Source organism: Quercus lobata, chromosome 2 (assembly GCF_001633185.2).
Source record: "Quercus lobata isolate SW786 chromosome 2, ValleyOak3.0 Primary Assembly, whole genome shotgun sequence".
In the NCBI taxonomy this organism is placed as follows: domain Eukaryota; kingdom Viridiplantae; phylum Streptophyta; class Magnoliopsida; order Fagales; family Fagaceae; genus Quercus; species Quercus lobata.
The window spans coordinates 29,250,158-29,311,105 of NC_044905.1; the positions used below are offsets into that span (position 1 = coordinate 29,250,158).

The 60,948-nt window shown below is 37.2% G+C and overlaps 5 protein-coding genes across 5 annotated transcripts; 3 read left to right on the forward strand and 2 right to left on the reverse strand.

Annotated features, from left to right (window-relative positions):
- Window positions 1–12,324: 12,324 nt before the first annotated feature.
- LOC115975230 (ABC transporter F family member 3) lies at window positions 12,325–27,354 on the reverse strand. The gene is made up of 18 exons (XM_031095934.1): window positions 27,007–27,354; window positions 25,765–25,980; window positions 25,393–25,582; window positions 21,728–21,936; window positions 21,425–21,583; window positions 18,901–19,029; window positions 18,703–18,804; window positions 18,426–18,572; window positions 16,192–16,254; window positions 15,925–15,971; window positions 15,737–15,796; window positions 15,365–15,447; window positions 14,925–15,019; window positions 14,504–14,590; window positions 13,785–13,872; window positions 13,445–13,530; window positions 12,818–12,880; window positions 12,325–12,692 (listed from the first exon to the last, which is right to left on the reverse strand). The coding sequence occupies exons 1-18, from the start codon at window positions 27,208–27,210 to the stop codon at window positions 12,573–12,575; spliced, it is 2,148 nt and encodes a 715-aa protein (XP_030951794.1). The 5' UTR covers window positions 27,211–27,354; the 3' UTR covers window positions 12,325–12,572.
- Window positions 27,355–29,983: 2,629 nt separating this feature from the next.
- On the forward strand, window positions 29,984–30,568 carry LOC115962665. The gene has a single exon (XM_031081556.1). The coding sequence runs from the start codon at window positions 29,984–29,986 to the stop codon at window positions 30,566–30,568; it is 585 nt and encodes a 194-aa protein (XP_030937416.1).
- Window positions 30,569–30,679: 111 nt separating this feature from the next.
- Window positions 30,680–31,216, forward strand: LOC115962670. The gene has a single exon (XM_031081560.1). The coding sequence runs from the start codon at window positions 30,680–30,682 to the stop codon at window positions 31,214–31,216; it is 537 nt and encodes a 178-aa protein (XP_030937420.1).
- A 13,922-nt stretch (window positions 31,217–45,138) lies between these two features.
- Window positions 45,139–53,435, forward strand: LOC115975231 (glutamine-dependent NAD(+) synthetase). Its single transcript, XM_031095935.1, has 13 exons — window positions 45,139–45,605; window positions 46,757–47,062; window positions 47,548–47,771; window positions 47,949–48,052; window positions 48,504–48,638; window positions 48,872–49,040; window positions 49,841–49,976; window positions 50,050–50,188; window positions 50,751–50,927; window positions 51,407–51,574; window positions 51,721–51,816; window positions 52,750–52,878; window positions 53,003–53,435. Exons 1-13 carry the CDS (start codon window positions 45,412–45,414, stop codon window positions 53,219–53,221), a joined length of 2,196 nt encoding a protein of 731 aa, XP_030951795.1. The 5' UTR covers window positions 45,139–45,411; the 3' UTR covers window positions 53,222–53,435.
- A 2,713-nt stretch (window positions 53,436–56,148) lies between these two features.
- LOC115975232 (luminal-binding protein 5) lies at window positions 56,149–60,460 on the reverse strand. The gene is made up of 8 exons (XM_031095936.1): window positions 60,220–60,460; window positions 59,050–59,317; window positions 58,747–58,961; window positions 58,388–58,630; window positions 57,488–57,967; window positions 57,197–57,351; window positions 56,986–57,068; window positions 56,149–56,900 (listed from the first exon to the last, which is right to left on the reverse strand). The coding sequence occupies exons 1-8, from the start codon at window positions 60,275–60,277 to the stop codon at window positions 56,399–56,401; spliced, it is 2,004 nt and encodes a 667-aa protein (XP_030951796.1). The 5' UTR covers window positions 60,278–60,460; the 3' UTR covers window positions 56,149–56,398.
- Between the last annotated feature and the right edge of the window lie 488 nt (window positions 60,461–60,948).

Consider the following 60,948-nt stretch of genomic DNA (forward strand, 5'->3'; position numbering starts at 1 on the left):
GCTGGAACTGTGGGCGTGACGGCGGTGACTCGCTTCTGTCAGTGGCTACTGGATGAAGGCAAGGGCAGCGGAAGAACGCCAGAGATGTCCACAGGAACCAGAAAGTCAGAGGATTGGCTCTGATACCATGTTAAGAATATAAAGTGTAAGAAAAACTGAATAGTCTGTATATGGATATATATATAATAATGTACAATAGAAAGCCTTATATAGACTAGATATGTGTGCAGTACAAGTAAAAGGAGTAAACTACAAGTACAGTATACTGGGCTAAGCCCAATGGGCTAAACTAGTCTAAGCTATACACTAACAAATGCGACAAATTCTGTAAAGCTGCAGTCTATTATTAGCAGCAGCAGCAATGACGATAATGATGAAAATCTTTGATGCATATTGAATGACTTCATTCCCGGCAGTCAATATGAATTAACTTGATAATTGATAAATATTAAAAAGAATGTTGCTTCAGTGATTCTTGTGCTTTTAAATCCTCGATATCAAAGTTCCAGGAGCTAACTCCTCCTTGGTACTCACTCTGATGGAGGCAAGACACATTACCAACAATGATAAGAAAAAATAAAGTACTCATGCATTGAACTTTGAGTACAGGTATCTCTGACCACTGAATGTAAGATGTTACCAATTTTAATCCACTCCAAAAAGTAACAATTTCCTGGATTTTATTACACTAATTCTAGTTTGTGCAAAAAAACATATCTGAGATAAAAGAGATTAATCTCTAGCATTTGAATGATCCATAAAGATTTTTTTAAAAAAATTGAAAAAGAAAAAAGGTAACATATCTTGTTTCTATTATCATTATTATTAATTCGCATAAATAGTTAGAAAACAGACTAAAGCAGGATAAAAGAGCAAACTGCAAATAAGAAACATGAACTATCTGGCATGCATCAACCAAAGGAAACCTCTCAATTGAAAAACCCTACACTTTAATACAGATTATTTTCTCTGTTTAAATATTGTTACTCCTTTCTTTTTCAATAGTTTTCTATGGATTAAGGGTCTTTAATAATCATTTAAAGAAAAATATGATGTACTTTTTTCCTCTATTCTAATGGGTTCTCATGGATTTGGAATTTCGGATGGGCATGCCCAGGGAAACTCCTAAACAACGAAGAACGAACAAGACTGTAATCTTAGATTCCCCAATGGTAATAAAGCTGCAAGAATATTCAAATAGGGGGCAGTTGTCACTGATAGTAACTGGATCATCTTAGTTGAGGTCTTCACAAATGGACAGAATGTGAAAAGAAAGGAGGCGGGGTGGGAAGCACAGTATTCTGAGAAGCCTTGAAATTATAATTAAAAAATCAAGTCATTGTGGAATGCAAACACTTGATCAGACCTATCAGCTTAGTAAGGTGTGTTTAAGCGCCTTACAACTCAGAAACAAAAACAATGAATCCTCGAAATAGTATTCTTAAGAAATGCAAACAGTTGAATATGTAGCAAATACAGATAAAAAGAAAATATATTCTCCTAAATGCATCATGACCACAAGTAAACGAAATTTAAGTTCAAAATAAACGACGTGAACTAATGTTTATGAGTATTACATTTTTCTACTGGAAGGCAATTTCTTTACAGAGTTGCACTGCATCTTTAAGCTACAAAATTAACCATAGCCATCAGACAAGCCTACCTCGATAAGTGGAAGTATGAAAGTTGAATCCCAGCATTATGATGGCTAAACTAAAGGGCTTTTACAGGATTACATGATTCCAAAGAGGTGGCAAGTCAGCAAATAGTATAGAAAACAAGTGAAGTTTTCAGCATTGCAAACCAAACAGCAAGGGATGATTACCTCCTAGCCGTAAAATCAAAACTGAAACTCGGCTCATATAATGGAGTAGACATGTGGAACTAGTGCCTAATTATCAAATGGGGGAAATCTCATCTAGACTTGGTCATCGATTTTTATGCAGGAGATGTGAGCAATACCAAAATTACATGAACAATTAACCATATCAAAAGATACCAATGGCAGATTAAGAATTCCAATGCCTTTCCTTTCTTGTCAAAGTAATGTTCGTTTTGAAATGCCAATGGACTACTAAATTTAAATGGAAATAAAATCAAATTTCCGTTCTAATAAGAGAACTAAAGCCATAACTAGCTGCTATTCATTTTAATTGATACAAATTCTTAAAATCAAATTGAAAATTTATGTTGTGCTTAACATTAATGAGATTTAATAATTCCAAAGAACTAGACAGGATGCTCATATAATTTACCAACAAAATATATACCAGCCACGATGATCCCTAAACATTATAAACTACCTTTGATTATGTTGGTATGTTGCTAAATGCAAAGCCAGCAAAGAGACAATAATATTGTTCCAGGTTCAATGATCTATGACCTATCCCAGCTATTTCGAACAGAGGAATATATTTTTACTCATTGTCAGTGTCTTAAGCCGGCATTTGAAGCAACTAAATTCTATTGGTTTAGAGACAATATTATTGTATCTTCTTATTAAGCAGTCAAAGACATCAAAGAGACAACATTATTCCAAATTCAAAACAAACAACAAAAAAGCATAGCCAAATTCATCACACGCATTAAAATATAAACTGAAATTTATATAACCAAGTACATAGTATGATATGTGATAACCCTACATATAGCTATAATTAAAACTCTAGGCGTCGAAGTTTCACGGGTTCTTCTGAACTAAAAGGTAAGTTGAGTAGAATGAGAGAACCTCTAACACCAAATTTGAACTTTTCTCGGTCGTAAAATCCAGAAGGAACAGGAATGGCCATTGGAAATTGATCGCCACCACCATCTGCCACTCCGTTCACATTGCATAGGCCGGTGGAAAAATCCATGTGGCCTCTCACATCTCGAAGGTTGGTTCCAGCAGTGTTGATCCATATCTTCTGAGCTCCTTTTGTACGTTCGTAGCGAACATTTGGATTTGGTTGCTGCTGCTGTGGTTGATTGTTGTTGTTCATTGTGCCGAGAATCAAGGGGAATCCGAAAGATTGGTCAATGGATATGAAAGGAAACCAGACATGAATCTCCCCGTTAGAAACATCCCAGCCCATGTTTTGATATGAATATTTGTAGAAATTGGTATGCAATAATTGTATTCGCGCGTAGTAACGGCGGTCTGCCCTGTGCTCACGCTGTACCACGGCCTCAATGATGAATTCCATCTGCTCTCGATTGACTTTGATGGTGACGTTTTGTTGAGTGGCCCCTGCAGCTTCCACAAAATAATGGAGGACGGAGCCAATGCAGGTGTATATGCACACTGGCTTCACGGGAACACTGCCATCCTCAACAGAAGCAGGTAGGCACGGAGTAAAATTATTCACATTCATTGCTTTTGGAATTTCGAATAGTTCAAGAAATATATATATGAGATATTTGATTTTGTGTTAAGTTTTGCTGTGAGTGAGAGAATGAGAGAATATGGGAAGAGGTTTATGTAGGAGTGTGAGTGAGTGAGAGGGAATTGAATTATCCGAGAGGTGAGCTCTGATTGGTTGATGTAATGGGCACGCGGATCGTTTGGAGATATTTTTGGAGCGTTGGATTTTACATTAAGGACGGTGAGATCTCAGAATGGTTTTGGCGGGTTATAGTGTGGGATAGAGGGGTTTGTTAGTTTTGGCGCGCCGTTTGGGAATGAATAGTTAGTTACAGAGAAATGCGAAGAGCTGAGCTCTGATTGGTTGGTGCAACCAGCACGCGGATCGTTTGGGGAAATTTGAATATCTGCCGTTAGATTTTGGATTTAGGAAGGTTGAGATTTGAGAATGGTTTAGGCGGGACGGGAGAGGGAGGAATGGAATGGAGGAATTTGTTAGTTTGGCGGGTTGGGTTGGGTATAGAGGAAGGCGAAGAGGTCGAACTAGAAGAGTACGGGGTCTGGCTTTGGCTTTGGCTTTGGCTTTGGCCTTTCGGGTGGTTTTACAGGTTTAGTTTCCTACTGAATTTACCATGAAGTCCTGATTTTGATGCGAGAGGGTGGGAGAGAGTTCGTGGATATTTTAGGTATTACCTATTGCATGATATATGCTCTTAAATACTATTCAGTTTTTGCAAACAAATATTAGTGAAAAGTGAAAACTTCATAATTATTTAGTTATGTAAACTATTTTGGAACTTGAGTTTAATTGCAAATGGACACTGATGTGGACTGTCTAATATGACATTGTAAATGAAAAATTTTCACGCAGGACTCAAGTTCCATCAAACATAAAATACTTGTGTCTTGTCTCTCTCGATTTTAACTTTTTAGTGTTTGAAGGAACTCGAACTTACAAAACTCAAGTTCCATGTGAGATATTTAATTTTAAAATGCCACATCAGAAGATCTACATGAGCACTCATTTGATTATAACTTGACTTCAATACACTCGATTTTTTCTAAAAACTCAAATTTAGCAAAATCAAGTTTCAAAAGAGGTTGCATTATTAAATAACTTTGGGCATAGGCTTTTTAGTAATATTTTTTGCAAAAACTAAATATTTGCCAAGAAAAAATCCTTAAATTGGAGGATTGTGAACTCAAAAATTATAGGATCACATAAAAAACCACAATTTCTATCATAACTGTCCACGTGGTATATTATGAGTGGTGGGTCCATTTGAAATTGACAAACTTTACGATCTGTTATGTAGGATAATTATGGTAAAAGTTACGACTTTTTATGTGGTACTAGAATTAGCCTTGTGAACTCAGCCAAATCAGTCTTAATACTCTATATCCATTCCATTTAAATATTACTTTTCCTCTTGAATCTTTTTTTTTTTCCCTAATTTGGCTTGGGAACAATATTACACACATGACCATTTCCACACTCGTTCACAATTTCCTGACAAAAAGTGGTGGATCACAAAAGTCAGTAATGAGCAAAAAATATCCACCACACAATCACACAAGTTCGCAAGTTATAAAATTGGGTGTTCGATTAGATGTGTCTCTAGATTTATTCTTTTGACTTGATATCCTGTCGAGATAAAATGAGAAGAGACACAAGAATGACACGAGAGCGTATGGCTAACTATAATACTTGTGCAAAAGTATTTTAACTTAATTGAATTCAACACTTTCATTGTCAATAGAGGGTTTTTTTTTTTTTTTTTTTTTTTGGTAAGCATCAATGAAATTGTCAAAATCAATTTTTTAATTCCATGATTCTTTTTTTATATATTAATTTTATGAGAAATATAAAAAGCAGTCTAAAAAGTTTTTTTTTTTTTTTTAGCATAAAAAAGTTTTTGAAATTGGTCTATTAACAAATGGACTTACAGCGTCCGTTAACATTTATCAAAAAATAAAAAGAAAAAATTTCCAACAAACAAATACATTCTCTCATATTGTTCCCAAATTTCCAAGAGGTTCCACAACAAGGGAGATAGGCCAATTTTTTAAAACATGTTGAACTTTTCTTCTTCTTTTTTAGAGCAAAGAAATATTTTTTATTTTTTATTCTTTTTTGAAAAACAAAAACATTTTTGACTTGGGTATTTAATTTACACCCTTTTTTTCCAAGTTGACATTATTATATGTGATTTGGGAATTGATTATAGAATAAAGTCATGAATGGTGTGCTTAGACAACGTAAACACGCGTCCAGACGTTCCTTTTCTTTGCAAACTTTCCTTTTCTTTGCAAACTGACAATTCCTCTCGTCAGTCATCTCTTCCAATTCCAAATCCCATTTCTTTCTTTCTCAGATTCTCCTCCATTTGTTAATAGACCAATTTTAGAAACTTTTTTATGCGAAAAGAAAAAAAAAATAATTAACTTTTTAGACCGCTTTTTTTATTTCTCATAAAATTAATATTAAAATGTCATGTTAGGGTAAAACTTATTACTCGTTAGAATTACTCTGCTTGTAATATATTTTTATTAAAAACATATTGAAATATTTTATTATTATTGTGGGGGCTATGGCCCAAAGTAACTAGTTTGACCTTGGGCCTGTCCAAGGACACTAGCGAGTCCGAGGAGACAACATGACTTAGATGATCTACGTTATAAGCCTTATTACGGGAGACAAAGAAAGAGGGTCCAAGGAGGAACTCCTCCTCGGACACTGAAAATCCGGAGCAGAGGTATGTTCAGACCGCTGAAGCGCACCCCCCAAACACATGAAAAGGAAGAAAACCCAAAATATCTAAGTAAAAACTGTCATCACCACATTAAATGCACTGCAGCTACTTTCCTGGCCGCATTAATGTGGAGAAAACCCCTGAACAGTGTTACCTTGGCTACCGCAACTTAAAAGGATTGAAAGGGGTGTCTGATGGGATAAGTGCTCAAGTGGGGGCCTAGATGATCAAATTTTTTTTTCATTTTTATTATATTATGTGTTCATTTCAGAACAATTTATCTAGTTTTTTTTTTTTTTTTTTGGCTGAACATACGGTAGCAAAAAATAAAAATAAAATGGGATCTGCAATAAGTAAAAAGTGATTGGCGTTTTCAGAAAAACCATAGCATGTAACCCGCATTAAGTTAATTGTATTAAATTTTTCACTTCCGCAAAAAATAATCTACCCAAAAAAAAAAAAAAATCTTTTTTTGTGAGACTTGCAAACTGTAAGGCAGAAAAAACTATAAGCTGACTTATAATTTAATCCCAAATGCACACATATGTATTTATGAAGATGTGATTGTATATCATACTCTATTTTTCTATGTGTGAAATTCTTTTTCTTTTTTTTTTCTTTTTTTGAGAAACAAAAAAGGGGCTCATGTGTGGCAATCATTGTCTCACGAGTCACGCCTCATAATACACATTTGGGTAAGCCTATAGGTACCACCAACTTGAACTAGAGCTCGAAGACCCCGAACTCACATACACCGCAGGCTCTATTAATTTTTGGGACTTACCAGAAATTGCGATTACAGTCTCCACAAAAACTCGAACTTTGGAAATGGTGAAGTCTTAACAATCACCTACCAGTTGTACCACACCCGCTGGTGGTTAATTCTAATATGTTATGTTAGGGTAAAACTTATTGCACACTAGTGTGTGTACACACAACTGACACAAGTATTAAATAACACTAAAATCACGAATTTAACTCACTTTTTCAATTTTGAAATTGTGAGTTAGACTCACGATCGTCATGTTATTATTGGAGGTACAACAAGACCTTTTACACCAGGTTCAGTTTGAGTTTAATCTCTTGTAAACCTAGCTTGGCTTGGATTGAATTTTTAAGATCTTGTGAACTTAGCTTAGCTTAGGTGACAGCGAAAAAGGAAAAATTATTAAATAAGCTTATTATTATACCATAATCATAATTATATATACAATTAGGTTTAGATTTTTAAAAATTGTATGAAATAAAATTATTATGAAAAGAGTGTTTTTTGTAATTAGATGTATAAAATATATACTGACATTTTTTTTATATAATTCGTGTTGATATGGTAGATGTCATTAAGCTTGATTGTTCTTGAATCTATTTTTTTTTTTTTTTTCTATTTTGGCTTGAACAATATTATTGACACAACCATTCTCACACTCATTCACAATCTCATGCTTGCACGATTGTAAGTGATCAATGAAAAGTGGGGGATCGTAAAAGTTAATAGTGGGCAAAAAATGTCCACTAATCACATTTGCACAAATCAATAAATTATGGAATTGGGTGTGCAATTGGTTGTCTTTAAATTTATACTTGCTCTCCTGCAATGATCAAATGAAAATGAATGAGACACTCATGGGAATGACATAAGTGTGTAGGGCTGACTATAATTCTTGTACAAAAATATTTTAACCATTCAATACTTTCATTGGCAATAGAGTTTTTTATAAGCATCAATGAAATTATCAAAATTAATTTTTTTAATTCCATTTATATATATATATATATATATGTATATATATGTGTGCGTATTAACATTATTATACTTTGATTGTAATATGAATTTTTTATTATTAAGATTTTTCTACGATGTAAATGATTGCATCGTATCATACACAATATGTATGTATGTTAAATTTCAAATAAACAAAACACAATAAAAGCATTTTAAATAATAATAAATATGAGATAATAAATACTTTTTATTTTTGCTATATTAAACCTCATCTCATTCATTCACTTGTAATGTATTTTGCTTTAAAACATAGCTAAATTTTTTTATTGAAATATAATTAAAGAAATATCTTAACATATATAATTGTTCTTGTGGGGCCCGGCCCAGAAATAATGGGCTATTCCAAATTCAGGCCCGTCCGAGGAGCGTCCTGCCCGAAGAGAAACCCCGTATGAAGCATTACTCAATCCCAATAAACGCCAAGGAAACCTGTCCGAGGAGTAACTCCTCCTCGGACATCACGAAGCCCAGACGAGGAACTCTCCCCAGCCACTTCAGCTCATCCTCCCAACATATAAAATGAATAAAATCCAAAATATCCCATGGAGAGCTACCACCACATTAATTGCGCCCCAACCACCCTCTTGGCCGCATTAATGAGGAAATGACCCCTGAACAGTACCGCCTTGGCCTCTGCAACTCACATGGGGAGAGATGAAGGCGTCTGATGGGACAGCCACTCAAGTAGGTACTTAGATGGTCAACAAGTGTAGGGTTGAGATGAGAGAAGGGGACTATATAATGTAGTGGAGTCCCTTAGAGAAGGGGGGGAAAAATTCTGTATGAGGAACTAAAGAAATAAACTTATACGTGAGAGATCCATTCTGGTGTTTTTATTTTCTGCAACAATGTTGTCCATGCATTAGACCGAATAGACTCACTGAGATCAAGTTCTTTGACCCATCCTCTACAAATATTTATTGTGGGTTGCGCTTTGGGCCAGGGCCTGATCAATCGAATTTGGGCCAGGAAAATCGTGCAACTACAGTTCTTTTATTGTCAAATTTTTTATTCAAATCTGTACTATACTGTACATAATTAAAACTTTTTTTTTTCATTTATGTTTTTTATGTCATATTTTTAAAATATATATTTTTCAAATCCTAAACCAAATAAAACATATACGTATTTTGTACCATATATATTCCATTCCATATAATACTAACCATGCTTGGAACTGCCAAAAAAATTGTAAAATTTTTATTATAGCATGCTTTTCTGCCCATTTTTCATCTTATGCAGTGATAAGATTTTTTTAGATAAATAATAAGTTTTATTGATGAAAAATAATGCATCAAGTACATGGGTATGCTAATTCATTGAAAATTGAAGCCAATATAATTATACTGTACATTCATCAAATACACTGGCCAGTTAACTACTTAATCTCTAATCATTCTTTTAATAATTAATACTAGAGAAGAATAGGATTGAGAGAAAAGAACATAAAGGGATTAGAGAAGAATAGGATTAAGAACAGACTGAATTCTCATTGCATGCCTCTTACAATCCTTGGACACAACTAACTGACTAACACTAACTGCCAGCTGGCTAAACTGATCTAATCGTCTAACTAACTAACTGTTAAGCACATGGCTTCTAACTAATCAACAATTAAGCACATGACAAAATCAATTAATAAGCACGTGACTCTAACCTTCAATTACAAACAAACAAACAAACAAACAAAAAAAAGATACAAAACTTTACTAATAAACTGGTACTGTCTGGAACTAAGTGTTGATGCTGCATATTCTCCTCATGATCGATGCACTATCTGGATCGCATTAAGTCAAGCTGCTAGCTGTTCATAGGTGCCTAAAATGGAGAACAGTCAGCACCTAATTAAGCTTTCTTGGATGGCACCAAGAGAGAGAGCATGTACTAAACTCAGTGAAAGAATCTACTCCAATTTGAAGACACATCTGTAGTCAATATCTTATACATAAAATGGCATTCCTTTTAACCAGAGTCTAATATGTTATTCTTATGCATAACAGGGCAGAGCACATTCTAGTGTTTATAAAACGTGAGCAAGATCAGTAAATCAAAAGACAAACCACCCAGTAACCTAAAAAGAAAATGACAGAAACTTAGACGGAAAAAATGCTTGTCCTCTGCAAGAACAACACTGAATTTTGATTAATTATTGTGCTTATTAACCTTGCTCATGTATGGTTCCATACACATTGAACTTGTTTAGTTAACATTGAAGAGTGTAAACCTCATAACCATACATCAATTTATTTTTTTCCAAAGACATGACCTCTGAACAAGACATAGCATAAAACAATCTTAAAGATAAATCTTGAAAATGATGGACACCTTTAATTACAGATATATTGCGGAATTTGAAACGTGTTTGTGAGTAGTTGGAAAGGAAACCAGACATGAATGAGGCCATTGGAAACACTCCTTGCAAAATATCTGCGGGGCAGGTAGAAAAGGTGCGGCATCGGAAGTAAGGCGCGGTAGTGCCGGTCTCCCCTGTTGGGACGTTGTACGACGGCGTTGACAGTCAGTTCATAGGGGGCTACATTGGTGAGGGAAACAGTGGTGTTTACAGGAGTGGCACCTGCAGCTTCAACGTAAATATGGAGGACTTCACCTATGTAGTTGTAGGTGCACACTGGGGCCACGGGACCGGTGTCTTCTTCGTGAGGTAGGCACGATGTGTACACCCTTTCATTCACACCAGCCATTGCTCTGCTTTTGGAATTCAAGAGAATTGGAAATTTTTGTGCTTGTGTTGTGACTGCAGTGAGAAAAAATGAGAGAATATGGGAAGGGATTTATATAGTGTGGGATAGAGGGATTTGTTAGTTTTGGCGGTTTGGGGATGGGTTGTTACTTGTTACTTACAGAGAACTGAATGCCAAGAGGTGATAAGCTGATTGGTTGATGTAACCAGCACGCGGATCGTATGGGGAATTTGAATATCGGCCGTTGGATTTTGGATAAAGGACGATTGGGATTTGAGAATGGTTTAGGCGGGAGAGGGTGGAATCAGGAATGGAATGGAGGAGTTTGTTAATTTGGCGGGTTGGGTAGAGAGGAAGGCGAAGAGGTAGAAAGAAGAGTACTAGTTTTTGGTTTTGGGTTTTGGGTTTGTGGTTTGGCCTGGTTTAGTTTGCTTTGTAAATTTACCATGAAGTCCTGAATTTGATGATGTGAGAGGGTGGGAGAGTTCTGGATATTTTAGGTACTTAGAGCATCATATATGCTCTTAAAAAAAAATTAGCTTGACTTAGAGAGACCAATATATCGACCTCAATATTCTATATCCACTCCGTTTAAATATTGTTTTTTTTTTTTTTTTGGTTCTAATTTGGCTTGGGGATGATATTACAAACATAACCATTCCCATACTCATTCACAATTTCTTAATTTGTATAATTATGAGTGATCGGAAATAAAAGTGGTGGATCTCAAAAATCAATAGTGGGCAAAAAAATGTCCACCACTCTAGTCGCACAAATCAATAAGTTATAAAATTAGATGTGTGATTGGTGTGATTCTAGATTTATTCTTTTTGACATTTTTTTAACTTCCTCTCCTGCCGTGTTTAAATGAGAATGGATAAGAAACTCGTGAATAACACGAGCGCGTAGAGCTAACTATAATACTTATACAAAAATATTTTTTTAACTTAATTAAATTCAATACTTTCATTGGCAATAGAGTTCTTTATGAGCATCAATGAAAATTTCAACATCAATTTTTTAATTCCATGTATATATATATATAACAGCAACGTTTTCATTATTTAATTATAATATGATTTTTTTTATCTATTAAGATTTTTCTACGATTTTGCTTCTTATTGCCATACACAATATGTATGTATATTAAATTTTAAGTAAAATAAACACAATAAAATTATTTTAAATTATAATAAATGAGATAATAAATCATTTTTATTTTTGCTATCTTAAACCTCATCTCATTCATTCACTTGTAATGTATTTTGCTTTAAAACATAGCTAAATGTTTTTTAATTAAAAAAAATATCTTAAATATATTATATGCTTAATTAGCTACTACCATCTCATAAAATTATATTAAGACAAAATAAATAAACTACTAAATTGAAATATAATAAAAGAAATAACTTGATTTATACAACCGTTCTTTTATTGTCAATTATTTTGTTCAAATCTGTACTATACATGTACATAATAAATTTTTTTTTTTTTTTTCATTTCTGTTTTTTATGTCATATTTTAAGAATACTTTTTTTTTCAAATCCTAAACCGAATAAAACATACATTTATTTTGTACCATATATATTCCATTCCGTATAATACTAACTATGCTTGAAACTGCAAACAAAAATTATAAGAGTTTTATTTTAGCACGCTCTTCTGCCCATTTTTCATCCTATGCAGATATGAGATTTTTTCAGATAAATAATAAGTTTTATTGATGAAAAATAATGCATCAAGTACATGGGTATGCTAATTCATTGAAAATTGAAGCCAATATAATTATATTGTACAATCAAAATACACTGGCCAGTTAACTACATCTCTCATTCTTTTAGCATAATTTATCTTTATAGTTTCCCAACTAGACGACTGGGACAAACTTCAAAATCGTTTCGACAATTTTTGGAACGTGTTCACATCCCTATAATTTGCTGCAATCAATTAAAGGACTACATCTCAAAAAAGATTGAATTGGACAAGTTTTTCTATGACTGCAGCATCTTCTTGTAATCCTGGAATGTGCCATGGAATGGTGTCACCTTTCCTTCCGATACCGCCCATAGCTCCTCTACACTACCAGAGATTAAGTGCTCATCGTGGCTAACCTGTAAGCAAGCAATCAAACATAGAATTTACACCCACGAGAAAGATAGAAATGCAAAATTCATATTTTCTTACTAAATAACTTAGAAGTTGCAAATGAGAGTCATGACGGGCAGATGTATAATACCATGAGAATGCCTCCTTGAAACAAAACAAGACCCTGAATTAGTGCTTCCACTGCATCCAAATCCTACAGTTCATTTAAAAACAAACCCCGGTCAGCTGTTGGAATTTTCGTATGATTCAAAAGTTGGAATCCAGAATAACTGCATTTGCTTTACGAGGCCTCAATTGTTATAATAGAAATTCAATTCAAGAAAATGTGCATAATATGCTGTTCAGTGAGATATACTACCATTAAAATGTGACCTAGGGCATGTTTAATAATTGATCACTTGCATGATATATGAACAAGAGATAAGTAGCTAGCTTATTTGTCATGAAGAAAAAACACTGAAGTTCACAAAACAGATCAGAAAAATTGCAAATTTCATTAACTAAAGCATTAATCTCCTTTTACTGGAAACGTTATCCTACAGCAAAATCCTTGGGATTTCTTCCTAAATTAACTTTCCCCTTTACAAAAACGTACCAAGAAATTCCACTTATCTCAAAGAAAACCAACTTCTGGAAAACAAAGCTTTCATGCTGTTTTACAAGTATGATCACCACGATTTCATTATACCTTGTTCATGACATATTTCTCTGAAGAATAGAAAAGACAAATCAGGTTAAGAAAGAGACGTTTACTTACCAGATGATTGGATGGCTCATCAAGCAACAGTATGTGTGGTTTCTTAAAAGTTATCTTAGCAAATGCAACTCTGCTTTTCTGACCACCTAATATTTCATTCAGATCAATTACAGAAGTTAGTATTTAGGGAATAATGGTTAAGGACACTGTTGAGATTAGCTCTGTGACGAACGTCCAAAATTAGCATTAAGTTCACATGCTTGTTTTGCAGGTCTTCAATTTAATCAACCAGTAGTTAAGACCTACTTGAGGTCGAAGTCAAATCTAGGATCTAGAAGATCAAGTCCCATCACTACTATAGTATCTATCTTAAAAACAAAGATAGAAAAAGGAAAGATACCAGACAACGTGTACATTGGCTGAAGTGCAAGATTTCCAGTAACACCTAAAGAACCCAAGTGAGATCGGAGCTTCTGTTCAGGCACACCCTGCAAGAAGAAAACTTTAAATAAGAAATTTGATCTTAAGATTGCAAGCATGGATATTCTGAATAGCAAGAACCAAAAAAAAATGATTTCTATAGGAACTCTAGAGCATATCAAGGGTTGATCAAAACCCACCAGAGACCCACCCAAACCCAATCTTGAGCTTAGTCTGGAATGAACCTCACAAACTACTTACCTTATAGTACACCCCCCCACCCCCACCCCAAGAAAAAAATAAGAAAAAGGAGAGAATCTACAGTCTAAATTTAAACCTAACGTCTATTGCATAACACTAACAAAAGAAAATTTTGCCCTTGGATGATACAATTCATTTTGTAACCTTAAGTCTTTTGCTTAATTCATAGAGACTAGAGCAAGAAAGCAATTTACTATAGTTTGCTTAGATTGGAGACCCCTGTAATGGACATTAAAATCTAATATCACAATTTTCCAAGTAACCCATCCCATACCCAAAAATTCAAACACCCCCCATAGGGAAGGATGCAATAAGATAAAATAAGATGAAATATTCAGGATGTAAATCTTCCCATACCCAAAAATTATCCACAAACATCCCCCATAGGGAAACAACTAAAGTGCTCCCAAAAAAAAATAAAGCTTACTGAGAACTCACTGGGTAGCAGCGCATCATGTACAAAAGAGGATTTGAAGTTAAGTCAAGCCCATCCACATGGTGCTGACTAAAAACAGCGATCCGAACCTGTAAACAAAACATTAGTCCCCATTAGATATAGGCAGATAAACTTAACTGCAATCTTGCAAGAAGTTGCAGAAAGGAATATAGGGTATTCTATGCCTTACAAAGAATGTAATAAAGATGAGAATAACGCAACTGTTTATAACAAAAATCAAATCAAATAAAAATTTAATAAAGCAACATGGATTATGTATACATGGAAACATCCTATTTGTGACCTTTTTTTATTACCATCACTTGATGAGTTATGCTGTTATATGTTATTTGTAACCTGAAGTTGGTAGAATTTAAGATTAGCATTTACTACTGGTGATAAAAGAAAAAGAGTGTAAGGTACCTTAGCAGAACGGAAAACAGTCCCCATGCTTGGTTGTAGTTCCCCTGAAATTAGTTTGAGTATAGTTGATTTGCCAATACCATTTGGGCCAACCACTGCATAACAAATTGGAAAACCAATCAAAGAGAGTAACTTGTCAAACAACCAATATAGAATGTGAATTAACAATATAGCAGAAAAATGAAGCACTTATCATTGTACTGAAGGCCCTAATTTATCATAATTATATCACACTCAGACAAAAATGTCTACATGTACCAAAAGATAAGGTGTCACCAAAAGGAAAGAGAGAGAGAACCATCGGAATGGCATTTTCATCTTCCACCACAAATAACAATAATAATAATAATAACAATACCATTAAAATAACCCATAAAACGCATAAATAGATGAGGTACAAGAGAAGAAATAGAAGCATTCATTAGGATTAGCATGCTTACTTGCAATGCGGCTGTCTAAATCAATTCCAAAATTCAAATTCTTAAACAGTAAGGGCCCTCCAGGATAACCAAATGATGCGTCACTGCAATAACATTGGAGAAATATCAAAACAATTCGACAAGAATTCTATCTAACTAAGTGGCAATCTCCGAAGGTTATACAATAAACATTCTATATAATCTAAAGTTAATCTTTAAAATACTTTAACAAGATTTCTTTTTTATAAATAACGGAATTGTATTAAAAACACTTCAACAATATCGAATCAAAGGATTTAATGTGGACAATAATTACATAGTAGGCAATCCACAACCCAGAGAGTTATTACTTAAAACAGAAATTCAATGCTTTGCGACATGAGCTGAGCAAACCTGAAGCTTATTATAGGGGGGCCAGGTCTGTCGTCTGGAGTTGGGAACTCAAATTTGTAGCTGCAGACAAAAAATTTTGAATAAGTTTTAAGCACACAAAGCTACAAAGAGATATAGAGCAAACTCATATAAAGATTGATTCTACATGCATCAGTGAAAATTGACTATAAAAGGACAGATGTGCCTACTCAGGGTCATTGACAACTTCATCCACATAACCCATCCGATCCAATGCCTGAAGAATCCAACAGAAAGAACGTAGACATGTAAATTCTTTAAGACACAAAAGCGTAAAACCAAGATGAATGGACTAAGAAACATAAGGAAATTATGACAAACAACTTTTGAAACCGTTTGAGTGATGTGCAACAGGCCCAACAAAATAAAGTAAAAGAAAAAAAGGAGTCAGAATTTGATTTAAAGAGAGACAGGATGCTAGTAATGATAATAAGTACCTTAATTCTTGACTGCACAAGAGATGCCCTCTTTGCATTGTAGCGGAACTTGTCAATAAAGGCCTGCCAGAAAAGAAAATAATTTTCAAGTCAAACAATGGCTACTTCAATTTTGAAAACACAGGCGGGAGGGAGAGAGAGAGCAACAATGGGCTATAAATGGAAAGTTTGATGCAGTGTATTCTGAAAATTTTTCCAACTTAACCAAAAATCAAGGTGAACGCCTGTCGGAAGGGTAATTTGGCAACCAACTGGCCATGACATGGTAATATGGTGGTGATGCATCTTTTACACAAGTGAATGTCTCTTGAACTAATAATTAGGTCCATTTACAGAGTAACAGAATAGAGAGCTATATAAAACAAAAACCACAAATGTAACAGAGAACTGTTTGTTCAACAATAAACATAGACTGACTACCTGAGAAGTACAAAGCTAGCTCTCATCAATACATAGCAAATAAGAGGCACATGGAAATAGTAAGATGGATACAAAAGAATAACTTGAACTTGATATAATAATTATAGACATCATTAAAACTTCACAATCACAGATACACACCAACAAACAAAACCTAACAAGCACAAATACATATATAGATATCATCAGAGTCAGGAAAATACCTGCATATGAGATCTGGAGCGTTCATTTGCCTCAAATGCTTTCTGTTTGTTCTTAAGCTGTTCCTCCCGTGTCCTCTCAAATGTATCATAATTCCCCTTGTAAGCGGTCAATTTTTGCGCTTGTAGATGAAGAATATCTGTGACTACCTGGGAATATAGTGATGTTAAAATGAGACACCTCAAACAATTGTATGATACAAGTTACACAGAATAAACAGATTAACTAATTATAGAAATATCTTAGTATGAGAAGAAACAAGGTGTGCTGGTGTACTACCGTGTTCAAGAATTCTCTTGCATGAGAAACAACTATGAATGTTTTTGGCCATTTCGTAAGGTAAGTTTCCAGCCATAGAACCGCATGAAGATCAAGATGGTTCTGAAATAAAAATAATTAAATTTAACTGATAAGTATGCCCCAAATCCAACAGAACAGAATGAATATCGTGAAAGAGAAACATAACACAGAACGCACTGTGGGTTCATCTAGTAGCAACAAATCGGGCTCTATAAACAGTGCACGAGCAAGAGCAATTCGCATTCTCCATCCTCCAGAAAAAGCTTTTGTAGCCTTCTGCTGCATCTCTGGAGAGAAACTGAGGCCCTGAAATAGTATATATAACAATTATAGTATCTCAGACAAAAAGAGCTGATGGTCTTGATAATATACTGAAACAGAAGTTTGAGTAACCAGCTTGTTTGGGAGAATATATATATATATATATATATATATATATTTATAGGTTTGTATAGGAGAAGGCGAAAATGCACTTTTGGTCCCTACAATTTGGGCCAATTCTTGATTTGGTCCCTAAATTGATTTTGCTCTTAAGTCAGTCCCTGATTTTAGAAAATCGATTCTATTTTGGTCCCTGCCGTCAACCAAGTAACAGAAAAATCAGACGTAGCAGACAGAGTGCATTGTTAGCATGTTAAATGCTGACGTGGCTAATTATAGAGCTGACGTGGTCATTAAAAAAATATTTTAGAATGCCACATCAGCAAATAAATTAATTAAAAATAAATGCAAAAAAATTTTAATTTCTCAATTTTAATTTTAATTGTAAAAAAACAAGTCAAACAAAGGCTACTTTAATTTTGAAAACACAGGCGGGAGGGAGAGAGAGAGAGCAACAATGGGCTATAAATGGAAAGTTTGATGCAGTGTATTCTGAAAAATTTTCTAACTTAACCAAAAATCAAGGTGAACGCCTGTCGGAAGGGTAATTTGGCAACCAACTGGCCATGACATGGTAATATGGTGGTAATGCATCTTTAACACAAGTGAATGTCTCTTGAACTAATAATTAGGTCCATTTACAGAGTAACAGAATAGAGAGCTATATAAAACAAAAACCACAAATGTAACAGAGAACTGTTTGTTCAACAATAAACATAGACTGACTACCTGAGAAGTACAAAGCTAGCTCTCATCAACACATAGCAAATAAGAGGCACATGGAAATAGTAAGATGGATACAAAAGAATAACTTGAACTTGATATAATAATTATAGACATCATTAAAACTTCACAATCACAGATACATACCAACAAACAAAACCTAACAAGCACAAATACATATATAGATATCATCAGAGTCAGGAAAATACCTGCATATGAGATCTGGAGCGTTCATTTGCCTCAAATGCTTTCTGTTTGTTCTTAAGCTGTTCCTCCCGTGTCCTCTCAAATGTATCATAATTCCCCTTGTAAGCGGTCAATTTTTGCGCTTGTAGATGAAGAATATCCGTGACTACCTGGGAATATAGTGATGTTAAAATGAGACACCTCAAACAATCGTATGATACAAGTTACACAGAATAAACAGATTAACTAATTATAGAGATATCTTAATATGAGAAGAAACAAGGTGTGCTGGTGTACTACCGTGTTCAAGAATTCTCTTGCATGAGAAACAACTATGAATGTTTTTGGCCATTTCGTAAGGTAAGTTTCCAGCCATAGAACCGCATGAAGATCAAGATGGTTCTGAAATAAAAATAATTAAATTTAACTGATAAGTATGCCCCAAATCCAACAGAACAGAATGAATATCGTGAAAGAGAAACATAACACAGAACGCACTGTGGGTTCATCTAGTAGCAACAAATCGGGCTCTATAAACAGTGCACGAGCAAGAGCAATTCGCATTCTCCATCCTCCAGAAAAAGCTTTTGTAGCCTTCTGCTGCATCTCTGGAGAGAAACTGAGGCCCTGAAATAGTATATATAAAAATTATAGTATCTCAGACAAAAAGAGCTGATGGTCTTGATAATATACCGAAACAGAAGTTTGAGTAACCAGCTTGTTTGGGAGAATATATATATATATATATATATATATTTTTTTTTATAGGTTTGTATAGGAGAAGGCGAAAATGCACTTTTGGTCCCTACAATTTGGGTCAATTCTTGATTTGGTCCCTAAATTGATTTTGCTCTTAAGTCAGTCCCTGATTTTAGAAAATCGATTCTATTTTGGTCCCTGCCGTCAACCAAGTAACAGAAAAATCAGACGTGGCAAACAGAGTGCATTGTTAACATGTTAAATGCTGACGTGGCTAATTATAGAGCTGACGTGGCCATTAAAAAAATATTTTAGAATGTCACATCAGCAAATAAATTAATTAAAAATAAATGCAAAAAAATTTAATTTCTCAATTTTAATTTTAATTGTAAAAAAAAATAAAATAAAAACAAACAAAAAATAAAATAAAATACAATCTAGTTAAAAAGAGTAATTAAATTTTTTTCTTTTTTTCTTTTCATTATTTTCGGAAGAACAAAGTAACATGTTCTTCATGTTCTTCAAGAAAGAACATGAGCTTGAAGAACATGAAGATTGCCCAGAAAATTAAAATAATCAATTTTTTCTTTTCTTTTATTAAATTTTCTTAGCAAATAAACATGCAAAAATTCATTCAAAATCCCTATCCTCCACCGAAACCTCCAACAAATCAAACCCATAAACCCAGAAAAATAATCAAATCCACATGAAATAATAAAAAATAAAATAAAATAAAATAAACCCAACAACAACCCGAAACCCAGAAAATACCTTGCAATTCGAAGCCCAAACCAACAACAAACCCAACCAATGATCACCGATCTGACCAACCAACTAACTAATCCTGCAATCTAAAACCCACATAAACAGATCAGACCACCAGTCACCGCCACTATCACTGATCAGTCCATCAAGCCACTGCAACCCACACCAACAACAAACCCATCCAACAATCCACCCCCACCCACCACCGGACCAACCACCACTTCACAACCATTGATCCTAGAGAGAGCTTTTGAGATTTTCCCAGATCCACGATCTGAGAGAGAGAGACTTTAAAGCTTTAGAGCTTTAGAAAGATGAAAGAGAGAGGGAGATTTTGATCTAAGAAAAAGAGCTTAGAGATTTTCATTTGGGTAAGCAAACCCAAATCTACGATCTCTCTCTTCCCCCAACCTCCAACCCAATCGGCTCCCTCCAATGCAAACTGAGGTCCAGTCCGTCGACTACAACTCGATCCATCCGCCACTACTCATTCCTCTCCTCATCATGGGATGACTCCACCACCACCACCAGTAAGAGAGGAAAAGAACGAGGGTGAGTTAGAGAGAGAGATCTGAACTTGCTTTTGAAGAGAGAGAGATCTGAACTTGCTTGTGTCTAAAAATTGATATATTTATATTTTGTGATGTGTTTGTTTGTCAAGAAAGTTCAACAATATTTGAGAAAGTTGCTAAAAATTTTTTTCTCAATCTTTAAAACTAAAAAATAATATTTTATTTTCGTTTTTTTATTTATTTTTAATTAAACTAAAATTGAAAAATAAAATTTATTTTTATTTTTATTTTTTTAATTTAGAAAATACTGACACGGCTTTTTTTTAATTCAGAAAATGCTGGCAACCATAAGATTTTAATGGAAAGTCAAGAATTTCAAGTGATTCATCTGGTCACCACAATTCAACAACAATGGCTTGATCCAACTCCTCTCTCTCTCATCCAGGCACATACAGCAACTATGCACCCCACATCCCACTACTTTTTCATAATTTCATTGTCTATACATATATTTAATCTACTGTTCTCGCCTGGTTTCAATTTTCACCTTGCATATCGTCAATTACTAACTCCTATGATTTGAATATGCATTATTAATTGTCGGGCCCTGCTGTTTTCTGCTACATTTAAGTGTGTTTGAGGTTGAATCATTATCCTTTTTTAATTTGCTCTCACTGCAAAGGGGCTAAGTAAAATATATATATATATATATATTGTTTGTCCAAAACATGCCCTACTGTGTCTTTTTTTTCTATTCTGGTAGGGCTGAAGCCAGCTCCAAATGCCCAGCTATTAGTTCAAGCTTAGGTCAATATGGATTTTTTTTTTTAAGTCAATGATAATTGCATGGACGTGACAGGATTATTTTCTTTTTTCAAACTTAATTATTAGATTTGATTGATCAATGTAACTTAATTGTTTAATTGTGGGTGTACTTATTGTACACATCCTGTGTATTTGGGCTATACACCTCTAATTCAATAAATGTGTCACTCATCCCCAAAAAAATAAAGCCAATGATAATTGCAAAAGATTTGTGAACTGACCGCAAGAATGGTGGCTGCACGTGACTCTGCAGAATAAGCATCAATTGCGTCAAGCCTTTTGTATATCTCCTCAAGCCTTTGTGCCGTAACATCTTTGTCCATAACCCCATTCAGTTCCCCATTGCTCTTTCTGGTTGCATCCTCTACCTCCAATTCTCTCTTCAAGACAACCACAATATTGTCAGTAGGTACACTACAGGAGAACAAAAACCTCAATGCAAACAGAGCAACAAAGAAACAGCAGTTATAAAGCTAAAAATAGAACTAATGCTGGTCTCGAAATTGAAACAGTACGTATTCAACCTGCTGGGCGATTAATTGAGCTTCTTCTTCCAAGAGCTGGGTTCTCTCAATATCAGTGTTAAGAACACACTGCAATGCAGTTGTATTATCACCAGCCACCTCTTGCTCAACATGCAATATCTGACAATTGTCAGGGATACCATCAATGGCATGCATAGCCATGTATCTAAGGAAAGTTGTTTTCCCAGTGCCATTTCTTCCAACAAGGCCTGCATCCAAATTGAAGTGTTAAAAGCTTAATAATTATTACACCTAGAAAAAAAAATGTCAGACAAACTCAGAGTTAAGAAACTAGTTGCAATCCAACAGCTATATATTACTTCAAATACAGTTTCCAAAGGTTGTAAGCACATCAAATATTTATTTACAAGTATATTTCTCTTTTCTTATTTCAATAACTGAATCTGAACAATTTTGAATTTCTCTTAAATTTCTTTTTCCTTTCTTTTTTTCTTGTAAAATTTGTCTCAAAATATTGAAATGGATTCTGATAAAGGTACATGCCTCGGACATGTTCCGAGATGTCTGCCTCATGAATCATGATATTTTCATCCTTTTAAAGCATCCATATCATGATAAGTTTCAGAATTAGGGTTGTAATGTTAAGATAAATTAGATGGGAAAGAAATCATGAAGATAAACCACACTAATGGAACACTAATTTACATGATTTGGGTTTAATACTCTAATCCTAAATTTGTTGGTGAACTTCACTAAAGGTAGAAGGTCATGAATAAGGCAAACTAGAGTCCAACCAATAAATCAGATATTATAGATATGGGTTGCATTGGTGCAGGTGCTTTGCATGATTGTGTCAAAAACAACATTAGGAAGAAAAGTTAATGAAAAAAACTTAAAACTAAGGTTGTTAGAATCAGGATCCTATGTAGAATTGGTGGAGTGGCTTTACAGATCGGATCAAGGATCGTAAGATCCAATTTTTCATTAAAGAAAATTGGTATTAATTATGTATGTTAAATAATCATTAAATTATCCATAAAAAATTTTCAAATTCAATATAGAGTATTTTTATACTTTATATAACTACTTTTTTTTTTTTGATTAGTAATAAACTTCATTGAAAATTGTTAAAAGAAATTACAAGGAAAAACAAAGCACACAGGCAGTATGCTAAGAGGCAAAACAGAAAAAATTAAATAACAAAAAAATTACAAAAATCAAGCATATCAGGCAGAGAGTTAAAAGTAAAAACACTCGAAGCATTTGCCCAGTAAAACAAAGTTTGGAAGAAGAGAAGCTTCAACTCATGAATCAACTTTTCACTCCCTTCAAGGTGTGTAAATTCCTTACCCTCCAAATGACCCACATAAGACAATGACGGATCATACTCCAAAGCACCTTAGTTCTGTGTCTGTGAAACTTGACTAACCCACTTGCTAAGAGATCCACAACACCACGTGGCATGACCCAACATACCCCAAAAAGTGAACACACCATATTCCATAACTCTTGGGCTATTGGGCAATGTATTAGTAGGTGATAAGTAGTCTCCCCATTCCTCTTACACATACAAAACCAATCCACAATAACCACTTTCCGCCTATATATAACTACATTTTTTGATAGGCACTTTATATGACTACATTGAACAATTTTAACTTTTTTTACAACTATAAAAATTAGTTAATAGAAATGTAGATATAAATTGATATACTTTTTTAAACCAAAAAAAAAAAATCGAAAAGTATACTTTTGTTTTTGATAAGTCCAAAAGTATACTTTATATGACTACATTTCTATTAACTAAATTATCTACAGTTTTTTAGGAAATAAAATTAGCCAAAAGGTCATTAGTTACCAACAAAGTGCCAAATTACCAATACATAAGCAAAGGAAAACATATTTCAAATTAACTACATGCCAAACCAAATTTATAAGAAAAATTGGACTAAAATAGATTTATATGAGGGAAAAATAAACACCAAACAATCAATGGAAAATAGCAGAATAATCCAATTTGTGGCACCTATATATTAATTCATCTAAATGAAATGAGGACCTAAAGAAGCCAGAAAAAATATTGCACAAATTATTGAGCCAAATACATAAAAGTTCAAACTTTAAAAATTTGTGCAGTCACCATAAAGAAACTTTAGAAAAGTAGAAAACTCATAAACCCACATGTAAATAAGCTCATATTCTACATGCATTTGACTATAAACATTGAATTATCCCAAACCCACAAAAGAATCGACTCTGAATTAAAGAATTTTGACCAAACCCATTAACAAAAAAATTTTGGCTGTAATTAGAAATATGTAAGAAGAAGAAAAGCATAGCTAAAATTCAATCAACTAAAACTGGAGGAGTTGCACTGTGGAGGCAGAAGACCAAAGATGAAAAATGAAGTGAGATCCCATGATCGGCTAAAGATGATCTCATCCATGACTCTTTTTTGTTTAAGAAATGTTTAATGGGCTGTATTTGAGCTAAAATCACCTGAATAAGTATAACCTAGTCAACACAATCCAAAATTTATTTAGCCCGAAGCCAAAGTAGAAGCCCATAAAGGTGTGGATTGATAGTATCAGTGCAATCCCACTGATCCTGCTCCGACCTCCGATTCTACTCCTCCACCAATCCTCATGCAATTTGGATCATTTGGATAAAGAGGGATTGTAGGATTGTACTATCCTACAATCCAGTCGCAATTCTAATAACTATGCTTAAAACACCATCACAACAATTGATATTGAGATATCAACTTAAAAGGTAATAGCCCAAATGTTTTCCATCAAACAGGGCCTAAACAAATCTTCAAAACAAAGAGAAACTGTGTTAATCTTCCATGGAAAAGATCTTAGAAACTGAAAACAATCTTATAATCTCAGAGGAAAATGTCAACTCTTCAAGAGTGACTGTAAACTGATCTTAGCAATGCACTAACTGGCAATAACAATACAGAAGAAAACTGTCATGTAACCAAAAGTAAGCTGGAACTAACTTTATCAGCCCCCACCCCCAACACAAAAAAATAAATTGGCAATTGGCTGACTGTACCCCATACCACTATAAAGAACCGACAGAATCAACTTGCAGTTGTGACCTGGGAGAGAATATATATATAATATGAGATAGGTTCAAGTTACAATTGGTGTAACTCTTAAGAGTTACACATTTTTTACAGCATTGGATCTAATTAGATCTGACGGTTAAAAAAGAAAGCAGCAACCATGTCATAAATCTTTTTTATTTCCCAAAATTACAGATGCTCTCTCTTAAGTCTCGTTTATCCACACACAGATATCCTTCCCTCTCTTATCTCCTTCTCTTTCTTAAGTCCACATTTCCTGCAACTGGTTTACACCAGATTAATCCGTTTGAAATGGTCATTACCATTCAATGAAAATATGAATCTTTTAATTTCATCCTTCACAGTCACCTGTATCAAATTCCCAGCATTATCCCATGTTCTAGTTCCTGCTGCAATCATTTTTCCTGAGTTCAACTACACATCCCATTCGGATCAATTTAACTTGTGAGATCTGGGGACGTAAGTTTTGTTTTTTCTTTGCTAACATAATTACAAATAAGTTAGCAATAACTAAGATACTAGCATATATGTATATATAACTCTATTTTGGTTTCCTTCTTTTCTCTTAAGAATGACAGCAAGAGTTGTGAGGGAGCAAAAGAGAACTCACCATAGTGTCTTCCAAATGACAGTGTGACTGTACCATCCACAATGAGATCACGACCACCCACAGAGATATTGAAGTTCTCCATATGGATGTCCTTGACAGCCGGTCCACCACCACCATCATGATTTACACAAACAACAGGCATCCCTGCCCTGGTTGCTTCCATTTCTGCTAAATGCATTTGGAATTCTGACTGGATAATTAAGGAGACAATAATTAGAACAAGTGCAAAACTAATAACCCAATTTGTGTCAACAAGGCTAAACAAAAATGTGGCCAAAACTCTGCCTAGACAATACCAAAACCCGGCATTGCCAATAAGATCATCAAGAATAGTTAGATCAACATAATTGTATCTTAATATTAAATTTTTACCTCTCTTTGGCGTTCTTCCTTCCTCTTTTTTCTTTCCATCTTCGCTTTGTCACGTTCTGTTAGAACAGGACCTTCTATTGGCTCAGGTTTCTTCTTTGGTGCTTCCTCCTCATCCATTCCATCATTCATTCTTAATGGTGTTGCAAGGCTTCGCATGATTGGTTTATCTTTGACCAGCCCATGCTTTCCAAACTTTTCACACAGTGTGCTGCAAACCTATCAAAAACTTCCACAAAAGTTAAATCAAAATATTGAATGGCAAAGAAAAGTATAAAACTTCTTCATGGGCTCAACAGAACAACTGTAACAATACGTTTTATTTTCATATAGCTGCTAAGAAATCATAGACAATGAAAAAATAACCTAGAAATCTGAATCCTGAAAATTCAATTATTCCTTACTAGAAACAAAACAAAAAAAAGGATAATCTTAACTGCACTTAACAACAAAATTTTGACTTAGCGAAAAAAATATAGAGCCAAAAATTCAAATTAAAAACAACAATTCAGTTTCATGGAAAAAATATAGGGACAAAATTGCCTGTGGAATCAGGTGTTGAATAGCATGCTCAAAAGTAAAGTTAAGACCCCCAGCAAGGACAACCATACAATTATAATCAAAGTAATCCCCCTATTTCCATCTGAGAAACCAAGCAAAAGGACATAGTATTCAGAAAATTACACCACCCCTGACCCAAAACCAAGCAAAAGAATATTTCATCTTCCTACAATTTCCTAGCAACTAAACTTGGCCAAAAGCGAAAGACAGCCCTTAATAGCAAAAATCATGAGTTATCCAACATTTCACCATTCAATTTTTTTTCATTTCCTTCTCTAATACAGCAACCAAACAGACACAAAAGAGAGAGATTACACTCTACTGAGCAAATCCATAAACCAATAATTTCTTTATCTTTCTCAACCAAACGAACCAATAGCAAAAGATTAAACACACAGACATTCGATATCCCTAAATCCAATTTCCTTGCTCTTTCCTACACTTTCTGAGCAACCAAACTGACCAAAAGCAAAAATGAGTCGAACGATGTGTGAAATCCGATAATCATAAAACCTAATAGTTTCTTATAATGTGCGAAATCCTAACAACCATAAAAGAGAAAATAATTCGAAATCCGATCATCATAAACCTATAGATTCTCATCATTTCCCAAACTTTCCGAGCAACCAAACATAGCAAAAGAGAAAATCCATCACAAAAATGGAAGAGAGAGAGAGAACTAACCGAGCGACACTCGTTGAAGTCGGAGACACATCCAGCGGCGACTAGAAGCTCGCCGACGGCATCGAAAGCGCCCTCGCCTTCGAGGCCAAAGTCGAAGTCGTCGTCGGCGAGGACATTGATGATGTAGTCGATGATAGGTTCATCCACGTCCTGAGCCCTCTGGCCCAGGACCTCGTGCACCACTGAGCTCGCCACCTCCGTCATTTTCTTCACCACCTCCCTATAATGGCTTTCCGATTTATATATAGGGCAGTGTTTTTGCAGAGTTTAGAAGAACCAGAAGAAAGCAAAGGCTTTGGCTCTGTGAATTCCGATAATACCTTTTGTTTCTGTGTGAGTGAAGGAGTGGAATACGAAACGACGGCGTTTAGGTGAAGGGTTAGGCAATGGTGACTGTTTGTTTGCACGTGCAAGGTTATTGCATTAATCTTGCCAAATTTTGGAGGTAATTTGTAGGCTAGGTAATGTAAGGAAAAGAATATAATAAGTTAACATGCTTATTAAATTAATATTACAAACTAGCATCTCGAGCTTTATAGGCTCAATTTTCGCTTGATTTTCGCTTGCTGATTTGGAAGTATGATGCCACATGGATCTCGAGTCTTACAAACTCAAGTTCTAAAAAGCAAAACCAAGTTTTTAAGACTCGATTTTCGTCGGGCAAAATTTTATAAGCATAGATCACGCTCCTCAGTAACACTGCACACTCTCACCCATAACACTCCTGGCCTCTGACACTCCTCACACTCCTCAGTAACTCACTGCCTCACTCACCCATAACACCCACACTTCTCACACCACATTGCCTCTGATCTCACACCACATTGCCTCTTTCTATCACTGCTCCTCCCTCTCAACAAATTTACATCTCAGGTAAGGGTTGGGATTTTATTGTCATTGTAATTGGGTATTATTTGTTGTTTGGTGTGAGTTAAAGACTTTGACTATTATTTGGTAGATACTTAACATAACTTAGTTAAGATACCATGATATTGTGAATATGGGCCTATTTGGATAAGTTGTTTCAAAATGTGCGTTTTAAAAACAAGCATTTTGAAAACTCCATTTTAAAAACCACAAACAAGTGTTTGGTAAAAATGTGAAAATATGTGTTTTCTATTTTTAAAGTCATATTAAGCGTTTGGATAAACAGTTTTAAAAATAACTATTTTAAGTGTAAATTCCAAAAAAATGACTTAACTATTTTTTGAAGGTTATATTGTCATTTTTCCTATAATCAGTGTTTTTTTTTTTTTTTTTTTTTTTGAAAATATGTAATTAAGCTTAACAATTACATTAATAATAACAACAATAATGATGTTTTCGTTGTTGAAATTCATGAGAGAAGTTTATCAAATTTTAAATATTAAAAATAACTCATCAAGAAAAAGATATTAAAATGATTAGGAAAATAATTATATTCAAATGTTAATTGCCAATGTAGGGGCAAAGGCCCAAAATCACACAATGGGCCTTGGGCCCCATAACGGATGGTCAATTATGTCCGAGGAGAGGGCGTAGATACTAAAGGGTTCCCGGCCCAGTTCTTATGGGCCTGAAGATGTTTAGAAGGCGGTCCGAAGAGGAATGTCTCCTCGGACGTAACAAATAGGGCTCAAACATGCATTCTGCCTACTAGAAGAACCCACCCCAATGGGCATTAGTAACAAGGATGAATTCCACAGGCCCGTAGGAGGGAAGGAAGCGTAGGGTGTCCAAGGAGAGGCTGCAGCTGCCACAATAAATGCATTGCAGCTACTTTTCTGACCGCATTAATGTGAAGAAGACCTATGAACAGTGCTGCCTTGACTACCACCACTCACAGAAAGATGGAGGGGATGTCCGATGGGACAAGCACTCAAGTGAGGGTCCAGATAATCAACAAGTGTAAGGTCCTAATGGCTTCAGGAGGATTATATAAGAAAGGGGAGTCCCCATGAGGAAGGGGAAAAAAAAAAAAAAAAAGGAAATTAGAACAAAAGAACAGTGCAAAAACCATAGTCTTTGAACAAGGACCTGTATACATTCCCCGCGTCTCCTCGGACTGAGAATCTATGGATGTGAAGGGGATTTTCTTACTTTTAATTGTTGTATGGCCCAACCTTAGCTAGAACACACTTCGTTAAGGCCTAGTTCTATAGCCCACTCTCTACAAATTCATTGTTTCCGGGCTCCTTGGACCAGAACCCCATACCTGTTGGGTCTGGGCTCTAAATTGTGACCCTACAATTGGCGCCGTCTGTGGGAAGAACTTGTGCCTCAACAAGTGCGACCGTTAGAAATGGAAGGATCAGGTCTGCGCCAAACGGGACCCGTAGACTCCCAACGACAGGACAACTCTCTAAACCTCGAACGGGAAAGAGATCAAGACAAGCGACAAGAGGATAGCGTAAATACCTCCCACATGAGCAGAAGTCGCTCGAAAGGGAAAGGTCATGCATCCCAAAAGTGGGAAGATAATAGGGCTCTACAGTAAGAAATCGACGACCTGAAGAGGAAGTTGCGCCGAGCGCAGCGAAGGCGTCCTTCCCCCAATCCGGACACCAGCGATGAAGAGGATAATGAGTACAAGCAAAGGTCGAGAACCCCACCAAGTGAAACCTTCTCCTATGAGGAAGAGCAACCTTACAAACGTGGCCACAAAAGTCTGTCTTACAAGGGCCTAGCAAACGACGTCATGAGTAAGGCCCCGGACCGCATCTCTCAGTCACCCTTCACGCACAGGATAGAGGGGCTGAACTTCCTCGGCGGTTCCACCAACCCACTTTCGCCATATATAATGGTTGGACGGACCCCGTAGAGCACGTAAGCCAGTTTAACCAGAGGATGGTCGTCCATTCTAGAGACAAAGCTTTGATGTGCAAAGTGTTTCCCTCTAGTTTGGGACCCATGGCGATGGCTAACCCAGGCTTTCGGTTCTTGCTTCATAACGAGCAGTAGGGTTCCTTGGCCCTTAGATTCCCTCATGTCCTTATCCATGCGAGAAGGAGAGACCCTGAAGGCCTACTCGGATAGGTACTGGGAGATGTACAACGAGATAGAGGGAAATTACGATGACGTCGCCATCAGCGCCTTCAAGAAAGGCCTGCCGACAGATCACGATTTAAGGAAGTCCTTAACTGGGAAACCAATCACTAGCGTGCGCCAGCTCATGGACCGAATCGATAAGTACAAGAGGGTTGAAGAGGACCAACAAACGGGAAAGGGTAAAGCGAAGGTTGTCCCTCAAGAGAGGAGGGACTTCAGGTCCGACCGATTTAGCAACAACAACCGGCCGAGAAGGAATTACTCGGAGCAGTCTGGATCCACTGGGGCACAAGCAGTCCACGCTGTGTTCCGAGAGCCATTACATAAGATCTTAGAGAAAGTCAAGAATGAACCGTTCTTTCAATGGCCAAATAGGATGACAGGCGATCCTTCGAAACGTAACCAAAGCCTATATTACGAATACCACCAGGAACCGGGGCATACCGCTGATAACTGCAGAAACCTGAAAAACCACTTGGACTGGCTGGTCCGAGAGGGAAAGTTGAGACATCTCTTGCATCATCCCGTTGGATGACAAGAGCAGACGAGCATCGAGGCAAGGCAAAGCACCTTGAGACCGCCTATTGGCACGATAAATGTCATTCTTACCGCTCTAGGAAGAACCGGCTCCCATCCTTTCAGAGTGATGTCAGTGGCCCGACTCCTCACTGAAGCTGACGACCGTGAGTCTAAGAGGGCTAAAGGGATGGCCTCGCCCACACTCGGATTCTCGGATGAGGATAAAGTTGGAACCATCCAGCCCCACGACGATGCTCTAGTCGTCACACTCAGGATTGGGGGATATGACGTGAAGAGGGTACTAGTTGATCAAGGCAGTGTTGTGGAAGTAATGTACCCCGACCTGTACAAAGGGCTGAAGCTGAGACCAGAAGACCTGACAGCATATGACTCCCCTTTGGTAAGTTTCGAAGGGAAAATTGTTACTTCGAAAGGCCAGATTAGGCTGCCTATACAAACAGGCTCAGACATAGTGGAGGTGGACTTCATAGTGGTGGACGCATATTCGCCTTACATAGCCATTGTAGCCAGACCTTGGCTTCATGCCCTAGGAGCTGTATCCTCAACCTTACACCAAAAGGTAAAGTACCCGTCGGAGGATCGGGTCAAAAAAGTGATAGAGGACCAAGCCATGGGCCGGCAATGCATGGTGTCCGCCATCTAGCGACGACCGAGTACCGAGCCCTCTACCTCTGCCGAGAATGGCTTATAGCAATTAACAGTCCCAGCCCCAGCCCCGGCCCCGGGTGGTGGGGGACCTGCTGAGGAGGCGAGTTGTGAGGATTTGGAAAAAGTTCTTGTGGGCTCCAATTCAAAAAGATTTTTCAAGTCGGCTTGAAACTGCCACCCTAAGAGAAGGAAAAGCTGATTAATTTTCTCAAAGAGAATGTGGACGTGTTTGCATGGAACGCCTACGAGGCTCCGGGGGTCGATCCGAATTTCATTTACCATCATCTTAATGTTAATCCGACCGTTACGCCTAAGAAACAACCTCCTCGGCGATCGTCGAAAGAGCATGCGGATGCGATGAGGGAGGAGGTGATGAAATTAAAGAAAGCAAGGGCTATCAAAGAAGTTTTTCACCCCGAGTGGCTGGCTAATACAGTTGTGGTGAAGAAGAAGAGTGGGAAATGGCGAGTCTGCGTGGACTTCATGGACCTGAATAAGGCCTACCCGAAGGATCCTTTTCCTATGCCTCGAATAGATCGATTGATGGATTCGATCGTGGGACACCCTCAAATGAACTTCTTAGATGCCTTTCAAGGATACCATCAAATACCCCTGGCCGCCGACGACCAAGAAAAGATGGCTTTTGTCACCCCCGTTGGAAACTACCACTATAAGGTGATGCCTTTTGGCTTGAAGAACGCCGGGTCCACCTACCAAAGGATGATGACCACGATGTTTGAACTACAGATGGGCAAGAGCATCGAAGTCTATATAGACGACATGGTGGTGAAAAGTAAGTTGGTGTCCGATCACTTGAGGGACCTCGGCGATATCTTTGAAATCCTGAGAAAGTACAGGTTGCGCCTGAACCCGTCTAAATGTTCGTTCGAAGTGGGATCAGGAAAATTCTTAGGTTATATGGTGACCCACAAAGGTATTGAAATCAGTCTCGACCGGATTAGAGCTATCCACAGTATGCAGCCCCCTTGGAACCCCAAGGAGGTCCAAAAGCTCACCGACATGATTGCCGTCTTAAACCGTTTTATCTCTCATTCGACGGATAGGTGTAGGCCTTTCTTTCTCTTATTAAACAAGTGAAAAGGGTTTGAGTGAACTGAAGAATGCGACTTAGCCTTCCAGCAGCTCAAAGAGTATCTGTCTCGACCACCAATCATGTCCAGTCCTGAAGCCGACGAGGTGTTATTCGCCTACATTGCCGTGGCCCCTCACGCAGTGAGCCTAGTGTTGATCCGGATGGATAATGGCATACAACGGCCTGTCTACTACGTGAGCAAGTCGTTGCATGAGGCAGAGATCCGTTATCTCCCTCTGGAAAAGGCCATCCTGGCGGTCGTACGAGCCACGCGAAAGCTCTCCCACTATTTCCAGGCACACACTGTTGTTGTATTAACCCAACTCCCGCTCAGGTCAATACTCCAAAGTGCCGATTACACAAGGAGAATAGCTAAGTGGGGGACCATTCTTGGCGCCTTCGACATTAGGTACATGCCTCGCAACGTTGTGAAAGGTCAAGTCCTCACAGATCTGGTAGCTGAATTTGCTGAACCCTCACCAGAAGAAGGGGGAGGGATGCCAAGCACAGACGAAAAATTGGTCGACACAATCTCTCACCAAGGGCCCACCTGTTGGAAAGCATATGTTGACGGCACAGTCAATCAAAGGGGCTCTAGGGTGGGGCTCGTCCTAATTTCCCCCGAGGGATTACCATCGAGAAATCACTAAAGTTGGGCTTTTCGGCCACGAATAACGAGGCAAAATATGAGGCCCTGTTGGAAGGAATGTCTATGGTCGAGAAATTGGGCGGGAAATCCATAAATATGTTCTCGGACTCAAAGCTTGTTGTAGGAGAAGTAAATGGGGAATTAGAGGCAAGGGATGAAAGAATGCAAGAGTACCTGGTCCAAACAAAGCGCTTACGGGCGCGTTTTGACTATTTTAGCCTAGCGCATGTATCTAGGAGCGGAAACACCCATGTCGTTTCTCTTGCCACGCTAGCCACCTCCTCGGCGCAATGCCTACCTCGAGTTATACTCGTGGAAGATCTACACAGACCCTCGGTGGTGAATGCCGAGTCGATGAATGTTCACAGCGTCAGGGCTGGGCCTAGCTGGATGGATCCTTTAATACTGTTTTTAAAGGAGGACGTCTTACCCGAAGAGAAGAGCGAGGCCGACAAGATTAGAAGAAAGGCTTCTAGATTCTGGCTGTCCGAGAACTTGAAACTGTATAAGCGCTCATTTTCAGGACCACACTTGCTATACGTACACCTGGATGCCACGGAGCTTATCATAGAGGAATTGCATAAAGGAATTTGTGGGAGCCATATAGGGGGTAGATCCTTGTCCCATAGAGCCATAACCCAAGGTTACTGGTGGCCGAGCATGCAGAAAGAGGCGCACGAATACGTAAAGAAGTGTGACCAATGCCAGAGGTTTGCCCCAAACATACATCAACCGGGAGGGACCCTCAATCTGCTGTCCAGCCCTTAGCCGTTTACGCAATTGGGCCTGGATATCCTAGGACCTTTTCTTAAAGCAATGGGGAACAAAAGATTCCTTCTCGTCGGCACTGATTATTTCACAAAATGGGTCGAAACCAACCCACTGGCAAACATTAGAGACGTAGATGCCAAGAAATTTATTTGGAAGAACATCGTCACCAAGTTCGGGGTTCCTCACACCCTAATCTCGGACAACGGTCTTTAATTCGATGGTAAAGCTTTCAAAAGGTATTGCAGCGAGTTGGGAATTGCGAATAGATACTCCACACCGGCTTACCCACAGGAGAATGGGCAGGCCGAAGCTTTCAACAAAGTCATAGTAAATGGGCTGAAGAAGAGGTTAGACGACGCGAATGGGAGATGGATAGAAGAATTGCCCCATGTCCTGTGGACGTACCGCACCACGCCGTGCAGATCCACAGGGGAGACCCCCTTTTCGATGACCTATGGAGCTGAGACTGTCATTCCTCTAGAAACAAAATTCCCAACACTGAATACCAGCACAAACTTAAGCAAGGTTATGATGCCAAGGTGAGACTAAGGCCACTAGCACCTGTGGATTTGGTATTCAGAAAAGTTCTGGACACTGCAAAAAACCCCGCGTGGGAAAAGCTCGGACCAAATTGGGAAGGGTCATATCGTATCACCTCGGTGGCCAGCATAGGGGCCTACTTTTTAGAAGATTTGGATGAGCATGTAGTGTCACGTCCTTGGAATGTAAATAACCTGAAATGGTACTACTATTAATGAAAGTTTGTATTATTAGTACTACCTACTGTGCATTCTTAGCTAAGTGTTAAACAGAACCCAAGTCCTGCATGACTCCTCGGACCACAGGCTTGGAGGAAATTAACCACTACGCAGTTTTTATCCAAGTATTAAACAGAACCTAAGTCCTACGTGACTCCTCGGACCACAGGCTTGGGGGAAATTAATCACTGTGTCATTTCGTCTAAGTGCTAAACAGAACCCAAGTCCTGCGTGGCTCCTCGGACTACAAGTTTGGGGGAAATTAACCACTACATAGTTTTTATCTAAGTATTAAACATAACCCAAGTCTTGCGTGGCTCCTCGGACCACAAGCTTGGGGGAAATTAATCACTGTGCCATTTCGTCTAAGTGTTAAACAGAACCCAAGCCCTGCGTGGCTCCTCGGACCACAGGCTTGGGGGAAATTAATCACTTTGTCATTTCGTCTAAGCACTAAACAAAACCCAAGTCCTGCGTGGCTCCTCGGCCACAAGCTTGGGGAAATTAACCACTACGCAGTTTTTATCCAAGTATTAAACAAAACCCAAGTCCTACGTGGCTCCTCGGACTACAAGCTTGGGGGAAATTAATCACTGTGCCATTTTGTCTAGGTGTTAAACAGAATCCAAGTCCTGCGTAGCTCCTCGGACCATAGGTTTGAGGGAAATTAATCACTGTGTCATTTCATCTAAGTGTTAAACAGAACCCAAGTCCTGCGTGGCTCCTCGGACCACAGGCTTGGGGGAAATTAACCACTACGTAGTTTTTATCCAAGTATTAAACAGAACCCAAGTCCTGCATGGCTCCTCAGACCACAGGCTTGGGGGAAATTAACCACTACACAGTTTTTATCCAAGTATTAAACGGAACCCAAGTCCTACGTGGCTCCTCGGACCACAGGCTTGGGGGAACTTAATCATTGTGTCATTTTATCTAAGTGTTAAACAGAACCCAAGTCTTGCGTGGCTCCTCGGACCACAGGCTTGAGGGAAATTAGTCACTATCCTCTCATTCATACTTAGCCGTATTACTTAAACTACGAGTAATGGGTTATCCTTGGAGGTCTAGTAACACAATCAAAATTTATTCACAATGAAGACAAAAATGGAAGTAGTAAAATGAAGTTCAAAGAAGAAATTATATCATTCATTAAGCTCCGAGATGTGTCATCTTACAAACATTAACAAAAGCTAAGGAAATGAAAAACAAAACAAAATAACTACAAGAGGAGTCCTACACTAATGTCCTAAGCTTTATCCTGGATTGAGCTTTTAGCAGGGTCCTCAGCCTCAGAACGGTCACCTTCTGCTGTAGGTTTGGGTTCGGCGTCCTTGGCTTGCGCAACAACGTCCCTTATAATGAAGGCGTCCTGAGGCAACTTGTCATTGGCTGGTGGCTGTACCTCCTCGTTCCCCCCTTTTCCTTCAGGTATAATGGGATCGGCAACAGTGGTCGGGGCGGAAAGGGGCTCCTCAAGGTTACCCGAACCTAGAATCTCGCGAATATCCACAGGGAAGAAGATATTCTCGATCCTCCAAAGGTCGAAGTTTGCAAGAACTGCTGCCTGGTCTAAGGCTACTCCCCAAGACTCGGTGACGTAGTCCCTGCAAACCATAGCCACCTCCTCAGTCAGCTTGGCTTCAGTATCCGCCACTCCGCGCTCATAGGAGGTTGCCACCGCAGCCTCAGCCGCCTCCTTAGCCAAACGAGTCGCCTCCTTTGCCTGTAGCAGCTACGCCTTGAGGTCCGAGACCATTTGCTTCTCGGTCGCAAGGTTTATCTCTGTTGTGTAAAGCTGTTGATGCATGTCCTTGGCCTGCTTCGTTGTAGTCTTAAGGCCCACCTCGGCACTGTCCTTGGCCTTGAATGCCTCTTTGATCTCCTTTTTCAAGCACTCTTTGTCCAGCCTGAGAGCACCCGTAACCTTCTCCGCGGTGAGGCGGGACTGAACCTCAACGTTTAGCTCTTCCCAAGAATTCTTCACCCACTCCTCGGCGACGAAGATCTGTTGAGTGACCTGCACGGAAACAACAGAAAAATCATTAAAACGAGAACAACAGATAAATGAGCATGGAATAAAGAACCTGAACAAGGAAGAATCTTCATTTTACCATGGCAAGATCTCTCTTCAACGACATGAAGAGGTCCGATTTCCTAGTGGCTCGGAGCCCTTCCATGTTACGAGGCAGAAGGAGGGGATGCTACAGGGCCTCGACAAGGAAGGATGCCTGCCCCCGCTGGGACTCCCAAAGGGTTGCATCCCACGGGATAGGGGGGCCCTCCAGCTCCAGGCTGGGAGACCAGATGCACTGCTCCCTCCTGATAGCCGCCTCCTCTCGGCTATCAACGGACTTGGTCCTCTTGTCCTTTGGCTCCTTGCCTTTTTTCTGTTGTTTGACCTGCTGAGGGCCGACCTAACCTTCCTCTAATTCTTCCACTGGCCTCTTCCGCCTCAAATTGGGAATGGGTTGTAGCGCGGGGTCAACGGAAGGAGGAAGAGAAGGAGGAAGTTTAGCTGGAACCTGCTCCTTAGAGGCATCCTTGGAGGACTACCCCTTGTTCCTATTGGACATGAGCCGCCTAAGCCCGGACCTCGGCTTCAAATCCATACCCTCCTCTTCGACTTCCTAGCTCGTGTCAATCCGAGCAACCACCAGCCTAGGAGAGTGAGCCGCTGAAAAACGATCAAGGTCCGAGCCAGAATCTAAAAGCTCTACTGGCCTTGTTGATACCTCGCCCTCCTCGTGGAGATGGAAGCGATCAATTTCAGCTTCAAGAGATGAATGTGAGGAGTCAATTCCCTCCCCTAGAACGGCTACCTCTTGGAGAACACGTTATGTGGATAGTTGGACTGGTGGTAGGTCTCTCCAAGCAAGGAAGCCTGGTTTAGAAACGTCGATACGGGCTAATCAGGGACTCCCAACCCTTATTACTTGACCCACGTCCACAAAAGCGCGGGATAGAGGCTCGTAGTCCAAGATGAGGTGAGCTGCACGCAGTTGTCCGTCCTCGCTCACAAAGATCTCAGACCTGAGGAGGTAGTTGAGAGCTTGGACGTTGACCAAACTTATCCTCGGAATAGTGTGCGCTTTGTCTGCAAAAAAAAAAAAAAAAAAAAAAAAAAAAAAAAAAAAAAAAACCAAAGGGAAGGTTATGTCAGTCCGAGAAGGCAAATAATCAAAGCCGAGATCAAAATAAATGAAAGGAGAACTCAAGACTAAGATTCCCGCCGGGGGACCTAACCCTAAAGCGCCCCACCTGGTGCTCTTGCCCTAACTGGGCAGCGAAGATCGTCGTGCCATGCTCCGGAGACAATCAAATAATCGTCCTTCAAGCCTTTGTTGGACTTGGGAAGGCAGGATATCAGTCTCACCTCGTCGGACCTGGATTTCAGGTAATACGACTCATTAAGGCTGTGGCACTCGTACAAGTGAACTATATCGTGCCATAAGAGGCCGAGGTTCATCTATTCGTTTAAAGCGTCTACGCACCCTAAGATCCGGAACATGTTAGCGGCGCACTAGTGGGGGGCCAGCCTATGACCGCGCAAGTAATCCCTAGTTATCCTCCCCATAGGGATCGTCATTCTTCCTTCTACGAAAGCGATCATAGGAATGACAACCTGCCTCGTCTCTCTCTTGGTTAGGATTTGATCCGAGGAGTAGTATTCTAGACCCATTCCTTGTGGGATATGGTATTTGGCCCTAAGACCTTCCATGTTGTCCGGAGAATCTACTAGGTTCTGAAATTTACCCATCCTACTAACCTTAGGTGGCATGAAAAGGTGTTTGCTAATGGAAGGGGGCCGAGGAGAACAACAAAGAAGGGGAATTAAGGAACGCAGGGAAATGAACACTTATGGGGAACGCGAATTCTAAACCTCTCGAGCTTTCGAAGGATCTGCCGGGAATCCTTACAGAAATGGCTATGGACTTTAAGTGTTTTGCGAGAAAAGGTGTTGAAGTGCTCTGGAATGCTTGAGTGTCTTTTCTAGAAAAGTGAAATAATTCCCCTCAGAAGCCTTATATAGCATGGGAAGAAACAAACAGGATTACTCCCGCTCAAAAAATTGGGGAAATGCCAACCGTTGATCAAGTGCCCCACCGTTGGATGCAAGGGAACATAAAGCCACCTGGTGCAATTAATGGCGACTCATGGGCTATGAAACACCAGTAGCAATAATGAGGCAAGTGAAACCGTACTCCCACACGTGTGAGTCAAGGAATTGTGATCATTTGTCCAATAAATATCAAAATCCCATCTTTTCTCCTCGGATGAAAGGGAAAAACCGGAATTTTGAGGGGCTATTGTAGAGGCAAAGGCCCAAAATCACACAATGGGCCTTGGGCCCCTTACCGGATGGTCAACTATGTCCGAGGAGAGGGCGTAGATACTAAAGGGCTCCCAACACAATTCTTATGGGCCTGAAGATGTTTAGAAGGCGGTTAGAGGAGGAATGTCTCCTCGGACGTAACAAATAGGGCTCAAACATGCATTCTGCCTACTAGAAGGACCCACCCCAACAGGCATTAGTAACAAGGATGAGTCCCATAGGCCCGTAGGAGGGAAGGAAGTGTAGGGTGTCCAAGGAGAGGCTGCAGCTGCCACATTAAATGCATTATAACTACTTTTCTAGCTGCATTAATGTGGAGGGGACCTTTGAACAGTGCTGCCTTGGCTACCACCACTCATAGAAAGATGGAGGGGATGTCTGATGAGACAAGCACTCAAGTGAGGGTCCAAATAATCAACAAGTGTAAGGCCCTGATGGCTTCAAGAGAACTATATAAGAAAGGAGAGTCCCCATGAGGAAGGGGACGAAAAAAAAAAAAAAAAAAGGAAATTAGAACAAAAGAACAGTGCAAGAACTATAGTCTTTGAACAGGGACCCGTATACATTCCCCGCGTCTCCTCAGACTGAGAATCTATGGATGTGAAGGGGATTTTCTTATTTTCAATTATTGTATGGCCCAACCTTAGCTAGAACACACTTCGTTAAGGCCTAGTTCTATAGCCCACTCTCTACAAATTCATTGTTTCCAGGCTCCTTGGACTAGAACCGCATACCTGTTGGGCCCGGGCTCTAAATTGTGACCCTACAGCCAACAATATCAATACTAGATAATCCATTATAATAATAAAAAAGTTCTTATCCAAAAAATTAAAAACCAAAACACCAAAACAGAAATAATAAAAATATTGTTTACAACCCACAAATGGATCAAGCTATTTTGTCATGAACAATTTTCATCTCCTCATCTTGTATATTTTCAACGTTTGCCTGTCTGCTACTACTTTCTCCACTACTATTGCTTCTTGGTCTATCCAAGTCATGTTCATCCCAATTGAATCCCTCATCTTCCCTATCATGTTTTCTAATAAAATTATGCAAAAACACAAGTAGCAACTATAATATTTCTTTGGTGCTTAATGTTATAAGATGGCATTTGCTTCAAAATTTTCCATTTATTATTCTACACTCCAAAAGTTCGCTCAATTGCACTTCTAAGTGATGAGTGAACAAAATTAAACCTCTCTTCAATGTGATTCCCTTAACCAGCTCGTCGAAAATCTGAAAGATGATACCTCTGTCCCTTATAAGGTGGCAAGTATCCTTTCCTTAAGGGGTATCCAGCATCAACTAAATAATATTTTCCTAGTAAAACAAAAAAAAAATGTAAGATGTACATAAATAATATCCTTCATATATAATTAATATATAAAAATATTATATGCTTGGTGGTGGTTTTGGAAAGTTAACTGCTTGTCGACGAATAGCATCTAAGAAAATATGTGTATCGTGTGCTACACCCTCCCATCCAGCCATAACAAAAGTGAAAAGTAAATCAAAATTGCATGCTACCATCACATTAAAAGATGTCACATCATTTCTATTATAATATGGAGTTTTCTTGTTTTTTATCAAGTCTTTTGGTTCGCGCACTTGCTCACAATTTTTTATTTATTTTTTTATTTTTTTTACTTGGGTTTCTATTAAACAAGCCTAAAACTAAGTCTCAAGCTTGACTTATTTATAAATAAATAAACAAACATGAAAAATCTTTTTATTGAATAAAGTCCAGGCTTTTTTATGAATGACTTTGTTCATTTACAGCCCTAGGGTATTCTTCTTCTTTTATAATTAAAATTTATAGCCTTAATTCTATTTGTCCCTTTTTTTTCTTTTTCTTTTTATCAAATCTCATAATTTAGCAATGGTTTTAAATTAAAACCCATATTGTTTTTCAATTTTCACAAGTTTTTAAATAAAGTATATGCTTCTAAATATAATTTGTGTGGCTTGGAATGAAATAATATCCAATATATATGTGTGTGTTGAAAACATTAGGGATGACAATGAGGCTGGATAGGGTAGGATCATAAACTCATGAGTACCTCCCTTCTCTTTTAAGAGCAAGAAAAATCTATGCGAGGTATAGTGGGTTTGGGGTCAAGTTGAAAGTATTTGGCCATACTTATAGTTTCAATATTAATAAGGTAGAAATGAAAAAGAAGATAGATAGGCAGTTGAGATAATACTATACTCCTCAAAATAATAATAATAATAATAATAATACTAATACTATACAAAGAGCAAATGTTTTAGAGGATATTAATAGAAATTGCCAAAAAAATTATATACAGAATGTGTATAAGAGAGGTTAAAGTATGACTTAAAAATATATTTCCTCTGTCCCAATTTGTTTGTTCTTTATTCCATTTTGGGATATTCCAAAATATTGTCCTATTTCTAAAATTAAAAGTCATTAATTTACTAATGTTCTTATTATACCCCTACTTTATTTTAAAAACCATTTGAAAAGAAAACCAACAAGTGTTTAAAAAATCAATCTAATTGTGGCAACTTTTTAGTTGCCTCATTAAGAATAACTCTAAAAATAAATAGATAAATAAACTTAAGTAAGATAGGGCATGTCAAGCGTGGCTAGGAATGACAACGGAGTGGGTATGGAGTGGGTTTTCTATTCCTCGCCCTCGCCCCACTTCCGCTTTGGGGCAGAGTTTTTTCCCTGACTTGTTGTGGGTACCCATCCCACCACACCCAAATTTTTATATGTATAATTTATTAAAAGTTTATTTTAAACGCATTAAATTAAAACTCATAAAACTTTTTTTTAAGCTCTAACAATACAACAATTCAAGTAGTAAGAAATACAAAAACAATTCAAACATAGCAATACAACAATTAAAAAATATAAACAATGTAAATATTAAAACATAAAATTATAAATCCAATAGTACAATATAAAAAAATCATAAATTTAAAGTTAGAAATCTAAAAACACATATGTATGTCTTATAACAAACCTATAAAAATAATTTTTAATTAATTAAATATAAAAAGGGCAGGTGTGGGGGAAAATTTTAACCCCCATCTCCGCCCAATTTGTTATACAGGGTGGGTAAAATCCGTCCATTAAGGATGGGTGCGTCGGGTACCCACTAGTGTGGGTTTAAATTGCCATCTACAAAGAATTTTTGTCATCCATAAAAATAATTGTACATTATTATTTTCTTTTAAGAATATTTCATTGTAGCCTCTTTGTATATTTGATTATAGTTTGAATTAAAAAGTTTTTGGATTGAGTAAAATGGGGATTTTTTTTTAGAGAGTTTCAATCTATGACATCTGTACATGTAAGTTAGATTTTTAAGACTATGTGAGAGAGAGGACGATGCATCTAACAGTACATTTAAGTGGAAAATCTTAAGAACAATAAAAATGAAAGCTTTGTCACTTTAACGTCGAGAGAAATGTAAAGCATAACATGGAAAGTAAAGAAGGCATAAGAAAATACGTGAAAACCCCTTTGGAAGGGATGAAAAACCACAAGTGAGTAAGGGGAGAATGTTTATTACTCTTTAGAGCTCTCTATTATGTGAAAACGAAAGCCTTCGAACAGGGGTGATGTTCTTCCCAAAGAAAGCCTTTTCTCTATCTCACTTTCCTACACAAACATTCTGCTCTTTCTCTTGTCTTCTCTAGGTTCTTGCCCTAATTGTTCAACAACATGTTCCTCTTATAGTACGAGAAATGTTGTGAGGTATATTGAGATAAGTGTCAAACCCTTATTCACTCTTTTCAAACCCTAATATAGCTATTGTACTATACTATGGTTGGAATAGAGAGAAAGCACACCAATGTCAAGGTAGTGGAATGAAGGGTGGCTCTACTACTTCGTGTGGAGCAAACCTTAAACAAGGAAAAGGGACATCAAAGATACTACGAGTGATACACGTGTCTTCAACAGTGATCCAACACAAGCTCAACCAATAAAGAGTGTTCTATAGCATCTAGCTATAGGGGGTCACTATCTCCCTTTTGTGCAAGTGCTGGGTGTCCATGTCAGGTGCAAATCTCATTTTTCTCCAAGATGGTCACGCCGTTGGCACGGGCCAAAGATCCCCTTCTTTAGTCGACATTTCCTTTCCTTTGCTCACAGCTATTCCACATGTAGGGTCTGGATCTAGTCACATCAGCACTCTTATGTGCCTTGGCTGGCGCTCCTATAATCCTAATAATATATTTTATTCAACTATCAGAGATATTATCATATTGAACTAACTGAAATTCACAATAAAATAGAGATTTTAATTTAAAACCAATTGTTCAATGTGGAGTTTAAAATGATTTAAATATTATATATGGGGTTTAAAAAGTAATTTGCATTTTTAAGATGAAATCCAAAGCATCGCTGCAATAATGAAATCCTTGGTAACGAATTTTACACTCGCTAATTTCATTAAATAGCCAAAAAAATCGCTTCTATTTTGGTAAAATTTTGCTGCTTTTCCAAGAATCTGAACCCGTCGGACACTATACGCTTACCCGGCCACAAGTCATTGCTGAACACTCAAGCAGGTTTCTATTCCATATTCCATATTTGATATTCCACAATTCATTCACCATTTGGAAAGTTTCATAGTCTATTCAACACAATTCATTTTGGAAATAAAAGACTTTGATTCTTAACTAAAAAAGAACTTTAGGAAAGTTACTTGAAATTCAATTACAAAAAGAAGTCAGAGGTCATAGCGTCAAAAATTTTATTTTTGACGTCCAATCCAAAGTACCGCTGTAATATAATTACATCGTACAAAAAGACTCTTGTTGCTGTAATAACCCACCATATCGCCCCTATTATTCCTTTTATACAATTTACTAATTTAGGACAAAGTTCAGAGAAACTAATCCTTAACTGTTTTAATTTTATAATTTTAAACCTGATATTTTATATTCATTATAATCAAACCATTTAAAAAAAAAAATTAAAAAAGCTTGGATTAGAAGGATTTGAACCCTAAACATCTTTGTTAAAAATATTAAGTGACATTTAAGTTACAAAACTCTTAACATATAATCTAATCATCCTCTCCATATTATTTTTTGTTACTAATTCGATAATTGGAAAGTGAGGATTTAAACTTTGAATGTATTAGTTAAAAATATCAAAGAGGCTACTTAAGTTACAACACTCTCGCTCACTCTCTTCATTTTTTTTTTCAATAACAACCATTACTAAAGGCACTCTCTCTCTCATATTATCTCTTATGTTTACCGTGTTTTGTATTCCAAATCAATCACATCAATATATACATATATAAATATGATAATTGGGGAGAGATGATTTGAACTATGAACATCTCAATTGAAACATTAGGAAGTATCTCTTGATCTACAAATCTCTTGGTCATAAGACAATGTTGTTGTTTGTGTATAATAGATACCCATGAAAATTTTCTTCATGTAAAATAAGCTACATTTTTTTTGTAGTTTATATATTTTTTTTAAAGACTCTTAGTAGTTTTTAGTCATGGATGGAGGGATTAGATTGCTATTACTAAGAGAGTCCAATTTAAAATTAAAAAAATTGGTTCAATTTGTCACAAAGTAGGATTGTAAATGAGTTGAGTTGAGTCAAGTCTTAAAAGTTAAGATTTGTTCATTTAATTTTATTTTGAACATGAGTTGAGTTCAAGCTTTTTATACTAAACAAGATTACATATTTAAGCTTGGATTATTTTCTTGTCAACAAGCTCAAGTCTATTCATGTGCTTCTTGGTTAATTTATTCTCTTCTCATATGTAATAAAATCATGTCTAAAATTTTGTATCTATTCACAAATCAATGAATTTTTACAATAAAATAGACAAAATTATATCATCCAATAAATTATAAATAATAATTTTATATTATATGAATCTATTTACAAGTTTACCCAATCAAATCGCAAGTCTATATAAATATATTTTTAAAGATAAATATACATATAAGAATATAATAATATCATATACAGTTTAATTGAGCCTAATGTTCAAGATTTAGTTCACAAACACATTATTATATTTAAGCTTAACTTATTTAATAGTCGACCCTAAATTTAGACTTGAGTTTGTCTTATTTATTAAATAAATAAACATAAAAAAGTTTTTTAAAAAATAAAGTAGAACGGTTTATAAACAACTTGGTTTATTTATAAACATACACAAAACAAAACAAAAAGACATACTTATTTTATTTTTTTCACTAATTTTGTTTCCTCACTATTTTGAGTATTTGACCCGTCCAAGGGTCCAGGAAGGAACCCGTTGGACACTCTGCGTTTACCACACAACTGAAGAAGCAGCCCAAGTTGCTCAGAAAATCCAATTCCCACCCTTAAAAAATAAAAATAAAAAAGAATCCAAATACCAAAACTTCACATAAATACCAAACAAACAATTCCCAATTCCATAGAATTCCACAAAGAATTTCATTTCATTCAAAAACAGAAGTCCCAAACTCAGCATATCAAAAAAGTTTCAGTCTTTTCCACACGCAAATTCAATTTCCGAACACTGTTTCTGAATTCCTTAAGTTTTGGTTTTAGAGTTTGAGTTTAGAGACAAAGAAGAAGATGAGGCTGTTGAAGGTGGCAACGTGTAATCTGAACCAATGGGCCATGGATTTCGATTGCAACTTGAAGCAAATCAAGGAGTCCATATCCATGGCCAAGCAAGCCGGTGCAGTCATTCGTCTCGGTCCCGAGCTCGAGGTTACTGGTTATGGCTGCGAAGACCATTTCTTGGAGCTCGATACCGTTTCTCATGCGTAACTTTCTCTCTCTCTCTCTCTCTCTCTTTTTTGGTTACTGTAATATAACACACACATATGATATTTATGTATATATTGTTTGTGGGTTTTGCTTTTGAATTCTTGGTTTTTTTTTTTTTTTTTTTTTTGGGAAAAGAAGTAAACTTGGAGCTCAATTTGGAAGCGTGTGGAAAATGGTTTGATTTTGTTGCTGCTATATTATACTATCATGGGTCAGTTAGAGCTGGTCTAGCTCTTTTTATTAATGTTATATCACCTAATAACTTATCTTAATATTTTAAAAGTATTACGGTTAGATTACATATTCTTTTATTATTAACACGTACCAAATTTTTTCTTAATTGGTGGGTCAAGATTAAGTTTTATGCAGTGTAAATTTTCTTTAATGTTACACGACATAATAACTTTTTATTGGATTGATATTTTTAAAATTTGGATTACATACACTTTTTGTGCTAACACACGTGCCAATTTCTGTTTCAATTTGAATGTTTTTTATTTTTTTATTGTTAAACCCATTTTTGTATATAATTTTAAAGTTCAAAAAACTTGAAATTTAAACATTTTATAGATGATGAAGTTGTTGATATATGATAATCTTCATATTTTTGCATGCATGCAGGGTCTATAGAGACGATGTAATCCAATAGTAAATTTTAAAAAACCAATAGAAAGTTATTGAGTGTGTTTGTATTGCTTTTGATTCTTTAGTTTTTGTTTAGAAAAGTATTAAAATTGGTCAGTTTAGAAGGAAGTATATGGAAAAGGGTGTGAATTTTGTGGAGCATAGGCTTTGAGTGAGTAAATTTATGTGTTAAATCGAATTAGTTTGTTGGTTGATTTGGCAGATGGGGTAAGAACAAAAGCTTCCACTGAATTTATATCAGAATCATTAATATTTAGTAGTGGGGTAAAGCTTATAAAAAAAAAGTAGTGGGGTAAAGAATTGGAAAACCATGAATAGAAGAGGGTGTTATTGAATTTTATTGATGAATGATGCCATACTTATTTTGCTGATTCAGCGTACACGAATTGTTGAGATTCTGACTATCATGTTCTTCTTTGACTAATTGATATGTGAAAGCGTTTTCTTTTTGTAAGAAGATATTTTGGTTAACTGCTGATGGCAATGCTTGATGTGATTGCAGATGGGAGTGTTTGAAAGATATTTTACTGGGCGATTGGACTGATGGCATATTGTGCAGCATCGGTATGCCTGTCATCAAAGGATCGGAGCGTTACAATTGTCAAGTTCTATGTTTTAACAGAAAAATTATTATGATTCGCCCAAAGATGTGGCTTGCAAATGATGGAAATTACAGGGAGCTTCGTTGGTTCACAGCATGGAAGCAAAAAGACCAACTTGTGGACTTTCAGCTTCCAATTGAAATTTCTGAGCATATATCACAAAAGTCAGTGCCTTTTGGTAATGGATTCATTCAGTTTCTAGACACGTAAGTGACAACATTACTAGCACTGGTCCTGGTTAGAGTATTTAGTCTTTTGTCAGAACTTATGCCACCTGTTGCTTTTGTAATTATGTGGTCAAGCAAGACCGAATAATAGAACGTAGTGTCACTACACATAGCCCCTATTTTCCACATTTTCTTATGAAGACATTAGATGGAAAATTTCAATGCTTCATTCTCCCTATAGAAGTTCTCTCATTGAGAAATCCCATAGATGCATAATATCAACTAATTACTTTTTTTTTTCCTTTTTTTCTATAAGTATAACGTCAACTAATTACAAAACTCATGAACAGATGAACATTATTAAAAAAAATTTGTTGGGGATGCGGGATCTGTGTGGTCCACATATAATTTTGTTGTATGCTTTTATGCATGTCAGGATGTATGGAAGATTGATAATTTTTATGAGCTTCTCACTTATATCAGAAATTGAAAGTTAAATGTCAAGTATTTTTTTGCCTTGTTAGAGCTGTTGCGGCTGAAGTTTGTGAAGAGCTTTATAGTCCTGTTCCTCCTCATGCTGACCTTGCACTGAATGGGGTTGAAGTGTTTATGAATGCAAGTGGAAGTCACCATCAACTAAGGAAGCTTGATATTCGCCTTCGTGCTATTATAGGTGCTACTCATACTCGAGGAGGGGTTTACATGTACAGCAATCACCAAGGATGTGATGGCAGTCGTCTTTACTATGGTACATAACTATATCTTAGTTGAATTGACATTTGTACTTCATTCACTTACTACTTAATATGAAATACATATTGGACTTTGTTTTCTTATATGTAGACATTCTATCTACCGTTTGATGCTTATTTTGGTTTCCCTCTTTTGTAAACCCACTACTTGATACATACCTTATTTGTGGCAGATGGATGTTCTTGCATTGTTGTAAATGGAGATGTGGTTGCTCAAGGCTCACAGTTTTCTTTGAAGGATATTGAGATTGTGGTTGCTCAAGTTGATCTAGATGCGGTATGCAACATCTTGTGTGTGTGTGTGTGTGCTCGCGTGTGCGAGCGCAAGCATATCAGAAGGCACTATATGACATTCATTTGATAGTGTGGATTGGTTTTACCATTGTATTTGCTACTTTGAAAATGAATCACCTGTTGATGCTCTTCCTAAATATTCAAAGACATTTATGTGTTGCATCAATACTATTACACTTTTATATTTTCCTGTCACCCTTTTAATGTATAATCTGTTTGAGCATGAACTGGTTGTTATTGGTGACTGTTAAGTAAATTTTCCATACAAACAACTTAACAGGTCTGTGAAAATAGGCACCTATTTGGATAATCATGCTGTTAATCTGATATTCATTCTATCGATTCAAATTTGTGGCATTTCTTGTGATTATAACCTTCTGTTGTAAATATAAACAATTAACTTGTGTTTCCTTAACTTATGTGCTTGATGTCAGGTTGCTAGTCTTAGAGGATCTATAAGCAGCTTTCAAGAGCAAGCAAGTCGCAAAACCATAGTTCCTTCAGTGGCAGTACCATACAAGCTTTCTCAGTCTTTTAACCTGAAAATGTGTCCTTCCAGTCCACTTGAGGTTTGTTCCTGGCCCAGCAAGGACTTATTTTACTGATCTCGTGTATTGGGATGAAGGCTTTACTTATAAACAGTTGCATTTAGCAGTCTTGCACCCACTTGGAGATTTTCTGAAATTTTAATTTTAATTTTTATATTACTTTTAGTTTTATAATTTTTGTAAGAATTATTATTTTAACAAGCGTTGTATGATCATTCTAAAACCAAGCACTTACTAAATTGAACATGATTCAGATTAAGTATCACTGTCCTGAGGAGGAAATAGCCTTTGGACCTAGTTGCTGGTTATGGGATTATTTACGAAGGAGCGGTGCTTCTGGTTTTTTGCTTCCTCTTTCTGGTGGAGCAGATAGCTCCTCTGTAGCTGCAATAGTTGGTTGCATGTGCCAGCTTGTCGTAAAAGGTCAGTTTTAATAAGCATAGCACATTGATGCTGCAATCTTGTATGATGCATTTCATATATGTGTTCCCTCTCAACTTTTGATTTAAATAATTTAGGCACTACATGCTACATTTGGTGTAAAATGACTATTATTTGGAATGTGTGACTGGGGTATGTGATCATTTACATGCTTTTGTTAAACATTAGATGTGTAGATTGTTAACCTCTCAATTTCATTTCCTTTGATATTGAGTTTTGGATGTAGCTTTTTTTTTAGCTGAAAGTTGGTTAAAGTATAGTTGGACCTAGAAAAAGTGAGGCTTTAAAAAATTGTACCTAAGTAAATATGCTAAAAGAAAAGGCTTGTTCTGAACAAACACTAAATAATCATACAAAACTAATGAAAAGCTATAAACGGTTTCAATGAGCCAATTCAATAGCCAGGGCTGTTTAACATGCCATAGATTTCTGAGTGCAAGAAGCTGAATGCAATTAGGTAGATAAAAAAGTGATAATATGAAGATTTGTAGCAAAAAGTACGTGTTATTGCATGGAGAGGATATTGTGTTGAATTGATCAATTTGTCTTCCAGCTTTCTCAATCATGAAACCATTGGTCTAGGGCTCAGAAAGTGTAACTTATTTGTTTTGGGGGGGGGGGGGGGGGGGGGGTGTTTCCTGGCAGTATCTTCCCTGGCTACTGCAATGATTACTAGGGCTGCAACAAAGGCAGAGAAAGATTGACCTATTTTTACAACCCTGAACCAAGTATTGTATCTTCTGATTATGATACATTAAATGGTAATGCACATTTGCTTGCAGAAATAGCAAATGGGGATGAAAAAGTCAAAGCTGATGCTATACGAATTGGGAATTATACTGATGGACAGTTTCCTACTGACAGCAGAGAATTTGCAAAGCGCCTATTTTACACAGTATTTATGGGATCTGAAAACAGGTTGGCCCACGCACAGAATAGAATGGTTCTTATAGCATCATTTGCTTTTGTTGAAATTGTGTTAACTTTGCAGTTCTGAAGCCACAAAGTCACGAGCAAAGGTACTAGCAGATGAGATTGGCTCATGGCATCTTGATGTTTCCATAGATGGGGTTGTTTCTGCACTTCTATCTTTGTTTCAAACTCTTACAGGAAAGCGACTGCGCTATAAGGTAAAAGGATTTCTGATATGCTTGTGGTGAAAGACTATTACAATTGCTATATAATCCACTTATCAAAAAAAGAAAAAGAAAAAGAAAAAACAGTTACTATATAATCCATTCGTTCCAATTATATTGCTTGTTAATACACAATAATTCTGGGTCATCAATACTTATCAAAAGATTTTGGGTCATCAATAAGGGTGCCATTTCTGGCATACATTGTTACAAGTTCTATATAATCCATTAGGTCCAATTATGTTTCTTTTTTAATGCACTATAATTTTCAGTCATCAATCAAATCTTTATGTTTGCTTGGCTACACCTTTCCATTGAAATTTTATTTTAATGCCATACAGAGAATGTGTGTGTGTGCGTGTGTATTTTTAATACTTTTGTGTTGTACAATTTTTTTGGGGGGTTTGGGGGGGATTTGAGAGCTTGGTTTATGCTTTTCATATTGGGCCTTCTGCTTTGGGGAGTAACGAAATTTTGTAGCAAATTCACGTTACAAAGTGTAAGTAATTATATTCTAATTATTCTTCAATCTATTTTTATTTTTATTTTTTTACAGGTAGATGGCGGATCTAACATTGAGAACTTAGGTTTGCAGAACATTCAAGCTCGAATCAGAATGGTGCTAGCTTTTATGTTAGCATCACTCTTGCCGTGGGTGCACAACAAACCTGGATTTTATCTTGTTTTGGGTAGCTCCAATGTGGACGAAGCATTGCGTGGTTACCTAACAAAGGTAATATTCATTTTAACTTTAGTTAAAAGTTAGATATTAATTACACAACCTTCTTTCAAATAGTGAACTTGTTAACAAGTCAACCTTCTGTCAGTGTGCATTTACTTTTAACTCATCTATGTCTAAACTGTGATGTCCGTTTCTTCTTCTTTCAACTTCTCCCCACCCCCCCCCCCCCCCCCCCCCCCCCCCCCAACCCCAAATGTGCAGCAACCTCTCTTGTATAGTTAGTATATTTTTATTTCCCAAACTTTGGCTGGACCTAGTTAAACCAGGTTTTTTTGTACCCTCCCATCTCAGAGGGAGCAAGCCAACTTTGTGACATATGAAACAAAAGAGTTAGTTGTGAGGGATTCCTCTATTCTGTATAATGTTGATTTGCCTAGATGCTTTTACAATTCAATCATATAAGAACTCAATTTTATCTCAATTCTGTTTTATTTCAATTATATGAACTCATGTCTATCCCTTTCACACAGTATGATTGCAGCTCTGCAGATATTAATCCAATTGGAAGTATTAGTAAGCAGGATCTTCGGTCATTTCTCCGATGGGCTGCCACCCATCTTGGATACTCATCTTTGGCGGATATTGAAGCAGCCCCACCAACGGCTGAACTGGAGCCTATACGCGCCAACTACAGTCAGGTAATGGATTTACTTTCATCTGCCTATACATTTTTTTTAATATTGAAAACAGTGGGTCAAAGATATAAGTTAAAGGGATGAATAAGTCATTCTCATCATCATTTTTTTTCTTTCTGGTAAGTCTAATTCTTTGTTCTATAAAACAGTTAGATGAAGTGGACATGGGAATGACATACGAGGAACTCTCTGTCTATGGAAGGTTGCGGAAAATTTTCCGATGTGGTCCAGTATCTATGTTCAAGGTCTGTTTCTGTTTCCCTGTTTATCCCATAAATGAATCTCACGGAGCTTCATTGGTTTTCCTTCTCTCAAATTAATCTGTGATAGGAACTAGAAGTGTTGTGATACCATGACTCAATTTCTTGCTTGCTTTGGCACAGCAGGGAATACTCTTTATGATGTCTCCTATTCTAAGTTGTCTTTAAACAGATTTTGTGTTGATGTCTAAATTTTAGAGGTAAAATAAAAATTATTATAATAACTTCATCTGATCTGAAGGTGCAATATGAATACACTGAATATTTACTTGAAAATAATAATCTTAACAATTATGTATAATTATAAGTTAAACATCTTCAAGATCATACCAGGGGCTTGGATCCTGCACTCTGTGATTTTCTCATTAAGTTTTCTTGGATTCTACCTTGATCATTTTTTGTGTTTTTAGTTCTTTAGAAATGGGACCAGAGATTTGGCAGGCAGAGTTACTGGCCACTAGCAGAGACCCTCTGTTATGCTTGTTTATGATGCCATTGGATGAAGGAAATAATCAGATATCTAAATAAGCTGAATTTTCCAATCTTGAGCTCAAAACTCTTTTACATGATTTCTTTTCACATGGGTGGCAGATTCAACACTATGCCTCAATTTCATTTCCTAGTTTTATTGTTACCAAACCTTCTTGGCTTTTCTCTGCGGTGGTTTTCCAGTTTTTTATTTATTTTTAATTGCCCCCTTATAATCTCTTGATACATGTACCTTTAAAGAAAAGAAAGAATAAAATGAAAAATTCATTGGAGTAATAGTGTTGGTTATGAGTCCTCTTTCTTTATATGTGCTTTTATTGGATGACTTGTTATATTACCAAATCTATAAGGTTGTTGGATCCAATTGACATTTTTGTCTCTGATGCCCATAAGCACTCATCAGTTCTGATACTATTTTTCTTATTGCAGAACCTCTGCTACAGATGGGGTGCAAGATTAACTCCATTGGAGGTGGCTGATAAAGTGAAACACTTCTTCAAGTACTATTCCATCAACCGACACAAAATGACAGTTTTGACACCTTCATATCATGCTGAGGTAAGTTGACCTAAGAGAGCAAGGTCCAGAGTTTTAAATTTCCAGCTTGGAAACTTCTAGTAAAAAACCGCGTTGTATTTATCTTAATCCAGTAAGAGCTTACACCTTTCTAAACTACATGCAGAGTTATTCACCAGAGGATAATAGGTTTGACCTTCGCCAATTTCTCTACAATGCAAGATGGCCATATCAATTCCGCAAGATTGATGAACTTGTGCAAGAGTTAGATGGCAACAAAGTTGCCATTGAAGAAGACCATGAAAAGTTGGGAGCTATATCACATGGTGGAGGTGGAATGGGAGTTGCTGCAGCAGGCTCAGGCAATCCAAATGTTGGTATTTAATTGAAACAAACCTTCTTGTGAACTAAATTGGTACAAATAGATTTGTCTATTTTATTTCTTGATACACTGGTTTACATGATGAAATTGTGACCAGTTAATGCGTTTTCATGGGTAATTGCCGCCCCTAACAGTTGTATTGATTTTGCCTCACCTCAAGGCTATTGTACATTTATTCATTGATTTAAATAAAAACAATTCCAACTCTTTCTTATCCTGCAAAGGTATCAGGATTCAAATGAAAGTAACTTTGAAAAAACCTAGAATGAGCTGATTTAAATTCATGTAATTAACAACTGGAATTGTGGTTTAGTGGTATCCGGTTCCCTATATATCACAAAGAACAAAGGGTAAAAGTTAACCAAATTCAGCTAGCAGCTTCAAAACAGGTCCGTTGTAAGCCCTGCCTTGGCTATGGTCAAAGGCTACTTTAGCACTTAGTGGACTCTGAACACTGGAGGTTTGGTTTAAAAGAAATGGGTGTTGCTCCATTGCTCATGTCCCTACTTCCATTCCCTGGCATTTTGTTTTCCTAACCGGCTTATGGAGCCTTTGGATACACAGGAACGGGATTATTTTTAGCAATAAAGCTCTGAAACCCGGGCTCCACCAAATTTGTATTAGCAAGACGGTGGAGTTTTCTGCCATTCTGCCTACTTCTCTTTCTTCTCTAGTTCGGACAGTCATTCAAGTCAAGTGGAATAAACCTTTCCTGGGCTGGTTCAAACTAAATGGATTGTTTATGGGAATACTGGCCCAGCAGGATGTGGAGGAATTATTCATGATGATTGGGGTAATTGGGTGAAAGGCTACTCAAGGTCCATTGGCAAAGCATTAGCTGAAATTTGGGCACTGCTAGACGGTCTTGGTCTAGGGAAAGATCTAGTAATCACTCATCTTATTTTTGGAAACCGCTTATTTTGCTAAAATTGAAAATTTTTTATTGAAAGTATGTAGAAAAAAGTTAAAAGCTAACTTTTAGAGCAATGAGACTCACTTTAGGAAGAAAAATAAGCTAAAAAGGAAAATAAGCTAACTTTTTCTCAAATTCCAAACGCAAAGCACAAGAGCTTGTTTTGCTTCTCAAAAATAAGCATTCACCCAATTTACTATTCCAGAATGTCATAACTGATTGTAGGAATATCAACCAAGATTTCCATTTCTGGAATCTCGAGCATGTTTTCTGTAAAACCAACAGATGTGTTGATGCTTTTGCAGAGGCTGTTTTCAAGTGGCTGATTTTATTTTGTATAAGGAACCTCCTCCTGATGTTTTGTTTTTGTTGGAGTTTGATAACTCTGATACTCATTCGAGTTGGTTTGTAAGGACTTAGTTATGTTAGTGTATTCGTATGTTACCCAAAAAAAAAAAAAAAAAAAAAAAAAAAAAAGTGAACATTAGTCCAAATTCTTTGCTACCAAAAATATAGAAAAACGATGGAATTGGGAGCAAATGTAGCTATGTAATCAAGGGCTAAAGTAAGACCTGGGTGATTTTTGGCATTTAACTGAGTAAAAGATGCAAAAATGATTCAACTCTGCTTACAATATTTAATCAATAGTATCACCTGCAGAATTGACTTAGTGGTAAGAAACTTTCATGACCTATTACCTTGCGAGTTTGAGATTGTGGGTTCGAGTAGTAACAAGCCCCATTATGGTGCGGGTGGTCCCCAAGCCATTCATGAGTAGGATTTAAGTGAGCCAAGAGCAATGATTACACCTGTGAGCTCTTTTTTTTTTTTTTTATTAAAAAAATAAAAGAAAATAAAGATTCAATCAACACCTCACAGCACAATGGGAATGATTCTTCTCTAGCAAGAGAATGATGCAATCCTTATGATTGACATAGGAGATTCCATGGAAACTCTTCCACCGGAAAAAAAACATTCTTCCAAACTGACCAGCAAGTAAAACTTCACTTGTCACTTCACAATTTCAAGGTCCCCACTACCACCCGGAATCAACAGCCAACATTGCATGTGTTACCAGTTATCTTCTGAGAGATCTCTTCAAGAAATCTACCGGTTCTGGGCATTTAAAATTAGCCACCCTTTCCTTGCGCATTGCAATTTGATAACAAGCCATAGTGGTCTGAAGTTTGTCCATGGGAGACTATTCTTATTGGTGTGCAGAAAAAAAGAATCTGACACAACTGGCTGCAACCATTGCTGGGATAAAAACTAAGGCATAATTCATCTCTAGAATTTTCATGGAGGTTATGAGGGTTTTTGTTATGTCTCAAGATCACGTGGAGCCCAATGGGAATCACGTGCAGTCAAGTGGTGAAAATAGTTGCAGAAAGTGGCTAGAGATAAGAATTATAAGAAGATAAGGATATTGCCTCCAGTTTAGATGTTATCGTTTGAATTATTATTGATTGTTATTTGAATTAGGATTGTGATTGAATTATGAATTAGGATAAGGAGCTATCTTGCGATAGGCTCTGTTAGATAGGATTTGGGTTATCTCTTGTATTTGAATTCCAATCCATCTTGTATTTAAGAGCATGAAGTGAAATAAGAGGAAAGCAGAACTTTAATCCCAGATATCTCTCTCTTTCCCTATAATTTCTAGGAGGGTAGTCGCCTTGAATTAGACTAAGTTATCCATTAGATTGCAGTTTACCGCAGTTTTTCAGTGCTCTGCGGAGAAATGAGTTTTCTTGCAGGTCATCAGGTAGAGAGATGCAGACAGCAGAGTAGCAACCAAAGCTTTCTAGACCTTGTTCTGGTCCTTTGTTCCTTTTTTCTTCTTCTTCTTTTTTTTTTTTTCTTTTTTTTTTAATCTTATCTTTTCCTTGTCCTTCATAAACCGTTTGGCCCAACTTGGATAGATTGATTGCATATATAGCCAGACCCAAATTAATGAGGTCTGAGAATGATTCAACTGAGATCTGTCCCAAAAACCATAGGCACGAGAAATCACAAGTAGAAGACTTAGAAAAGGTTGCTTTTAACATAAAAAGAAACAAATACAAGTAAAATTACTAATACCGAAAGACCTGAAAGTATCTTCACCTCAAAAAACAAGCGAAGTAGGGGAAAATTTCGTTCTTCCCCCCTCAACTTCCCACCACCAGAAAAATTACAGTAAATGTCTCATTGTTCTAATTCTATATCCTCAATCTCAGTTTCTCATTCCTGCTTCCTCAGCAGTACTAAAATGAAATTAAAGATGTCTAAAGCTCATCATGTGAATCATCATCCTCCGCTGATTCTGACTCACCTCCTGGGGCACCACCTGACCTCTGATAAACAGCGGTGATGATTGGGTTACAAACGGCTTCCACCTCTTTGAGCTTCTCATCGTAGTCCTCTTTCTCGGCACTCTGGTTGTCATCAAGCCATTCAAGGGCATCCTTCACAGCGGTTTCAATTTTTTCCTTTTCATCTTCCTCAAGCTTGTCAGCAAGCTTGTCTTTGTCGCTGACCTGGTTTTTCATGTTGTAGACATAGGTCTCCAGGCTGTTACGAGCATCAATCCTTTCCTTCACCTTCTTGTCTTCTTCAGCAAACTCCTCTGCTTCACGAACCATACGGTCAATCTCCTCCTGACTGAGGCGACCCTTGTCGTTTGTGATGGTGATCTTCTCTGATTTACCAGTGCCCTTGTCTTCTGCCTTGACGTTTAGGATACCATTTGCATCAACTTCAAATGTGACTTCAATTTGAGGGGTTCCCCTGTTAAAGAATGAGATAACGTTAAGCCAAGGCAAACATTTGAGGCATACTTTAAAGTAAGATTAACAAAGGCAGAAAAGCAAACCTTGGGGCTGGAGGAATTCCTGAAAGATCAAATTTCCCAAGATTCCTACAATCCTTTGTGAGACTCCTTTCACCTTCAAAGACCTGATATCAAAACAGGAGCATCTCATATAAGATTTACCCAGTTCTAGACAGCAACACTTAATTTGGGGTGATATATTCCAAACTTCAAGAATTGGAAGACAAGCAAATGAGCATAAAAAGAACCATACCTGAATGGAGACAGTAGTCTGCTGGTCCTGGTAAGTAGTGAAAACCTGAGATTTCTTTGTTGGGATAACAGTATTTCTTGGAATCAATTTGGTCATCACTCCACCAACAGTTTCAATTCCGAGGGTCAGGGGAGCCACATCCAGGAGAAGGATATCTGCACCCAGAATACCACATGAAATAATTGTCAATGCTTCCAATATAGTTCATCTAAAGTCTCTTTGGCAATGTATAATAACACTTCAAAAGATACCATATTTGATAGCATACTAACAGAAAATGAAAAATAATACCTTTGGTTTCTTCACCACCCTCTCCACTCAAGATGCTTCCTTGTACAGCAGCACCATAAGCAACTGCCTCATCTGGGTTCACACCCTTGTTTGGTTCCTTCCCATCAAAGTAGTCCTTAAGAAGCTGTTGTACCTTTGGAATCCTAGTGCTTCCACCAACAAGAACAATCTCATCAATCTGATTCTTCTCCAATCCAGCATCATCCATAGCCTTCTTCACAGGTCCCATAGTCTTTCTGAACAAATCATTGTTCAGCTCCTCAAACCGAGCTCGGGTCAATGGTTCAGAGAAGTCAACACCATCAAAAAGTGATTCAATCTCCACACGGACTTGATGCTGGCTACTAAGAGCTCTCTTGGCACGCTCAGCTTCCCTTCTGAGCTTCCCAAGAGCTCTGTTGTCCTTGCTGATGTCCTTGTTATGCTTTTTCTTAATCAATTTGATGAAGTACTCCATAATTCTCATATCGAAGTCCTCACCTACAAGGGAATAAACCTTTGCTTTTTAGCACACAATTTCAACTTCTACTGATAATAGCGAAGCAACAAGACAACTTACTATAAAAACTTTTCAGAATTTCAAGGCTATTTTCTCACACAAAACATGAACTTCTTTTGCACCACCCAAAAAATATTCTAGATATTTCAACATCTAGTTATACACAATATCAGTCCCTCTGAATTTTGTTATTCATTCCAAGTCCACGTATTTCTTGCAGTTGAAGTTATCATATTTTCCACATAAATTAAGAGAGGCACATTTACTACCAAATCGAAGAAAAACCCTATATACACGTATCCAAGAACAGATATAATATACTTCTCCTATATAGTGCATGCGTTTTACCACATGAAAATTTATAAAAGAATAAAACACTGACTAAGAAGGCACATTCTCACCTCCAAGATGAGTGTCTCCATTGGTGGCAAGAACCTCAAAAACACCATTATCAATTGTCAAGATACTGACATCGAATGTCCCACCACCAAGGTCAAAGACAAGGATGTTCTTCTCACCACCCTTCTTGTCCAAACCATATGCGATAGCGGCTGCGGTTGGTTCATTGATAATTCTGGCAACATTCAATCCAGCAATAACACCTGCATCCTTGGTAGCCTGCCTCTGGGCATCATTAAAGTATGCTGCATATTGAACACAAAATACCAATGAGTAAAGCTAAAATTAACCAGAGTGTCAAAATCATAAATTCTACATGGTAATTGGGGAAAGTGCTAGGTTACAATTAAGCATTACTCACCAGGAACTGTGACCACGGCATCCTTGATTTTCTTCCCAAGGAATGCTTCAGCTGTTTCCTTCATCTTAGTCAGAATCATAGCACTGATCTCCTCAGGGCTGAAAACCTTGGTCTCACCATCCTTGATCCGTACTTGAATGTAAGGCTTTCCATCCTTGTTCACAATCTTGTATGGAACAAGTTTCATGTCCTTTTGAACCTCCTTGTCCTCAAACCTGTCAAGGAGGGGAAAATATCAGTTACTACACAATGATTCCTTACCGACTCAAACAATGGTAAACCAACGAGTAAAAGATGCATTACTTTCTTCCGATAAGTCTCTTGACGTCAAAGATGGTCCTCTCGGCGTTAACAGCTGCCTGGTTCTTTGCAGCCTCACCGATCAGTCTTTCGCTGTCAGTGAAAGCAACCCACGATGGGGTGATACGGTTACCTTGGTCATTGGCTATGATTTCAACATGGCCGTTCTTGTAAACACCAACACACGAATAAGTTGTGCCAAGATCAATGCCAATAACTGTTCCCAACTTGGTGGCTTCCTCTTTTGCAATAGAAATTGCAAAGAGACATCCTGGTATGCCCCAAGCAACATTGTTAATTACCAATTTAAATACACATTCCAACATTTTTCAACCATAACTTTCAATCACAACAAAAATCAAAGCAAGAAATAACCATTTCATGACACAAGCACATATCACTCAAACACATACATGGCACAATATTAAATCACACGTGCTTGTATTTATTCACGTAAATTACATGCATTTGGTGGATTCAGAACCCACGACGAAAATGACATTTGAGCCAAAGCTCATTGGCTATATGTGCTTTTATTTAAAATTCATAAGTCATCCATAAGATCATCACGTCTTTTACCCGATCAATCCTAAGAAGATATTGATTAAAGGATTGAATTCTCAATACTAATACCATTGCTATAATAACTCTATCACCATTTCCTAATTCTCTTGATTGATCAATACACGTCAAACTAAGCTTGATTAACAATCCTAATCAATCTCAGTCCCATCCAATTTCTCCATAAATTAATTTTCTTTTTCTTTTTTTGGTAAGTGATTACAAACTAATATTCACTAATCACAAAGTACGAAAATTCTGAAAATTTTAAAAATTAGTAAAATAAAAAATAAAAAAAATTCAAGCACACATTTTCTTCATACATGCATATTCAAACCAAAATTTCAAATGCTACGCTTTCTAAGAACATAGCGATATAACTTCGGATCCAATACGCACAAAAATCCACTAAACTCCGATCAGATCTAATACTAGTCACTACAATAAAAATAAAGCTTTCGAGCTAGAATTAACAATTAAGTTCGCTCAAACACAACAAAAACGACCAAATCAAAGCCAGATCTACCGCATTTTCAGTCACAAAATCGCAAACCAGTAAAGAGAATCAGATCTAAGCCATGGAGAAGAAAAAAAGAAAGAAAGATCAGTTACCAAAGAAAACGATTGCTAGTACAACAAGAGTCCCGCGTGCTCTCCACGAGCCAGCCATTTCGTCGCGTCAAACAACTCTTCTCTTTTTCTCTCTCTCTCTCTCGCTCTCGCTTTCTCTGTGTTTTTTCTCTGTGAGATTCAAAGTGGAGCTGTGTGAAAATGTTATATAAGAGTTTGAAATGGGTTTCGGAGATTGGCTTTTGCTAAGTCTTTGTTCTCTTAATAGAACCGCGCGTGCCTGAGGGTCCGAGCCCTTTATATATAGACTGGGTTTAGCGCAACTCTCCGCTTCTATCGAATTTTCGAGTGCACGCATTGGTTAGTGTGAGTCATCAATTATTGGGAACATGTCATCGGGGGTGACGTGGACCAATAAGATTTTGAGGACGGGTTCCATTGTCCAATCAGATTTGTTCTTGTGTTGGGATGATATCAGCCGTTGATTTTCTGATGTGTGTGTCCCACACTACACCAAACCCAGCGTAGTTTCTTTCTTTCCTCTTTTTCTTCAGATGATGCTGATAGATATTCTGATATGCCTTCTTTGGATATTGTACGACTGCCGTTTTGGGTTTTTAAATGAACGACAATCCTGAATCGCTAGGCTTTAATGTGAAGCCCCTCCGTTCAACGACATTTTTTTTTTATTTAAAAAAAAAAAAAAAAAAAACCCTGTGGTTTTAGGGGCGGCAGGGTGGTCCCTGAATTTTTTTTTTATATATAATAATT

Bases quoted from the DNA above. Each gene is read 5' to 3' on its own strand.
- LOC115975230 (XM_031095934.1), bottom strand. From the start codon at position 27,210: ATGACGGAGGTGGCGAGCTCAGTGGTGCACGAGGTCCTGGGCCAGAGG. The intron at 18,805-18,900 runs GTGCGTTCTGTG...TTTTTATTTCAG, and splicing joins TGCTACTAGATGAACCCACA to AACCATCTTGATCTTCATGC. The intron at 12,693-12,817 runs GTATTATACATC...GCTTGCTTACAG, and splicing joins TTCAAGGAGGCATTCTCATG to GTTAGCCACGATGAGCACTT.
- LOC115962665 (XM_031081556.1), top strand. From the start codon at position 29,984: ATGCGAGAAGGAGAGACCCTGAAGGCCTACTCGGATAGGTACTGGGAG.
- LOC115962670 (XM_031081560.1), top strand. From the start codon at position 30,680: ATGTCAGTGGCCCGACTCCTCACTGAAGCTGACGACCGTGAGTCTAAG.
- LOC115975231 (XM_031095935.1), top strand. From the start codon at position 45,412: ATGAGGCTGTTGAAGGTGGCAACGTGTAATCTGAACCAATGGGCCATG. The intron at 47,063-47,547 runs GTAAGTGACAAC...TTGCCTTGTTAG, and splicing joins TTCATTCAGTTTCTAGACAC to AGCTGTTGCGGCTGAAGTTT. The intron at 52,879-53,002 runs GTAAGTTGACCT...AACTACATGCAG, and splicing joins CACCTTCATATCATGCTGAG to AGTTATTCACCAGAGGATAA.
- LOC115975232 (XM_031095936.1), bottom strand. From the start codon at position 60,277: ATGGCTGGCTCGTGGAGAGCACGCGGGACTCTTGTTGTACTAGCAATC. The intron at 59,318-60,219 runs GTAACTGATCTT...GGGGCATACCAG, and splicing joins ACTAGCAATCGTTTTCTTTG to GATGTCTCTTTGCAATTTCT. The intron at 56,901-56,985 runs GTTTGCTTTTCT...ATTCTTTAACAG, and splicing joins GGAATTCCTCCAGCCCCAAG to GGGAACCCCTCAAATTGAAG.